The sequence below is a fragment of the Humulus lupulus genome, chromosome 5 (genome assembly GCF_963169125.1).
Source record: "Humulus lupulus chromosome 5, drHumLupu1.1, whole genome shotgun sequence".
NCBI lineage: Eukaryota > Viridiplantae > Streptophyta > Magnoliopsida > Rosales > Cannabaceae > Humulus > Humulus lupulus.
Window position 1 is genome coordinate 64,543,784 of NC_084797.1, and position 72,089 is coordinate 64,615,872.

The 72,089-nt window shown below is 36.9% G+C and overlaps 1 protein-coding gene across 1 annotated transcript; it reads right to left on the minus strand.

Moving 5' to 3' along the window:
- Positions 1 to 8,764: 8,764 nt before the first annotated feature.
- Positions 8,765 to 14,304, minus strand: LOC133777406 (protein NUCLEAR FUSION DEFECTIVE 4-like). The gene is made up of 3 exons (XM_062216974.1): positions 13,763 to 14,304; positions 9,484 to 10,418; positions 8,765 to 9,365 (listed from the first exon to the last, which is right to left on the minus strand). Exons 1-3 carry the CDS (start codon positions 14,255 to 14,257, stop codon positions 8,897 to 8,899), a joined length of 1,899 nt encoding a protein of 632 aa, XP_062072958.1. The 5' UTR covers positions 14,258 to 14,304; the 3' UTR covers positions 8,765 to 8,896.
- Between the last annotated feature and the right edge of the window lie 57,785 nt (positions 14,305 to 72,089).

Genomic DNA, 72,089 nt, shown 5'->3' on the forward strand with positions numbered 1-72,089 from the left:
ACATTTTACAAATGTCATCAACGCTATTAGAAAACGTGGCAAGTGCTATAGTATTAACTTATATAACAAGTAAATAATGTTGTAAAATTGCTCACATTACGTTTAACAAATATCATTAAAAGCATTAAAGATAGCAATTAAAAACGCTGTCGTAAATAAGCATTCCCGGTCTTCACAAAAGTAGTTATGACAAGCACAAGATGTAATGAAATCTTACTAATAATATTTATAAAATGCTATGGTACATGTATCTATAATAGGGCTCCATCACATAGCATTAGATTTAAAGTTGTGTATTTTAATTGATAACGTTTTAGAAATGCTATTGAAAGGCATTTTTCTTGTAGTGTAATCACATTCCTGAAAATCTAAGAGAAATACATCAAATTCACATAAAAACTTAAGGAAAACATACCAAATTAAAGTAAAAGAGTTAAGAATAAGTGCATAACATACACACTCATCACATGCTTCTAAAGTGTTACTTGAGCTTGAGCCTTCACATTCTGTCATTCGAGCCTCTGAAATTATTCTCCCATTGTCACCTTTTTTTGTTACATTTGGTTCTGGATTCTTTGAATGTTTGAAGGGCAACTCCCCTCAAACTCAGTCCTTTCCACATCTGAATCTTTGTCTCCTCCATCACAAACATATTCACCCTTCACTTTGTTTAAGTGTGGAAAGTTAGTCTCATCAAATACCACATCCCAACTTATTATTACTTTAAAATGATTGTCTTCAAGAGAACACAACCTATATCCCTTAGTATCTTCAGGATATCCAAAGAACAAACATTTTATTGATCTAGGCTTTAATTTATCAGTATATTTATGTGCATAAGTAAAACAATCGAAGGCTCTAAAATATGACAAACTTGGTTTCTTGTTAGTCCATAATGCTTCACAAGTTTTCAAATTGATTTTTCTATTAGGACTTCTATTTACTAAATAGCATGCAGTGTTAAGAGCTTCTCCTCAAATCTTTTTGACAAACCAGCACCTAACAATAAACATCTAACTTTGTTTTGAAGAGTCTTATTCATTCTTTCTGCTATTCAGTTTTGTTGAAGGGTATAAGTTACTATTCTATGCCTTTCTATACCTGTTTTTTTGCATAAATTAAACTCAGCATTTACAAATTCTAAGCCATTATATGTTCTTAGTGTTTTGACTCTTAAACCAAATTGATTTCAACTAATGCTTTCCATTTCAACTAAATCTAATTTTTCTTTCAGTAAATATACCCACACCTTTCGGCTATAGTCATCTACCACACAAAGAAAATACTTTTTACCTTCATGTGTTGATACACGGCTATCTTCTCAGAGATTAGCATGAACATAGCCTATAATTTGCTTTGCTCTATGCTTGCTGAGCTTGAATTTCAATCGATGTTGTTTCCCTCTAATACTAGTTTCACAAAACTTCAGACTTCCTGGTCTGTTGTTGTCTGAAGCCTTTGTTTGTACAATTCTTGCAAGCCTTGCTCATTGATACGGCCCGTTCTAACATGCCATAACTTAGTGGCTTCATCAATATGCTTTGCAAAGACTGCCTCTTCTTGCAAAATTGTGATACCTGTCAATAAACACAAACCATGCATTTTAATAGCCTTCATAATCACAAGAGACCCTTTACATACCTTGAGAGTTCCATGGCTTGACTTGTATTCAAGTCCCTCATCATCAAAGGTTCCAAGCCATATCAAATTTCTTCTTAAATCTTGGACATGTCGAACATTTTCTAGAATTCTTACAGCTCCATCAAAATGTTTTAAAGACATTGTGCCAGTTCTTTCTATAGAACATGTTCTCATTAAAACTTTGCCTTTGCAAGTCTTGTCCTCAAGAAACCATTCGTTATTCAGATACATATGGTATGTGGAACTCAAATCCAATATCCATTCATTTAAATTTCCTTCTGTTGAAATTGCAAATAATTCTCCATCTAAGTCGTCACTTGCTTAAGCTACAATTGTTGATTCTTGACTTGATTCATCCTTCATTTCTTCTTGAGTTCCCAATAGAATCTCTTCACATGATCGTTCTTGTCACAATGAAAACATTTCCTTAGTTCATGTCCTCTTGGTTTTGATTGAGCAGGAGATTTCCACGTTGACTTGTTGTGATCCTTTGGTCTATTGCAATCTCTTCCCCTGTGATCTTTCTTAAATGTCTTCCTCTTGTAAGAAAACTTCTTATTTCTACTTCTCTTTCTCTATTTGCAATCTGAACTCATAGGCTTTGATAGGTCCAAGTACATCATCCAATGAGATTGAATTCATGCCATATTTCATTGCAGAGTTGACTTATCTATATGCTTCGAGTAAAGCCTGCAACAAAATGATAGCTTGTGTTAGCTCAGTAAATTGATAAGTATTGTTCGAGTCAATACAAAACTCCCAGCAAAAAGCTAAAAACAATCCATATGCCTCTGATTTTCCAATACAACAGTAGATATACTCAGAAAATAAAATGAAAATGGCAAATAACAGCTTAGTTCCCTTCCCAATCATTCTGTTAAGCCGATTCCCCTCAGCTCCTCTCCAGCCTAACGAATTCTTGGAGCCAGCGAGGTCTCACGCGCTTCCTTGTCCCACGCGTAACCACTTCTTTTCCATGGTCGTTTGGCACCAAGTCGGCTTCGTCTCTGCCTTCAGGGACTCCCTTGGTCTGTTCGTGTATCTCCTTAGCCGATGCTTCATTCAGCCAGTCCCCCACTCTATTATGGACTTGTGTTGGGTCAATAGCTATTGGGCCTGGGCTATCATTTCCCTCTCCTTCGAAAACGACCTTGTCCTCAAGGTCGGTGAGATTATACAGCTGACAGAAGTCGCGAAAGTTCTCCCAAGTGGCATCCTCTGGAGCGCTCAAGGACCATTGAACCAGCACCTGTGGTGTACGTTCATTGCCAAACAGTCGCGTAGCCAAAATGGCCTGAGGGATCATCAATGGTTTGTTATTGATGTTGAGTTCCGGGAGGGAATAAGACGTAGGCGGAGATGCTCCATAAAATGGTTTGAGCTGAGAGACATGGAAAGTGGGATGTATTCGACTTCCACTGGGTAAAGCAAGGGTGTAAGCTACCGGACCTACTCTAGCAATGATAGGAAAAGGCCCAAAATACCTTCTGCAAAGCTTGGCATTAAGTCTTTTTGCCACAGTGGATTGTCTGTATGGTTGCAACTTTACTAAGACCAAGTCACCAATACTAAAAGTAATGTCTCTCCTGCGTTTGTTAGCCTGTTGCTTCATCCTGTTTTGCGCTTGTAAAAGGTTCTGTTTGAGCTGCTGTAAGATGACATCCCGAGCTACTAAATCTTCATCAACCGCCTGAATAGTTGTGTTGCCCCTAGTGTACGCTGGAATAGTAGGCGGAGGTCGGCCATATACTGCCTGAAATGGTGTCATACCGATCGCAGAATGATGGCTGGTATTGTAATGATATTCTGCCCAACAAAGGAATGTACTCCATTTACGGGGATTGTCAGCGGAAAAAGCTCTCAAATACTGTTCTAAATACCGATTGGTGACTTCCGTTTGACCATCCGTTTGAGGGTGGTAAGAAGAACTCATCCGCAATGTGGTGCCCATGAACTCAAATAATTTGCGCCAAAAAGCACTAGTGAATATGGGATCCCTGTCGGAGATAATTGATCTCGGTAACCCATGTAAACGAATGACCATGTGTGAGAACAACTCAGCAACTTTTGTGGCAGAATAGTGCGATGGCAGCGCGCCAAAGTGAGCATACTTCGTAAAGCGATCAACTACCACCAAAATATTAGTCACCCCACCCGAATTGGGCAACCCAACTATGAAATCCATGGCTAAATCCTCCCAAACGCGCTCCGGAATCTGTAATGGCTGAAGCAACCCGTGAGGAGGAGTTGGCGAATACTTCACAGTTTGAAAAATTACACAAGACTGCACAAACTTTCGAACTTCCGCTTTCATGTGGTGCCAGAAAAAATTAGCGCTCAATCGCAAGAATGTCCGCTCAGGTCCCGCGTGACCAGCCACTGGTGTCATGTGAAACTCCTGTAAAAGCCGTTGCTTCAAATTTGAATGAGCGCTGATATACAATTTCTGTTTGAAGTATAACAGCCCATCCTGAACAAAATAGTCTTCTGCATTCAATTCTCCCTGCTGTAACTGAGTATGAAGTTGCCTTAAGTCAGGACAAGTGACATTTTCAGCCCGCAATTCCTCCAAAAAATCGAAACAGACAGCTGTAAAGGCAGCCAGGCGCACCGAAGTGGTGTTGTCATGTTGGCGAGATAAGGCGTCAGCAGCTGAGTTCTCCCTTCCCGCTTTATATTCGATGGAAAACTGGAAGCCAATTAGTTTTCGTAAAAACTGCTGCTGTTCTGGGGTTTGAAGAACTTGAGAGAGTAGTTCCTTAAGGCTTTTATGGTCTGTACGGATGATAAAGTGGCGACCCAGTAAATATTGACGCCATTTTGTTACAGCCTCCACTATAGCCCGCATTTCCCGAAAATAAGCGGATGTTCCGGAAAATTTAGGCCCCAATTTCTTGCTGAAAAACGCAATGGGATGACCATTCTGCATGAGGACTGCTCCAATACCAGTGTTGGACGCATCAGTTTCAAGAATAAATGTCTGAGAGAAATCGGGCAAAGCTAGAACTGGTGTGTCTGTCATCGCCTCTTTAAGGTGCTGAAAAGCTGCTTCGGCCTTTGTGTTCCACTGAAATTTATCTTTTTTCAACAGATCAGTAAGAGGGGCAGCTATGGATGCATATTGAGCAACAAATCGACGGTAATAACCTGTTAAACCCAGAAAACCCCTTAGTTGTTTGATTGTTTCAGGTTTAGGCCAGTCAAGCATGGCCGATATCTTGGCTGGGTCGGCTTGGACCCCTTGAGCTGATACCAAATGGCCTAAATAATCGATTGTAGACTGAAAAAATTTGCATTTCGAGGCTTTGGCATAAAATCTGTGTTGGCGGAGTAGCTGCAAAACAACTCGTAGGTGCTGTCCATGGTCCTCTAAAGATTTGCTATACACCAAAATGTCATCAAAAAAGACAATTACACAATGTCGAAGAAGAGGCTTGAATACCTGGTTCATAGTAGCTTGGAAAGTCGAGGGTGCGTTCGTTAGCCCAAATGGCATCACCGTGAACTCGTAGTGGCCTTCATGCGTTCTAAACGCTGTTTTGTGGATATCTTGTGGTGCCATACGAATCTGATGGTACCCAGCTCTAAGATCCAGTTTAGAGAACACTTGTGCCCCGCCCAATTCATCCAACAACTCATCGATGGTGGGTATGGGAAAATGATCTTTAATTGTAATGTTATTCAACGCTCGAAAGTCTACACAAAATCTCCAAGAGCCGTCCTTCTTCTTGACTAGTAATACTGGTGACGAGTAAGGGCTTGTACTTGGCTGAATAAATCCATAGCTCAACATTTCACGCACTAGCTTCTCAATGACATCTTTTTGAAAGTATGGGTAACGGTACGGGCGGACTTTTACTGGTTGTGACCCTGAGTTCAAACAAATACGATGGTCGGTACCACGGTGAGGAGGTAATTGTCGCGGCTCCGTGAATACATCCGCGAACGAAGTGAGAACCCCCTGGGCTATACTCGGCAAATTAGCCTCAATGTCAGACATCTCTACTGCAATGTTCTCCACCGAAGATGGGTCGGCTGCCAACATAAACATTTCCCTAATGTCGCCTTCCCTAACCATTGAGCGAAGCTGAGAAAAAGAGAGTTGATGTGATGCGGTACCCGAAGACCCTGCCAGTTTCACTACTGCTCCTTGCCACTGAAACTCCATTGTCAATGCTCTATGGTCGTGAATACAAGGCCCTAAGGTCTGAAGCCATTGCATTCCTAAAACCACATCTAAACCCCAAATAGGTAGTATGTACAAATCAACCTGAAAAATATGGCCCTGTAAAATTAATTCCACCCCTTTGCAAATCTGAGAACACCATAATGAATTCCCATTACCCATGTACACTTTAAACCTCTTTGTCTCTTCACAGTTCAGACCCAAACGAGCAGCTAAGGCTTCCTGTATGAAATTATTATTACTTCCTGTATCAATCAATACCTCCAATGGTTCTTTACCGTGGTAAGCTGTAATCCGAAAAATCCGCGGGTTAGTGGCGTTGGAAAGAGAATTCAGACTAACTTCTTCAGCGAGGCCCTCCTCGTTGTCTGTCAAAACGTCACCCCCTATGGCTGTCTCTTCCTCCTCCTCTTCGTCCCCATGAGCACACAAAATGAGTACCCTGTTCTTAAATTTGTGACCCATACTGTATTTCTCATCACAGGTAAAACATAAGCCCTTTTCTCTCTTTTCTTTCAATTCTGCGGGTGACAGCCTTTTAACTGGTAAAGAAGGTGAGCTGGGTGATGGAGCCTTGGAATACGATGGCATGGTTGCATTGGAAGTTACTGAAATAGGTCCCGAGCCTTTTGGAGGTACTGGCGAGGATGGATTCATGAACCTCGGGGACCATGATGAACGACCACTATCACCCTTTGCACGACCCACTAGATCCTCATTGCGGTCTTCAAACAGCTGAGCTTTGGCCATCGCATCTGCCAAGTCCACGGGTTTGGCCAAGAGTAACTCCCTTCGTATTTCGTTCTTCAATCCCCACACAAAAAAATTCAGAAAATACTTGTCCGACACCCCTGAAATTTGAGTCATTAGCGTTTCAAATTCATTCCGAAATGTTGCTACACTGCCTGTCTGAACTAACTTCGCGATTCTACCCAATGGATCATCGTAAATTGATACTCCGAAGCGCAACCGTAATGCTCGAAGAAAGGATTCCCAATCCGGAAACCCACCGCCCTTCTCCATCCACTGAAACCAAGTCGAAGAGACCCCTTCCAAGTGAAATGGTACCATGGCTAATCTGAGTTCTGGCAGCACACCATGCAGATCAAAGAACTTAGTGATTTTGTAGATCCAATCCTCTACGTTTGAGCCATCAAAACGCTGGACCTTCACTCGAAGAACCTTGAGGAGCGAATTGACATCCCGAGAGTCCACGGGAGCTGGCGGCTTTGTCCCCGACGGAGAACCCAACCCACTGCTTGCCGTTCCATTGCCTCCATGTTGTTTGGACGAAGGAGATTGCAATTGGTCGACCCTCTCATCCAAACGAGCCACCTGTTCATCCAATCGTGCCGTAAATCTGGCAAATTGTTCGGCAGAATGTTTCTGGAAATTTGCTTCCAGAGCTTGAATCATGGCTGCAAGTTCCTCGTTCTTCATTCTGAAAATGAAGAGTCAATGAAAGCACCAATGTTAGCTCAGTAAATTGATAAGTATTGTTCGAGTCAATACAAAACTCCCAGCAAAAAGCTAAAAACAATCCATATGCCTCTGATTTTCCAATACAACAGTAGATATACTCAGAAAATAAAATGAAAATGGCAAATAACAGCTTAGTTCCCTTCCCAATCATTCTGTTAAGCCGATTCCCCTCAGCTCCTCTCCAGCCTAACGAATTCTTGGAGCCAGCGAGGTCTCACGCGCTTCCTTGTCCCACGCGTAACCACTTCTTTTCCATGGTCGTTTGGCACCAAGTCGGCTTCGTCTCTGCCTTCAGGGACTCCCTTGGTCTGTTCGTGTATCTCCTTAGCCGATGCTTCATTCAGCCAGTCCCCCACTCTATTATGGACTTGTGTTGGGTCAATAGCTATTGGGCCTGGGCTATCAGCTTGTGACTCTTCATCAATTTTAAAATCAATAATAGATAAACCAAAAATTATTTGATTAAATGTATTAATATTAGCATCTAGATAAAGGGAAAAAGACATCCTGAATCCATATAAACGTTCCAAAAAATTTATTTTGTGACACACCAAAGATGTCACATACAATTGCTCCAACTTCTCCCAAACTCTTGCAATTCTTCAACTTCATCATCGTTGTTCTTATATTTTTCCTTCAATTTCTTTTAATCACCAACATCCTGGGAAACTTTCTAATGAACTAACAACCCCTTCAACTTTTCTCTCCGTAAACTAAAATCACCAGTGCCATCAAACTTTTCTAGTTCAACCTTTGTTGTGCCCATGAGTTCTTGATTGAGTCTTGGTATGATTTTCTTTAAGGATCAGAACTTGGCTCTAATTTGTTAATATTGATTCAACACCAAGACCCGAAATACAGCAGAAAACATTAAAACTCAAACTTAGTATGGAACTTAATTCAAACAATTAGTAATCAAATAAATTTAAATGCAAATAAGGAAAGAACAAACCAAGATTATCTTGGTTCAATAATAATTTGTTGCCTACATCCAACAGAGCTAGTCTACTATAGAAAATCATATTACACATCTTTGTACAGAGGTATCACTCATCTCACCTCGAGCAACTAGTTCTCTTGTGCACACACTATAGCCAAAGCTTCTTTTACACCATACACTTCAACTCGCTCACAATACCCCCAAGAACTCTAACACACTCTAGTGCTACAACTCTCTTAGTTACAAAAACCTCTCACAATACAAAGATCTCTTAAAATTATATAAAATGAAAAACTGGGTTAAATGAATAACGAAGAGGCGGAGCTATATATAGCCCTCTGAGAAACTTGAGTCGGTTAAAAAGAATGATAAGCTGGCTTTAGAATGGGAAAATTTTGACACTAGAACTCCCCTCATGTATTGCGATTAATGTAGACTGCAAGTCTAAAAAAATATGAAAAAACAAAAGCTTTCTCACTTTTCTTTCACAGCAAAATATGAGGTACAACCGTACAAATAGAAAATGGATGGAGCTTGAATTAAAAAAATTAGAAATTATGTACAAGTTAATGATTCGTACTAATAATGGATCAAGCTAATTGGATAATGATTTAATCCACGACCCAAATTGGCTCAATGGGAAGCAACTAGTACAATTGCGTGGTACGTTTATGCTCAAAATTGTCATAGGCGTGTTTGGTTCTTAAGAATAACATCACGCTAGAAGTTAGCCCCAAAATCGATATGCATCCCCACCAAATGAAAGTCAAGAAATAACAGTGTCTCCCCATGCACACTATCGAGTCAGTCACTACGTCTCGTAGACCAGAGCTCGCATTGGCATCATAAACCGTTGCAGCAAGAAGACCATACACTAGTGAACCAATTGGGATATTCGTGATGAGAATGTTGTGGTTGACACTTACACTGTTTGGCCCAAACAGCTCCGACGTTATGGAAACAGCTGCAGCAAATATGAATCCTGAACTTAACCCGACCAGCGCAGTGCCTGTGTGCAACGCCACCACACTTCCGGACATCGCGAGTAAGAAGAAGGCAACTGGGGTTGGCAGAAGTGCAATGGTCAGCCATCCTGTTCTTGCGAAATAGAATTTCCTGCACGAGTCAAAGTTTTGTATAATGTATTCGTAAATAGACTTGTGTACATAATAACAGCAACGCAATTTGTTCTAGAAAATTATGTTGGAGAAAGATGCACATTATGAGCGCTTACCCGCGAATGTAATCTGGTACAGCCGAAAGCAGCCGCCCAAAGAAGGAAAAAGATGAGTAAAGCGTCACAAGTGTCGTGGTGTTCGAACTCTGTCCGAGCGATTGCGCAATCTGTCCTAAGTTGTTGCTGAAAACAAGGCCAATTGTACCCCCACAAAAGTATGCAACATAATATAACCAAAAGTCAATCCTGTGAACAAGTACTTTAGCCGAGTGCTCTTGACCAAGCATTGCCAACTGATCTTTCCCCATCATTGTCTCACAGCACCCTCCGCTTTGTCCGCCACAACTTTTACTCCTCACTAATCCATTGTCACTACATAACAATGGATCAAGTAATCCATTTTCATGGTTACTAGCCTCACGAATTAGGAGCTCCTTATGAAGCTCGAGATCATCAGCGTCAACAAGAATGAAGCCAGAGCCATCGAGACGGAAGCTCGAATGGATTGTCTGTTTAAACCAATCTCGAGCGTAGGCAACACCAGGGATACAAAGAGGGAAGATGAGGAGGACAATGGCACCGCCGAAGAGGAGACGAGCAGTGGCAACATCATGAGTGGTTGTTGAACCAAAGAGGAGGAGGTAAACGCCAGTTAGAACAGCTATGACATTCAAAATGAGAAAAATGAGCGAGTCGCGGCGGACTGCTTCAGGTGGAAGAGGGTCTAGAGAGGGTTGGCGGACAATTGGGATGAGAGCAGCCACAGAGGTGATGAGAGGGATGACAGCATTGAGAATTAGGTACAAAGGACTTGAAGAGGGGTTGATGGCTTTGGCAGCAAGAGTGTATAAGGCTGCACTCACGCCGTTGAAGCTTACGGTAAGTGATATTGCAAGAGGTTGGTTTGATGGGAAATTCCTAATGCATAGAACGAAGCACACTGTGTTGAACCAGCATATGCTACAACCGGCCATCAGACAAAGAAGGAACACCTGAAAAATGTTGTAAAACACTGCTCAACGTTAATCAATCTACTTTAGAAATTTTCATAGATAAAAATAATAATGTAAATAATTTACACTACTATACAGAATAATAACATAAATGTGAAAATATTAAATTGATATTGTGCTGTGGTACATTGAAATTTGTCCATTGTTCGATATATCAGAGAGAGTTCTCATCTAAGTTTTCCGTATATGACTATTATGTTTGTGTGTGTGTATCAATACACCATACTTTAATTTTATGTATGTATATTCGCCTGGACATATTTCTATAAAATACTGGAACAATAAATTAAGTCAGTTTATTGTTTCCCTAGGGGATAGAACTGAAAAAAATCACATTTTGTTAAACAAGATATATTATAACAACAGCTAACTGTCTAGTTAACTATATATTGATTTAAATAGAATTTAACGATTAAATTTTGACTCAAAGATTTGAAGAACTATAAGTTCAAGTAATAGAATTCACCGCTTCATAAAAACAGAAAAAAAAAATAGAATTCATTGTAGATCCAATGTGAAATATATAATTTAATAATTTCACTTCTAAATCAGCAAATTATAATTATTTGGCCCGATTATTATTGATGACATGATAGTTGCTACTTTCATTTGAAAAATTTGATGACAGACAGGAGCGGGGCCTACTACTTTAGTGGTTAGTTTAGTTGTTTCTCATTGAAAGAGGAAGTTGCGGTCACAAGAACTCGACTACTCTTAGCTCTTTTATTGGCGAATTTCTATTATTTGTTTTCGAATCCAAGTACCATGCTCAAAAGGACTACCAACCTTCCTCGCTAGAAAAAGAAACAAAATACGGGCAAGAATAAAAACAATTATAGAAGAAGTAACACGAGATGGAAACTAAGATTGAACAAATTAAGAAACAGACAAAAGCAATGAAGTTACCAAGAAAACATATACTGTGGTACGTGAGAGAGGCACGTGGTTGCTGGGAAATTTCTTCTACCCAACTTCATTTCACGTGCAAACATCGCCCTTTATGCCACAACTTAAATGCATATTGTACTTGCAAATTTATATTATTTTATTTATTTATTCTAATACTTACTTAGAACGTTTAACAATAATAATGCATGAGAATTAAAGTACACACCTTTGTAAATCACAATATAATCTCCATAAATTAATATTTTATTAAATTATATTTTTGTCAAGTCGCGACCTTAATAATTTGGAGACGTTTTACTGTACCACTTTAAAAGTGGTTTTTTTTTTAATTACACTATTTACATGGTAATATATTTCAATAATACCCAGTATCAAACTAGTTTCATTTTCTTGCGAATATTAATGTAAAACGTCAGACTCTATGTTCTACGATTTATTTTAGGTGGGTTAGATGAGAATACTTCATTATCATTATACGACTGTGTCAAACAATTCATTTATTAGTAGTTTTATCAATTATATTATTTATATTTTTCCCACAATAACATATTAACAGCCAGCCACCATTCGTCGCAGAACTAAATGTTAATCGACCAAGATAGATCCAACAAGCTAAAACGGTACCGGAACTTGATAACAACTTCTATATCGCAAGTAGTATATTAAAATTTAATAAAAAAAGTTAAATCATTCAAAAACACACATCATATATATTTATTTATATACTATTTAACCAGACAAATAAAATAAATACAAAATATACTAGACCTGTTAGCTATTACAATACTATGTGATATTGAAGTGAGGAAAAGAAGTTGTGGTACAATAAATACATGTCTAAATAAATATACATACATTCTCTATTGCTTTGCATGAATAAGAGTATTAACCTTTAATCCTCAAAAATGTCAAAATACTTAATTTCTTAATAAAAAAAATAGTATTCAGTTAACTTTAGTATAATATATTCTATTTTTAAATGACTTAAATTCCTTGAATTATAATACAAAATATGAAAAGGATGGCACCCATTTATTTTTTCTCCCTCGCCTATATTTTACTTTTATATAAACCATTTATAAATCTATAAATATATTTCACATGCCTTCAAAAAAAATTATTCAAAAAAGAAAATCAAAGTATTTTTTTTATCACTTGTCAGCCAGAGACTGATTTTAAGAATAAAATTAAGCACAAAATAATAATATTTGTATTGATTTATAAAAATTATTCGTACGAAAAAATAAGATAGCAAATAGGAAGTCATTTGGTTGGATTAAAATAGGCAATTATAAACTTTTCTAATTATATAGACATTAAATTGCTGAAAGTTAATTATATTATCAAATTACTTTAGGAAAAAAAAAAGGTATAATTGTGGGTCATTTTCGCTGAAAAGAGATAGATGTATATAAACTGGGGCTAATGGAGTGGACGGAAATGAAGACAGTAACATTGGGCCCGACCCAAAAGCTTTGGGGAGTCGTGTTTTCACGAAGGCCCTAGAAATGGTCCGTGTAAATTTTGGCCGACGTGTGTGGTTAGCAAAACTTTGAGAGTTAGTTGGTTAGATAAGAATTTTTCAATTTTAGAAGTAATTGAATTACCTCTTTACCCTTAACAACATATTTATATATATATATGTATATATAAAAGTGGTATTACTTTTTTTCTGATCCTATGAACATTTTTTTTAGACACTTCTCAGATCTTACTTATTTTCTAAAATTTCCAAATAAACAGTAACTTGGACGCCTAACTTATTTTTAAGTAATACCGATAGTTAAGAAGCTTCTTATATTTATATATCTTTACCCAAATTTTGCTTTAAAACATATTTTGTTTTTGTAGGGTTTAATTTAAACTTAAATGAAGAAGCTTTCGTTTTCGATTAGATTATTTATATTTATATAAACGTTCAGTGTATTACATTTTTAAGAGAAAATATAGAAACTTTTTTAACTACTAAATTCATATAAAACATCAGCGGTCACCTCTTGTTACCAAACATTCGTCTGACGTCATGATTTAGATGCCAATACAAAAATGAATAAAGAAAAAAAGGAAAGAAAGACCAGCAAAAAGAAGTAAATCGGCCGATATTTTTTTCAAATTAAAAAAAAAAAAAAATCAATGCCACTGCCACTGCCACTAGCACAAAAATGGAGAACAATAATAAACAATTTACATTTTAAATGATCACCTCCAACTAGAGCAACACTAAAATCCCAAATTTCAAAGTTAGTAATAGGACTAAATTTCATATAAATATAAAATTGAGGAATTTCATCTGTTATTTTTTTAAAAAAGTAAAGAACACGAGTTCATCACCAAATATTATATAGAATATAACTTAGTGAACACTAAATAAAAAGTAAAAACATAAAAAGAGGAGACCAGTAAGAATATCATACCAGGAAATAAGGCAGGGTTATGAGTTGTCTAATGACAAGCCACTGAAGTCCATAGCCAATGAAACCCATAAAAGCAGATATAAAGAGAACAACAGACAAGGGCAGATACATCAAGGCCAACCCAGACGACCACCCAAATACCTTCCCCATATCCGAAGCCACGGCCAGATAATTCAGCTGCACCTGAGAAATCCCCAAAACCGATTTCAGCACCGAAGAGTAGGCCGAGAAATCGAAGTTGGTTCCCGTGAACGCCTGAATCCATATTGTCGCCACTAGAATCATCCATTTTCGAGACTGCCCGGCCATAGTGATGGTTATTATGCCTTTTCGATACAATCCCCCACCACGGCAGTCGTCTTCGATTGCGTCCGTACGGAAAAAAGGTAATGAAGAATATGCCGATGAAGGTGGTGGTAGCGGCGCCGCCGCGGCTTGATTTTTGGTATTGTTTGTTGGTTTGCGTTTTTCGACGGAGTCTCTACGGGGCTTCATTTATAAGACGCTCGGAGAGTCACGATAGGTCCCATGCTCAACAATGACAACTGACATTAACATTTACTTGGCATTTAGTGTCGCTTTCTATGATTTTTTCTTTTTCTTTTTATTGTCCACTAATATTTTTTGTTTTGCTTTATTTTATTTACCAAATTGAATTTGTCGTTAAAATCCCATGAATGAAAGAGGGTGCATGAAGGTTCACGTGGCAGCATGTGGTAGGCAGAGGATTCAAACGACACCTGGCAGAGGCAGGCAACGTAATAATATTTAAGTATGAATTGCAATTTTTAATTTACGAAGAAAACAAAAAGTTAAATACATGGTTACAACACACCTTCTTTTCCTTTCAATTTTATATATATATATATATATATATTTGTTGGCACTTAGATCAGTCATAATTAATTTTTTATAATGTTTAGAAGAATAGTAAAAATAATCAATATGACAGCTAAATTTGAGTTATTTTTGATATTTTTTTACCGTAATGAGTTATTTTTGAGTTATAATGTATTACAATTAGTCATTGAGTTAAAATTATTTTATTATTATTATTTCTTTTAATTTCTATATTAATTATATTATATATTTTTTTTATTTTTTTCTAATTCTAATTTTAGTATTTTTAATATATAAAAAAATTAATATTTAAATAATGCAGATAAAATATAGAGAATAAATAGAAAACGACGGATGATGTAATGTACATATTTGATGTGAAATAAAAAAAAAAAGTAAGGTTTTAGTGGTATACTTAAGTAAATAGATTAGATCATCTATTGGAAGTGCTCTTAGTCATTTGTTGGGGAAAAAAACCTTAGTTCACAATCATAAATCACAACTAGTTTGTTGATAAAATTCAACTAATCATCCATAAGAAGAAAATAAAAGTTAGAAAAAACTTAAAAGTTTACAATAAAAACTTCAATTTATTGATATTGTTGTGGTTAATATAATTGAGCCCCACAAAAGACATTGGTAATACTCAATGTTGAGATTATGTTCCTCCATTCTTTATCTTTTGGAGTTTTATCATATTAATGCTAAAAATGGGTTGAACTAATGGAATGGGATGCCGGAACTACATATTATTACAGGCAGAAGCATCTAGCATATACATGATTAACAATAACAAAAATTAATTATAATGAAATTTATATATTTATATAAAGGGAAAATTCAGAAAGATGATGTGTGATTCTATCAAAATCTTCCACATGAATCTTCTGTGATTGTTAACTTGAAATCACTGGATTGCTGATGATCACTGTTGGTTTACACATTCTATTGGCTTAACTAGTGACATAAATGCGTTCTTCCATGGAATGAGTAGAAAAAACATAAGGAGTGTACCTACAAAAGACACTTTGATGCTTGAGTCAGCACAATGTTCATTCTCTCCGTCCTCAATCCTCACAAACTTTAATTGAATTAAAGCCCGATGATCCCAAATGTGGTCCCTCCATTATCTATTTATAGAAAAATAATAAAGAGCAAGGTTTAGCACACTTATCCTAATTGGTCCACGTGTCCAACTCTATTTACCATTCATTCTTCCTTTTCTTCTTTGACTCCAAGAGTTCAAACATTCAGTTAAATGCTCTGCCATTTACTCTCAGAGCTCTTCTGTTCATTTAATTAACTGAGCTTAATGCTCGTCTAATTACTTAATTGGCTGAGCTGCATGCTCATCACATTATTCTATCAGCTAAGCCCAGCGCTCATTTATCCAATCAATTGAGCGCAGAGTTCATCTATCTACTCAATCAATTGAGTGTGGGGCTCATAAAAAATTCAATCAACTGAGCGCGGGGCTCCTCAACAATTCAATCGACTGAGTGCGAGGCCCATCAACAATTTAATCAACTGAGCACGGAGCTCATCTAAGTATTCAATCAATTGTGTGCAGAGCTCATCTAACCATTCAATCAATTTAGTGCAGAACTCATCTAACTATTCAATCAATTGAGCGCATAGCTCATCTAACTATTCAATCAATTGAGCGTAGAGATCACCTAACTATTTAATCAATTGAGCGCAGAGCTCACCTAACTATTCAATCAATTGAGTGTGGGGCTCATCAACAACTATTTTTATTCTTGATTACAGAATTATGTCATCATGTCAACTATGGAAAAATTTCTCCCATACAATTTCCCATTGCCTTTTTCCATTTGAGACACTCGATAATGGATGAAGGAAATTTTAAATCCTAACTGTTGTTTTTCTCTTCTGCACTTAATCCTTTATTTGCACGTGTGCGCAAACTTCCTGCCAGCATTTATTATCAGTCTCATCTTTCAAATCCCAAGTCAATCATGCGGGAAAAGTTTCTCTCTCTTATAAATGCCACGTCTATTTACATTCTTGCTTTCTTCTTCAATTTTCTATTTTTCCCCCGAATTTTCATTCTTTGATTATCACTTGGTTTCCTCTCCTTTTATATCCTCTGGATTCGACTTGACATTTTATGATTCCATCTTTAATCTGTTCCAAATCTTCTTTCCCTCATAGCAATCGTTCAAGAATGGCTTCGAAACGTTCTAGCAAGTCTTCGACTAACGCTTCATCTTTGTCTCCGCCCATTAATCCTGCCAAAATCCCTAAGACTCTCGCAGAGAAATATGATGAGGCATGCTCCGATTTTCAACACAAACGCACCACTCCTCCCACCATCACAATCCGCCGTCTCACTAAGGAAGAAATCAAGAAATGGCATTTTGAGGGTATTTGTGCCCCAGACCAAATCATCATGGGTTCCAAGCATTTGGAATTGATTCAGCTTCCGCTTCCCCATTCTAATTCACTTGTTGGCGATTACAAACATCCACTTGATGCAACTTGTACCGAATGTTACTCAATCAGTGTGCGATGCTGCTATGATCGACCCCATTTACAAAACATCTATTAATGTTTAGGATGTTTTTTATCGCTTCTCACACACTGTTCACTCTTGAAGTCTGGATGGTCGTTCGTACAACACTTATTACCTTACTCCGAGGAGGAAACGTTTAATGTTCAAAGATCGTGTACCATCCAACAAGGAATGGGATGAACTTCCTTTCGTGGTCAGCGGAGAATGATATCTTCCTTACGTGCTTAAGGATATCTTTAGTCTATCCTGGGTTTTCCAATCAGGTTCGTTCTTGTTCTCATCTCTTATTTCCTTTTATTTGTATTTCTTCTACGATCTTCTATTGTCAATTTTCTTTGATTCTCAACTTGTTATTATCTTTTTTAGAAATTCAACAGCCTTCCAATGTCACATAGTCTGAGCAGCATGAGTCCCAACTCCGTTTCTCAAAATTATTCATGAGCACAAAGACGACCCTACTCCGTTCGAGCGTTTGTGCAAGAATCCTCTAAAGGGTTTGATGTTTAGGGTTAGCTTCCCACACAGTATTGACCGCCAAGCTACTTTCCTTCTTGTTGACCATGACAAACAGTTAGAACAACAGTACTTCAAAAAGTATAAGGCGTGTGTATAGTCCTACGTTGACTACCCCAATTCCATTCACAATGCTTCATTTCCTCTAGATCAACTTTCTACACTGCAGCACTTAATCTCAACTGATTATGCGCAGACTGTCGGTGCTCAAGAGGCGAGCTCTGGCTCTGAAGGTGATCTTGTGCATGTGCACTCCCATTCTTTCTCTCATTCATTAAATGACCATTCTGATCCTTCGTCGACTGTCGACCCACTCACTACCTCGGTAATCACTTCCACTAGTACTGATCTTCTCTCGCAGTCGTATCAAGCATTGCTACTCATCTTGACATAGTAGAATTCACGATTTCCCCACCTCAAAACACTCGACGTTTTAAGAGTAAAACTCTTACGAACAAGGGTAAAAGTGTTAAGGATTCTAGTTCCAAGTCAAGAAAAAAAAATGACCTTCCTTATCATCTGTGTCCACTGTGTTGTCTGAGTTCCCTCCAGCCTCCAAGTGTGTCAGACTTCCTTCCATCTCTGAAGGCAAATATGGAATGTCCCCTTCAGCTTCCTCCACCGGTTCCTTACCTCATAGTCTATGCAGCTCCTCTCCTTCCTCTAAGCTTCCTCCTCTGGAAGCTCTCCTCCTCCACTCCGACCATTTACTGGGTCAAGTTATCTTCATCCATTTTCCTCAAATATCGCTCATGCCTCTTTACCAGAGCCGAGCTGCATTCCTCCATCAGATTATATCATAGTTTCTACTACCATTGCCCCACTTCTAAGTTTTGTTTCGACTGAAGTCGATCCCTCAAGTGTCGTGTCATCTGTTCTGCCACCCAGTGGTGTTCGCACTCTAGATATTTCTACCACTATTAATGCTCCCATTATCACCCCACTATATCGGTTTCCACAGAAGGTTCCACCCCACTGAGTGCTCTCAAGCAGTACTTGGGCTATGTTCTTCTCAATACTCCAAATTTTCCTATGCATACCATAAGTGACAGTCCCGGAGTTTTGAATGTAGAGGATTTTCAATACTTGCAACTTTCGCAAGAATTCCGTAATCTTTATGGTTCCTCTAATGTTAACACGACTGTTTGTGAGCCATTGCTTCCTCTGGTGTCTTGTCCCTTCTGAGAGGGCCCCTTATCTCGAGGAGGGGAGACCTCGAGGTCAATGACCTCATCGGTAACCATTGACAGCGGAGGAGTGGACAATGGAGCAGCTTCTGGAGCTATAGGTGCCACCGGGGCTAGAGGCGCTACCTCTAGGGCCAGAGGCATAGTTGCCGGGGGCCAAGGCACCGTGGCTGATGCCTTCGGAGTGTCTATTTGAGAAGGCCCTGTCACCCACTTGCGATTCTGCCTGACCAAGATGGATAGGCCCATGCTTTCTGCACAAAGAAACATATAGGGTTAGTCTTTGGAGGGAAAAGAAAGGAAAGAATTTGTAAAGACAAATAGCATGCATGCAAGACATAAAAGAAGTCTCCTCAGGAGCCCCACCACAATAAGGCTTCTCCGGGTGAAGAACAAAATGGGCAAACTCACGAATGAGTCGGCACATCTCCTGCGTCGCATTGGTGTCGTATTGACAAAACCATATCGCGTGCATAGAAGTCACCTCGTTCAGAGGCACGAACCCTTGAGGGTGTTTCTGTTAGGTTCATTTTAGGTTTGTTTTAGAGATTGTTTTATGTTATGTTTTTAGTTATTTAGGATTGTTTAGTGCAGATTTATGCTTGTTTTCTTCTTGTTTCAGGTTTTAATGGTCAAGTACATAATATGGAGTGAAATGAGAAGAAACATGTTAAATATAATAAATAAGATGGATTTCCTGTTGATTGTGGAGTTTCAAGACATTATGTGTGGAAAATACTACATTGAAGATGCTCAACACACGTCGTTTATGCTCTATAATGCAAGTCTGAGACTTCAAGCCGCATTTTGACCATGATTTATTCACTTTCTAGAAACACTTCTAGAAATAGCAGTTTTATATCTTTCTCTTAGCTTTCCAAAGCTTTTTTAATCATTCAATGCAAAGTTATATCAAAGGAGTTATGATCAAAATATGATGAGTTGACGCTGCAGGCTGTTCGAAACGAGTTTTCGTTCTATTATGGAAGTAGCGCTCCAGCGCTATCAAGAACTGAAAGGCAGTGCCCCAGCGCTACATGGAAGGCACTACAACACTAGTGAACAAAACTTTAGGCGTTTTGGCTCTGACTTTAGCGCTACAGCGCTGTATATAAGTTTTTCAGATTTTAAACCACTTTTTGAAGGGCAAAATGGTCTATTCACTTGGGGATATTGGAGGGCTATTTAAGAACATTTTTCTGCGATTTTGATAGGAGTCTCAGTTTTTAAAAACCCTAGATTAGAAGAGGTTGCTGTAATTAGTTTTCTGTTTTCATCTTAATTCTTTAGGTTTATTTTATGAACAATTATTTGCAGTTTATTTCCATCATGTTATTTATGAACTAATTTCTTTTATCTAGGAATTAATATAGTCACTGGGATTTCTATTTAATTTTATTATGATTTTCTATTGATACTTCTTTTCTATTCTAATCTATATGATGTGTGTTTAATGCTAGTAAATACTTGATCACTATTTACTTGATTTAATGGTTTTGATTCAAAATTCGAAAGATGAGAATTGAATATGCTATCATTGTATAGACATAGGTTGCATATTGGACGAAAGTACCTGTATGACTTGTGTAGTAATTAGGTTTCCATGTTTAATGCCTTCTATATGTTCAAGTTTATCACAGAAATGTAGAAAACCTGCATATAGATTGAGATCTTATATCTTGAAAAAGAATAGGAATCGATTATATTAACCTACTATTAGAATAGAAAGAAGAGATTTATAATTGATTATTAAAATTAATAGAATGAATAGTTGATGAAATTAATTCCTAGGCTTTTTATTATTGATTTTTAATTAGTTGATTCATTGTTTTGTTTCCAATTCTTTAATTTTTGTTCATAGTTTATAGTATTCCTTTTACTTTTAATTATTCAATTAAATTTTAATTTACCAAATAGAATTTGAAAATCAATTAGTGGTATTTGGAAATCAGTCCTCGTGGGATCAACACTCTATTTATCATATATTACTTGATTCGACCACGTATACTTGCGTGAATAGATTTTCACGATCAAGTTTTTCGCACCGTTGTCGGGGACTTATATTCCAATATCACAGTTATTGTTATTTGTTCTAATTTGGTTATTTTATTTTATTTCTGTTAACATTTATTTGGATCAATGTTCTATTGTGTTTCAGGACTTGTTGGTATATGTGAAGCAATAGACACAAGGAGATTATACCAATCAATCTGGAAATTGAAAGAACGTGTAGACAGAACAGGAAAACAAAGAGGAGATTGGAGTTTACCATGGCTGACAATTTGGGAAATGGTGCTAATAATGGTCAAGGGGCTGCAGAGGTTCAAAGGGAGCAAGGACCAAGAACTTTGAGAGATTATGTACTTCCTACTGTTACAGGAGTGCATTCATGCATTAGACCTCCAACCATTGCAGCAAACAATTTTGAGATTAAGCCAGCCACCCTTCAAATGGTTCAAACAACTGTCCAGTTTGGAGGAATACCAACGGAGGACCCCAATTTACACATAGCTAATTTTTTGGAGTTATGTGCTACGTTCAAGAAGAATGGGGTGAGTGATGATGCTATAAGATTGAGGCTATTCCCATTTTCACCGAGGGATAGAGCGAAGAGTTGGCTGATATCCTTACAGGTGAATTCTATCACTACATGGGTGGAGTTAGCTCAGAAGTTCCTTACCAAGTTCTTTCCTCCAGCAAAGGCTGCCAAGTTAAGGGGAGAGATTAATAACTTTTTTCAGATGGAAGGAGAGTCATTGTGTAACGACCCGAATTTGCTAATCAGGCTTAGGGCCTTGATTAGTGTGCCTGGAGAGCAATAAGTGGTTTAGATATGCTTATATGTGAATCTATGTGTATATATGATTATGATGCATGTTAATTGAGTTAAATGTGATAAATAAAATAGAACTGTACAGAAACTGAGGGGAACCGACTCATATCTTCCTTGAGCTGAGAAATAGCTTTTGTTTCTCTCTTTCACTCTCTCTAAGGCTAAACTTGAAGAAACTTAAAGGAATTGCTTGGGAAATTGAAGGGGTTCAGTTGGGAAACTCTAGGGGCTTGAAGCTTTGGGATTGAGGATCATAATTTTGGGATTAAGCTCAGCAAGGTAAGCTTTAAACACTAAGGTTTAGTCTTTAATTTTCTGCTGGTTTAGAGGTTTGCATGTAGTTAAGCTTGCTTGATCTTTGGGTGTTTTAGCTAAGTTTTGGAGCATGCTTTGATGAGGTTTTGATGTTGTTTTTGTGCTGGAGTAATTGTGTTGAATATCTAGGAATCTTAGTTTGGTTTTGGTGGTAATTGGCTTGAAGAAGGGATGAAAAGTTGATGGAAATTCTGGGTTTGCTGTTAGTGTCGCGGCCCTAGGAGGGGTGTGCCGCAGCCCGCATGCGCGCACAGCCGTGGGAGGCTGAAGGAATTCGGGCGCGCCGCGACCCATGTGTTGGTCAGTGGAGAGCTAGCCTCTGTTTTGAGGCTAGTCGCGGCTCTAGGGGAAGGAGCCGCGACCCTTAGTGTCAGTGAGGAATTTAATGATATTTTTTACTTGGGAACTTTAAGGGGAAGGCTCGGGATGGAATTTATCACTCGGAGTGATAGAAATCAAGATCCCGGAGGTCAGGGTTACGGTTCGAGGTTATTTGTTGGGTTGGGATTTGATGGTCGGATATTATTGTGTGTTGTGACTAGGGTTTCGGCAAGGCTCACGTTAGCGGACTGTGCTCGGGGCATCGGTGCTCAGGAAGCTCGGAACTCAGGTAAGAAAACCCCTGTTTCCATAGAGCTTATGTGCAGGGCTGAGCCCAATATATTGAATGGAAACGACATGCAGGGCCGAGCCCTATATACTAGAGTTGTAGAGCATGGCTCTTTATTTGTTTATGCTTGAATTCTGTGCTTGTTTCTATACTGTGTTGATATTATATGTGTGATCGGCAAGAGCCGGGAACGGTGTAGACCGGGAACGGCGTGGGGCCGGGAACGGCATCAGGCACGTTGAGTACAAGGCCGAGAACGGTAAAGGGCCGGGAGCAGCATTGAGCACGAGGGGTGCGAGTTGCCAGGGCGAGTCCCTAAAAGGATACCTGGGATATCCTCACGGTGTGGTCCGCATACCTAGGGCTTGGTAAACGCCTAGGCGACAAAGTCGTATGTGTTTAGCCACTGGTGGCCTGTTTATATGTTCGACTTGTATTTCGCATATGTTATCTGTTTTGGGTTTTCTTGCTGGGCTTCGGCTCACAGATGCTCTGTGGTGCAGGTAAGGGTAAAGAGAAGATCAACCAACCATGAGCACAGCTGGCGTGAGGCGGCGTGTACATGTCCGGCCAGCCTGGCTGTCACAGCTAGGGGATTTTGGGAGATGTTTGTAAAGGAACCTAGGTTTTGTCGTCTAGTCGACTCTGATCAGTTTTGTGTTGTAAATATTTTCTAAACTTTGTTTTGGGATCCCAAGTGTAAACTTTTATGATTAGCAATGAAATCTACTTTCTCTAATGTTTTCTTTTTAACTATGGCTTAGTTACACGTTTTTGATTTAAAACCTCGATTAGCGAGTTGAGGCACGATTTTAAACACACCTAGTAACGACTCTAAGGGGGTAGGGCGTTACAACTTGGTATCAGAGCGAGCCAAGGTTATTGGTTCTGGAGATTGACCGAACATGTACACACGCAATCAGTGACAGGCTTAACTCAGGGTTGGTTGGTAAGATTGGTTGGTATGCTTGAATACGTGTTTAAATGCCCTGTATGCCTGTATGTTTTGTATAGATCATGATGAATTAGTTAACATATGCATGATGTTAGGGCATGGCCCGTTGTGTGTTATATGCTATATGAGCTGCTTTGTGTGGATTACTGATGTGCCTGGGAGGTGGTTTTGTATGTTGTTGTCTTGCCTAATGAGCGGCGTCGATGGTTGCAGGCATATTTATTGAGATGCCTCGTCAATCAGCTAGACTCCGAGGCAGTAGGGCCGAGGATGACAACCAGGGTCAGGACCCTCCGCCTACCCCACAGAATTGGCAACAGATTATGGCCGAAATGGAGGCCAGACTGCAGAGAACAGAGGAAGAGCTGCGACAGATGAGGCAGCAGGCCCCGTCTCAGGTTACTGGGCTGCCAATGTAGCAGGCTGCAGTGCCAGTGCCTGTTCAGTCTACTGTGGAGAATAGGTTGGAACCATTGTATGAAAGGTTCAGGAAGCAGCAACCTCCTACTTTTGAGGGTGGTTCGGACCCATTGCTGGCAGAGCAGTGGATGAACTTGATCTCTGTGGTTTTGGATTTTATGAGGGTTGAAGGACATGACAGGGTTGACTGTGCAAGCTATATGCTCAGGGCTGATGCTCGCATCTGGTGGGATGTGGTGAGCCAGCGGAGGGATGTTGCGGTTATGACATGGGAGGAGTTTAAAAGTGTTTTTAATGAGAAATATTACAGTGTGGTAGTGCGAGCTGCGAAGGTTGATGAGTTTGTCAACCTAACTCAGAATCGATTGACAGTAACAGAGTATGCAATCAAGTTTTATAGATTGGCGAAGTTTGCGCTAGATTTAGTGCCGACAGACGCGGCTAGGAGGGATAGGTTTGTGCGGGGGTTGAACGTTATGATTGCCCGCGATGTGAACATTACCTTGGATCCAGCGACTACCACTTATGGCCAAGCGGTGGATAAGGCCCTTACTGTTGAGAGGGCTGAGGATCAAATATGGAGGGATAGCGCTGTTAGGCGCGATGCCAGGAGGACAGTGCCTCCTTTTGTTGGGACCAGTCGGGGCAGTGGCCCCAGTGAGCAGAAAAGGAGAGTTCCAGATTCATTTACTTCTCCTGGTTCTGATAGGAGAGTGCGGGGTGCTACCACCGGCCGTCAGGGTGGCAGTGATAGTTGGAGGAGTTTTCCTATGTGTCCACGGTGCAGGCGTCGACACCAGGGTGAGTGCAGGATCAGGGCCTGCTTTGTTTGTGGAAGTGCCAGTCATTTGAAGAGGGATTGCCCTCAAGTAAAGAAGGAGGAGCAGAAGCAGAGTGATAGTCTAGCTCCTGCCAGGGTGTTCACTTTGACACAGACTGAGGCGGAGGCTAGCCCCTCAGTGGTGACAGGTTAGATCTCTAGTGATGGTTCTTTGTATTCTGCATTGTTTGATTCTGGGGCTACCCATTCGTTTGTATCTGCTAGGGTGATAGATCAGCTTTGTAGACCTAGTGGTGTGTATGCTAGAGGATTCCAGACTTTGTTGCCAACAGGGGAGTTGGTAGTCTCTAGGAAGTGGATTAGGGCATTACCTGTGGAGGTAGATGGTAGGGAATTGTTTGTTGATTTGATTGAGTTGGAGATGGATGATTTTGACATAATCTTGGGAATGGATTGGCTATCCAAGTATGGGGCAACGATAGACTGCAGGCGCAGGATGGTGACTTTTGAACCGGAAGGGGAGGTACCCTTTGTGTTTGTGGGGACAGTTAGTGGACCGCGTGTACCAATGATTTCAGCCTTGAGGGCTAGGGACCTGATGCAGGAAGGTTGCATAGGATTCCTGGTGAGCCTTGTGGATACTTCTAGGGTGGTGCCGATTGGACCGGGTGAGACAAGGGTGGTGTGTGAGTTTCCGGAGTTATTTCCAGCGGATTTGCCAGGGTTGCCGCCTCAGAGGGAGATTGACTTTGTTATAGAATTGATACCAGGAGCGGAGCCAGTATCCAGGACACCTTATAGAATGGCTCCAGCGGAGTTAAAGGAGTTAAAGATTCAGCTACAGGAGTTACTTGATTTGGGGTTCATTAGACCGAGTTTCTCGCCGTGGGGTGCTCCAGTGTTGTTCGTTAAGAAGAAGGATGGGTCCCTCAAGATGTGTATTGATTACAGAGAACTGAATAAGTTAACCATCAAGAATAAGTATCCATTGCCTAGGATCGACGATTTGTTTGATCAGCTACAGGGTAGAACAGTGTTCTCCAAGATAGATCTCCGATCAGGTTATCATCAGCTAAGGATTAAAGAGGAGGACATACCAAAGACTGCTTTCCGAACGAGGTATGGACACTATGAATTCCTGGTTATGTCCTTTGGATTAACCAATGCCCCAGTAGCTTTTATGGATATGATGAATAGGGTTTTCAAGGACTATCTGGACAAGTTTGTGATTGTGTTCATCGACGATATCTTGGTGTACTCTCAGACAGAGATGGAACACGAGCAACATTTGCGATTGGTACTACAATGGTTGAGGGAACATAAGTTGTACGCTAAGTTCAGCAAGTGTGAGTTTTGGTTGCCACAAGTTACATTTCTGGGCCATATCGTTAGCAAGGAGGGGATTCTGGTTGACCCAAGCAAGATTGAGGCAGTCAGAGATTGGCCTAGACCGAGTAATGTTCCTGAGGTGAGAAGCTTTCTGGATTTGGCAGGGTACTATCGACAATTTTTTGAGGGGTTCTCCAGAATAGCTACGCCATTGACAGAGTTGACAAAGAAGAAGACCAGGTATGTTTGGACGGACAGATGTGAGAACAGTTTTAAGGAACTTAAGCGGCGATTGATTATTGCGCCAGTACTTAGCTTGCCGACAGAGAATGAAAAGTTTGTGGTTTATTGTGATGCATCTAGGCAGGGTTTGGGGTGTGTGTTGATGCAGGCTGGCAAGGTGATAGCCTATGCATCAAGGCAATTAAAGGAGTATGAGCAGAGGTATCCTACACATGATCTGGAGTTAGCATCAGTGGTGTTTGCACTTAAGATTTGGAGGCACTATCTTTATGGTGAGAAGTGTGAGATTTACACTGACCATAAGAGCCTAAAGTATTTCTTTACCCAGAAGGACTTGAATATGCGCCAGAGGCGGTGGCTGGAGTTGGTTAAGGATTATGACTGTGATATCCTTTATCATCCTGGGAAGGCTAATGTTGCGGCAGATGCATTGAGTCGGAGAGGCCCAGGACAGTTTTTTAGCTCGAGGCAGATATCCGGTAAGTTAGCTGAGGAGATGACCAGAGCGGGTATAGAGTTGGTGGTTGGTCAGTTAGCCAACATCACTCTTCAGTCTACACTCCTTGAGAGAATCAAGGAAGCGCAGGAGAAGGATTCTCTGTTGCGTGGTCATAGAGAGAGTGCTTTAGTCGAAGCGACAAAGGACTTCTCCATTTCAGAGACGGGATTACTGAAGTATAAGGGTCGGATCTGTGTTCCGATGGATTCTGATCTCCGGCGAGAGATCTTGGATGAATCGCATACCACTCCCTATTCTTTACACCCGGGTACAACGAAGATGTACCAGGACTTGAAAGTTTTATATTGGTGGTCAGGTATGAAAAGGGATGTGGTAGATTATGTGGCTAAGTGTTTAACTTGTCAGCAGGTCAAGGCTGAGCACCAGAGGCCAGCGGGATTGTTGCAGCCTTTGGGGATCCCAGAGTGGTAGTGGGAAGATATTACTATGGATTTTGTGGTTGGTTTACCGAGAACTGTGGGACAGCATGACTCTGTGTGGGTGATTGTGGATAGGTATACTAAATCCGCCCACTTCTTGCCTGTTAGGACAACTTATACTGTGGAGCAGTACGCTGAGTTGTATGTAAAGGAAGTTGTTCGACTTCATGGGGCTCCAAGGTCAATAGTATCGGACAGAGACCCCACCTTCACTTCCAAGTTCTGGGAGAGTTTGCAGAAGGCCATGGGCACGCGATTACGGTTTAGTACCGCTTATCATCCTCAGACGGATGGGCAGTCTGAGAGGACGATCCAGATATTGGAGGATCTGTTGCGGGCCTGTGTGCTTGACTTTGGGGGATCGTGGAGTAGGCATCTTCCCTTAATCGAATTCTCGTACAACAATAGTTATCAAGCGACTATTGGTGTGGCTCCGTACGAGATGCTTTATGGAAGAAAGTGTCGATCACCTATTCATTGGGATGAGACAGGTGAGAGAAAGTATTTGGGTCCAGAGATGGTTCAAAGGACCAATGAGGCAGTTGAGAAGATTAGAGCACGTATGCTCGCCTCCCAGAGTCGACAAAAAAGTTATTCAGACCTGAGACGCAGGAGCGTGGAGTTTCAGGTGGGTGATCATGTGTTCCTTAGGGTTTCACCCATGAGGGGTGTGAAACGATTTGGTGTTCGGGGTAAGTTGAGCCCCAAGTTTATTGGCCCCTTCGAGATACTGGAACGAGTTGGTGAGGTAGCTTACAGATTAGCGATGCCTCCAGCTTTATCGGGGGTTCATGATGTATTTCACATATCTATGCTCCGGAAGTATATGTCAGATTCAACACATGTTTTAAGTTTTGAGAATTTGGAGCTTGATCAGGATTTATACTACGAAGAGAAGCCGGTTCAGATTCTTGACCGAAAAGATAAGGTCTTGAGGAACAAGACCATCGCCTTAGTGAAAGTGCTGTGGAGGAACAGCAAAGTTGAGGAGGCGACATGGGAACTTGAGTCAGAGAAGAGGGAACGGTACCCCGAATTGTTCAGGTAATTTCGAGGACGAAATTTCTGTAAGGAGGGGATAGTTGTAACGACCCGAATTTGCTAATCAGGCTTAGGGCCTTGATTAGTGTGTCTGGAGGGCAATAAGTGGTTTAGATATGCTTATATGTGAATCTATGTGTATATATGATTATGATGCATGTTAATTGAGTTAAATGTGATAAATAAAATTGAACTGTACAGAAACTGAGGGGAACCGACTCATATCTTCCTTGAGCTGAGAAATAGCTTTTGTTTCTCTCTTTCACTCTCTCTAAGGCAAAACTTGAAGAAACTTAAAGGAATTGCTTGGGAAATTGAAGGGGTTTAGTTGGGAAACTCTAGGGGCTTGAAGCTTTGGGATTGAGGATCATAATTCTGGGATTAAGCTCAGCAAGGTAAGCTTTAAACACTAAGGTTTAGTCTTTAATTTTCTGCTGGTTTAGAGGTTTGCATGTAGTTAAGCTTGCTTGATCTTTGGATGTTTTAGCTAAGTTTTGGAGCATGCTTTGATGAGGTTTTGATGTTGTTTTTGTGCTGGAGTAATTGTGTTGAATATCTAGGAATCTTAGTTTGGTTTTGGTGGTAATTGGCTTGAAGAAGGGATGAAAAGTTGATGGAAATTTTGGGTTTGCTGTTAGTGCCGCGGCCCTAGGAGGGGTGTGCCGCGGCCCGCATGCACGCACAGCCGTGGGAGGCTGAAGGAACGACCCGAATTTGCTAATCAGGCTTAGGGCCTTGATTAGTGTGCCTGGAGGGCAATAAGTGGTTTAGATATGCTTATATGTGAATCTATGTGTATATATGATTATGATGCATGTTAATTGAGTTAAATGTGATAAATAAAATAGAACTGTACAGAAACTGAGGGGAACCGACTCATATCTTCCTTGAGCTGAGAAATAGCTTTTGTTTCTCTCTTTCACTCTCTCTAAGGCAAAACTTGAAGAAACTTAAAGGAATTGCTTGGGAAATTGAAGGGGTTCAGTTGGGAAACTCTAGGGGCTTGAAGCTTTGGGATTGAGGATCATAATTCTGGGATTAAGCTCAGCAAGGTAAGCTTTAAACACTAAGGTTTAGTCTTTAATTTTCTGCTGGTTTAGAGGTTTGCATGTAGTTAAGCTTGCTTGATCTTTGGGTGTTTTAGCTAAGTTTTGGAGCATGCTTTGATGAGGTTTTGATGTTGTTTTTGTGCTGGAGTAATTGTGTTGAATATCTAGGAGTCTTAGTTTGGTTTTGGTGGTAATTGGCTTGAAGAAGGGATGAAAAGTTGATGGAAATTTTGGGTTTGCTGTTAGTGCCGCGGCCCTAGGAGGGGTGTGCCGCGGCCCGCATGCGCGCACAGCCGTGGGAGGCTGAAGGAACGACCCGAATTTGCTAATCTGGCTTAGGGCCTTGATTAGTGTGCCTGGAGGGCAATAAGTGGTTTAGATATGCTTATATATGAATCTATGTGTATATATGATTATGATGCATGTTAATTGAGTTAAATGTGATAAATAAAATTGAACTGTACAGAAACTGAGGGGAACCGACTCATATCTTCCTTGAGCTGAGAAATAGCTTTTGTTTCTCTCTTTCACTCTCTCTAAGGCAAAACTTGAAGAAACTTAAAGGAATTGCTTGGGAAATTGAAGGGGTTCAGTTGGGAAACTCTAGGGGCTTGAAGCTTTGGGATTGAGGATCATAATTCTGGGATTAAGCTCAGCAAGGTAAGCTTTAAACACTAAGGTTTAGTCTTTAATTTTCTGCTGGTTTAGAGGTTTGCATGTAGTTAAGCTTGCTTGATCTTTGGGTGTTTTAGCTAAGTTTTGGAGCATGCTTTGATGAGGTTTTGATGTTGTTTTTGTGCTGGAGTAATTGTGTTGAATATCTAGGAATCTTAGTTTGGTTTTGGTGGTAATTGGCTTGAAGAAGGGATGAAAAGTTGATGGAAATTTTGGGTTTGCTGTTAGTGCCGCGGCCCTAGGAGGGGTGTGCCGCGGCCCGCATGCGCGCACAGCCGTGGGAGGCTGAAGGAACGACCCGAATTTGCTAATCAGGCTTAGGGCCTTGATTAGTGTGCCTGGAGGGCAATAAGTGGTTTAGATATGCTTATATGTGAATCTATGTGTATATATGATTATGATGCATGTTAATTGAGTTAAATGTGATAAATAAAATAGAACTGTACAGAAACTGAGGGGAACCGACTCATATCTTCCTTGAGCTGAGAAATAGCTTTTGTTTCTCTCTTTCACTCTCTCTAAGGCAAAACTTGAAGAAACTTAAAGGAATTGCTTGGGAAATTGAAGGGGTTCAGTTGGGAAACTCTAGGGGCTTGAAGCTTTGGGATTGAGGATCATAATTCTGGGATTAAGCTCAGCAAGGTAAGCTTTAAACACTAAGGTTTAGTCTTTAATTTTCTGCTGGTTTAGAGGTTTGCATGTAGTTAAGCTTGCTTGATCTTTGGGTGTTTTAGCTAAGTTTTGGAGCATGCTTTGATGAGGTTTTGATGTTGTTTTTGTGCTAGAGTAATTGTGTTGAATATCTAGGAATCTTAGTTTGGTTTTGGTGGTAATTGGCTTGAAGAAGGGATGAAAAGTTGATGGAAATTTTGGGTTTGCTGTTAGTGCCGCGGCCCTAGGAGGGGTGTGTCGCGGCCTGCATGCGCGCACAGCCGTGGGAGGCTGAAGGAACGACCCAAATTTGCTAATCTGGCTTAGGGCCTTGATTAGTGTGCCTGGAGGGCAATAAGTGGTTTAGATATGCTTATATGTGAATCTATGTGTATATATGATTATGATGCATGTTAATTGAGTTAAATGTGATAAATAAAATTGAACTGTACAGAAACTGAGGGGAACCGACTCATATCTTCCTTGAGCTGAGAAATAGCTTTTGTTTCTCTCTTTCACTCTCTCTAAGGCTAAACTTGAAGAAACTTAAAGGAATTGCTTGGAAAATTGAAGGGGTTCAGTTGGGAAACTCTAGGGGCTTGAAGCTTTGGGATTGAGGATCATAATTTTGGGATTAAGCTCAGCAAGGTAAGCTTTAAACACTAAGGTTTAGTCTTTAATTTTCTGCTGGTTTAGAGGTTTGCATGTAGTTAAGCTTGCTTGATCTTTGGGTGTTTTAGCTAAGTTTTGGAGCATGCTTTGATGAGGTTTTGATGTTGTTTTTGTGCTGGAGTAATTGTGTTGAATATCTAGGAATCTTAGTTTGGTTTTGGTGGTAATTGGCTTGAAGAAGGGATGAAAAGTTGATGGAAATTCTGGGTTTGCTGTTAGTGTCGCGGCCCTAGGAGGGGTGTGCCGCAGCCCGCATGCGCGCACAGCCGTGGGAGGCTGAAGGAATTCGGGCGCGCCGCGACCCATGTGTTGGTCAGTGGAGAGCTAGCCTCTGTTTTGAGGCTAGTCGCGGCTCTAGGGGAAGGAGCCGCGACCCTTAGTGTCAGTGAGGAATTTAATGATATTTTTTACTTGGGAACTTTAAGGGGAAGGCTTGGGATGGAATTTATCACTCGGAGTGATAGAAATCAAGATCCCGGAGGTCAGGGTTACGGTTCGAGGTTATTTGTTGGGTTGGGATTTGATGGTCGGATATTATTGTGTGTTGTGACTAGGGTTTCGGCAAGGCTCACGTTAGCGGACTGTGCTCGGGGCATCGGTGCTCAGGAAGCTCGGAACTCAGGTAAGAAAACCCCTGTTTCCATAGAGCTTATGTGCAAGGCTGAGCCCAATATATTGAATGGAAACGACATGCAGGGCCGAGCCCTATATACTAGAGTTGTAGAGCATGGCTCTTTATTTGTTTATGCTTGAATTCTGTGCTTGTTTCTATACTGTGTTGATATTATATGTGTGATCGGCAAGAGCCGGGAACGGTGTAGACCGGGAACGGCGTGGGGCCGGGAACGGCATCAGGCACGTTGAGTACAAGGCCGAGAACGGTAAAGGGCCGGGAGCAGCATTGAGCACGAGGGGTGCGAGTTGCCAGGGCGAGTCCCTAAAAGGATACCTGGGATATCCTCACGGTGTGGTCCGCATACCTAGGGCTTGGTAAACGCCTTGGCGACAAAGTCGTATGTGTTTAGCCACTGGTGGCCTGTTTATATGTTCGACTTGTATTTCGCATATGTTATCTGTTTTGGGTTTTCTTGCTGGGCTTCGGCTCACAGATGCTCTGTGGTGCAGGTAAGGGTAAAGAGAAGATCAACCAACCATGAGCACAGCTGGCGTGAGGCGGCGTGTACATGTCCGGCCAGCCTGGCTGTCACAGCTAGGGGATTTTGGGAGATGTTTGTAAAGGAACCTAGGTTTTGTCGTCTAGTCGACTCTGATCAGTTTTGTGTTGTAAATATTTTCTAAACTTTGTTTTGGGATCCCAAGTGTAAACTTTTATGATTAGCAATGAAATCTACTTTCTCTAATGTTTTCTTTTTAACTATGGCTTAGTTACACGTTTTTGATTTAAAACCTCGATTAGCGAGTTGAGGCACGATTTTAAACACACCTAGTAACGGCTCTAAGGGGGTAGGGCGTTACACATTGTATGATTCTTGAGAGCGCTTTAAGGAGTTGTTAAGGAAGTGTCCACACCATGGAATAGAAAAGTGGATGTTGGTGCATAATTTTTACAATGGGTTGAATGGAACAACTAGGACAATTATAGATGCTGCTGCAGGAGGTGCCTTATGAGCAAGAGTGCTAATGAGGCGTATGAGCTATTAGAGGAGGTGGCAATGAATAATTACCAATGGCCAACTGAAAGGGGACAACCAAAGAAGGTGGCTGGAATGATGGAATTGGATACCATATCAATGCTTACAGCTCAAGTAGCAGCCTTGAAAAAACAACTACAAAAGACTACAATCCCATCTCAAGCTATGCAAGTTCAAAACTTATGTGAATTGTGTGGAACAATCCATTTACCCAACCAATGCCCTGTTCTTGATATGAATAACATGCCTATGGAAGAAGTACAAGCTATAGGGAATTACCTAAGATAACCCAATAATCCAAATTCCATGACCTACACCCCAGCTTGGAAGAATCATCCTAATTTTTCCTGGTCTAATAATCAAAATACTTTACAACCTTATCCTCCACCTCAGCCACAATATCAACCTGCCCAAAATAGACCACCATATCCACAACAACATTCACAACAATACCCTCCACCTGGATATTATCAACCACAAAATAGACCACAACAAATGTCAATGAAACCAGCTGAACCTCAACCTGATGTACTTAACCAATTAATGAATGAAACCAGGACGTCCATAAGGAGTTTGGAGACTCAGATAGGGCAATTGGCTACTTTAATGTCTAATAGAGCTCAAGGAAATTTTCCTAGAACTACAGAAGTTAATCCTAAAGAGCAGTGTAATGCAATATCCTTGCGGAGTGGGACTAAGTATGATGGGCCTACAGTAAAAAACAAGGGCAAGAAGATAGAGGATCGATATGTCACTAGTCCAATACAAGAAAAGGTTACTACATATTTTCTAAAGAAAGAGAATTTTAATGAAGAAAAGGTTACTGAAGACCTTAGGAAGGAAGGGGAGGTGCCACCTGTAAGTATTGAGCACCATGTTAGAATTCCATATCCACAAAGGCTTCGCAAGCGTAATTTGGATAAGTAGTTTGCAAAGTTTTTAGAGGTGTTCAAGAAGCTACATATTAATATACCGTTCACAGAAGCATTAGAGAAGATGCCCAGCTATGTGAAGTTCATGAATGAAATTTTGTCAAAGAAAAAGAAGCTAGAGGATTATGAGACAGTTGCATTAACTAAAGAGTGATACTACAGAAGAAACTACCTCCAAAGCTTAAATATCCTGGTAGTTTCAATATCCCATGTTCTATAGGGAGTTTAGTAGAAACAAAGACATTATGTGATTTAGGGGCTAGTGTGAATTTGATGCCTCTATCAATCTTTCAAAAGCTAAATTTGAGAGAAGCTCGGCCAACTATAGTGTCTTTGCAGATGGCAGATAGGACAGTTAATCATCCTCATAGAGTTATTGAGGATGTATTGGTAAAAGTGGGTAAATTCATTTTTCCTGCGGACTTTATTATTTTAGATATGGAGGAAGATGAAAATATTCCAATAATACTTGGAAGGCCATTCTTAGCGACTGGTAGGGCGTTAATTGATGTACAAAAATGTGAATTAAAGTTGCGAGTGCAAAAAGAGGAAGTTATATTTAAAGTTTTTGCAGCAATAGAAATTTCAACGTGTTGTAGAGTTGAAGTGGTGAACCAAGGAGAGAACAAGTTGGAAGGCTCTAAGACAAGCTCCATAGCGAAAACCAGAATGAGGAAGGGGCGAAACCAATTAAAAAAGTACTTTAGTGAAAGAATTCGAATGTTATATGAGCGGGGGAAAGTACCGCCAATTTCTAATCACAAGAAGCAAGGGCCAACTCATGCTACTGTGGCTCTAAAGGATGAGCGGGGTGGTCTTGACCCGACTTGAAGTTTAATGAAGGAAGTGAGCGTCCAGCTGGAGACGTTAAATAAAGCGCTTTTGGGAGGCAACCCAAAGTTATTTTTAATTCAAGTTTTTTATTAGTTTGTAATTTTTATTTTCTTTTAAACTCTTTTTAATTTTTGTTCTTAGGCTCAGATTTTATTTTCAATAATTTTTAGTTTAGTTTGTAATTTTTGAATCGTGAAATACATGAAAAATAAGAAGAAAAAAAATCTTTATTTTGAGCTGCAATGCTTGGGACAAACTGAACTTTCCAATCACTGCCTTCGTCACCTCCATTTTGATGATGTTTAGCTGGACCGTTGGTAAGTTTTCTCTCCTTTTCTTTTTATGTCACATTGGGGACAATGCGTCAATCAAGTTTGGGGGAGGAGACTTGATATTTTGTGTGTTTGTGTCATGTTGTTAGTTTGTGTTATCCCCAAAAATTGGAGATCGATGATGTGGCAATAAAAATGACAAGTGGCAAGGAATGATGGGGTGATCTGGCTTAGCAGTAGCCCAATACATCAGTGAAGAGTTTGGACTGCTTGAGAGATGTCATGACCAAGCCAAGTGCACCCGAGGAGAGTACTTGGGCTAGGGTGTGCCTGGTCGAACTTTGGTCCGAGGAGCACTCCAAGGAGGTGCGGTCGGACCTTGATCCGAGGAGAGCCCAAGGTGGAGTGGTCGGACCTCGGTCCGAGGAGAGCCCAAGGGTGGTGGTCGAATCTTGGTCCGAGGAGAGCCCAATGGTGTGGTGGTCGAATCTTGGTCCGAGGAGAGCCCAATGGTGTGGTCAGATCTTGGTCCGAGGAGAGGAGAGTGCCATGTTAGAGGAGAGACATGGCATGCTAGAGGAGAGTGCCATGTTAGAGGAGAGACATGGCATGCTAGAGGAGAGTGCCATGTTAGAAGAGAGGAGTGCATGTCCTACCACCATGCACATGTCCGACCAGCAAGTGCATGCCCTACCAGCAAGTGTATGTCCTACCAGCACTTGCATATGTCCAGCATGCATGTGTCCGACCAGGACTTGCATGAGTAGTCAGTAGGAGATATGGGTCGACCAGATAGAGGAGGACTAAGTCAAGATTCCCAAAAACGGCTTCAACAAGAACCGGTCTTGGCACACGCGGGAATCTCTCATTCTTCCCACAAATTGGGGGTTTTGTTACATTTTGAATGTTTTTTGTAATTTAAATGTAATAAATATAATAAAATATCCCGATTCTAGGGGATATCAGATGTATGATCCTAAGCCTATAAATATATGGCTTATGGGATTAGAAAGGGGTCTTCTCCTTCTTTTGGGACTTTTGGGAAATTTTGGGTTTGAGTTTTCTAGAGAGAGAAAGTGCTTGTATCTAGAAAAATTCTTGTATTCTTGTAATCTGTACTGAAGAAACTCAGTTGGCTCAGTTCATCTGATCTTAAGTACAGATCTATAAATCACAACTCTAAGTGGATTAGGCTATTACCAACATATTGGGGCTAAACCACTATAAAAATTGCTGTGTTATTTACTTTCTGTTCAAAAATCATCTGTGTCGTTTTATTTCTCTTGAAGGTTTGTCGTTTTTGACGTTCTCACGTCGTTGACCAAAAACGCGGTCAACAGTTTGTGTTTGTTGTTGTTTAAGTTTTATCTTAGTTAAATGTTGTGTTGTGTTTGTGTGAATCAAGTTGTCAATGCTAGCCTATGATATGTAAGAAAATATTGTGCAAATTTTTGAAATTTTGATCAATTGAATTCGTGTGCTTGGTTAGACTGCATTGGTAGTTTTTTGTCGATCCATAATTTTTTTTTTAATGTTTAGCCATGATTGAAAAATTCTTTGCAATTTGAATTTGAATGTATGCATTGGTAAAAAATTGGCTTGTGGTTTGATGAATGAATGAATCTAGAACTTGCTTGTTTATCATTTGAGACGAAATCCTAGGTGAAATATGCTTAGGAAAGTGATTTAGGCAATTTTTCGGAATGTTTGAGCCTTTCAAGCCAACCCAAAAGTAATTTTCCATTGTTACCTTTGTTGAGCATAAAATTATCCCCTTTGTTGTTTGACACCAATTGTGAGCCAAATAGATATTTTGTTAGTTTTCATTCCTTTACCAAATTACTATGAGCATATGGATAAATATTGGAGAATGAATTGTAATGGGATGTGATTAGTTTTTGTAATTTGGTGTATTGTAATTAAGAGTAACAATATTGAGAATTGAAAAAAAAAAAAAAGCAAACTAATAGAAGTTTGAAAATCCAAGCTACACTCTTGTTATGCTTTCACAAAAACAAGTTTGGGGGAGTTGAGTTTGAAAAAAAAAACATCAAGAAATAAGTGTTTCTCAACCTTTACTTGGGTTCATATGGGGTTTTGTTTGGGTGAATTGTTGGTTTGTAAGTTCATATGCTTATGGTAATTTGGAGCCTAAATGACATATATCTACCCATTGCCTAAGCCTATTGTTATGAGTCTAAAGTCCTAGTGATTCTTGAGCATATTTTGTCTACATTAGTGGAGAGTGGTGAACAATACAGGAATATGGATCAATGGTTTGATGGATTGATGGTGAGTTTTTGGCATGCATACATAGATTTAATTGTTGAGTAATTTTTGTGGTTATGGTTGAATAGGCATTTTTGGATTGAATCAGGTTGCCGATGTGGTTTAACTAAAATTCTGGATTGTTTCTACAAATCGGGATTTTGGACTTTTGTGTGAGATTTTCTTAAATTGAGGCTAATTCAGTGTTGTTGAATTGATTCATAAGTTTGTGTCGTCTGTGTTTGAGTTTTGTGAGTTTAGAGTGAGTCTTTACTCGAGGGCGAGTAAAAGTTAAGTTTGGGGGAATTTGTTAGGTTCATTTTAGGTTTGTTTTAGATATTGTTTTATGTTATGTTTTTAGTTATTTAGGATTGTTTAGCGCAGATTTTGTTTTCTTCTTATTTCAGGTTTTAATGGCCAAGTACATAATATGGAGTGAAATGAGAAGAAACATTTTAAATATGATAAACAAGATGGATTTCGTGTTGATTGTGGAGTTTCAAGACATTATGTGTGGAAAATACTACATTGAAGATGCTCAACTCACGCCGTTTATGCTCTATAATGCAAATCTGACACTTCAAATCGCATTTTTACCAGGATTTATTCACTTTCTGGAAACACTTCTAGAAATATAGATTGTAGATCTTTCTCTTAGCTTTCCATAGCTTTTTGAATCATTCAATTCTGAGTTATATCGAAGGAGTTATGATCCAAATACGATGAGTTAACGCTACAGGCTGTTCGAAACGAGTTTCCGTTCTATTATGGAAGTAGCGCCCCAGCACTATCAAGAACTGAAAGGCAGCGCCCCAGCGCTACATGGAGGGCGCTACAGCACTAGCGAACAAAATTTTAGGTGTTTTGGCTCTGACTTTAGCGCTACAGCGCTGTATATAAGTTTTTCAGATTTTAAACCACTTTTTGAAGGGCAAAATGGTCTATTCACTTGGGAATATTGGAGGGCTATTTAAGAACATTTTTCTGCGATTTTGAGAGGAGTCTCAGTTTTTAAAAACCCTAGATTAGAAGAGGCTGCTGTAATTAGTTTTCTGTTTTCATCTTAATTCTTTAGGTTGATTTTACGAACAATTATTTGCAGTTTATTTCCATCATGTTATTTATGAACTAATTTCTTTTATCTAGGAATTAATATAGTCACTGGGATTTCTATTTGATTTTATTATGATTTTCTATTGATACTTCTTTTCTATTCTAATCTATATGATGTTTGTTTAATGCTAGTAAATACTTGATCACTATTTACTTGATTTAATGGCTTTGATTCAAAATTTGAAAGATGAGAATTGAATATGCTATCATTGTATAGACATAGGTTGCATATTGGACGAAAGTACCTATATGACTTGTGTAGTAATTAGGTTTCCATGTTTAATGCCTTCTATATGTTCAAGTTTATCACAGAAATGTAGAAAACCTGCATATAGATTGAGATCTTATATCTTGAAAAAGAATAGGAATCGATTATATTAACCTGCTATTAGAATAGAAAGAAAAGATTTAGAATTGATTATTAAAATTAATAGAATGAACAGTTGATGGAATTAATTCCTAGGCTTTTTATTATTGATTTTTAATTAGTTGATTCATTGTTTTGTTTCCAGTTCTTTATTTTTTGTTCATAGTTTATAGTATTCCTTTTACTTTGAAGTATTCAATTAAATTTTAATTCACCAAATAGAATTTGAAAATCAATTAGTGGTATTTGGAAATCAGTCCTCATGGGATCGACACTTTATTTATCATATATTACTTTATTCGACCACGTATACTTGCGTGTATAGATTTTCACGATCAATTTCCTCCTCTTTGGATGGCGGAGAAAAACGTCGATAAGGTCTTGATAGTCTTGGTACTCCTCATCTACTCCTCATCAGTCCAAGGACGCTTCGAGATTTGCCCACACTTGAGGAGTGATGGTGAGAATAAGGATTGGTCGGGACTAGTTCCCTCCCCTACATGATGGGCGTAGGAAAGGACTATTGGGGATTTACCTTGAGGCATAGAGGATGATTTGATCCCAGCCTCGAGCTCCTTGTCCTCTCTCATCTTCGTGGTGACTTGGATCACAAGTATGTTCTTTGTGAGCTCCTTGTGAAGACGTTGTTTGTACTCGTATTGAGCCCTCGCCACAATATACTCCGTCTGGATCCTCGCCTCATAAAGTGACTTCTTCGAGTCACGAAAGCTGGTGAGGACCACAGGGCTTATCCTTTGCCCCTCTCGAAGTAGGCCATACTGCCGAAGATGGGCCTCGGTGACGAGGAAGCTGAGATTCATCTCTTCGTCGAGGAGGGCATTCATTTTCTTGAACCTTGCTTATTCTTGATAAAAGAGAATTGTTATTTCTATTTCTTATGTAGTTACACAATCATACAATTTGTGCACACATGAAACTTACATATAATGTATTTATAATGTTTAACGTTATTTAATATGAATATATGTTTATATAAGTTAGACTAAGTAATAAAAAAATAACATATTTTCTTTTTAAATATAAATGATAATTTTTTTAATAAAAATTAAGATTATGTATTATATATTATTATTATAATAATGATATATTTTATAATATTTGAATTTATCTTAATATAATTATTAAATATCTAGTTTTGTATTAGCTATCATTATAATACTGATATTTTATAATATTTGAATTTATATTTATATAATTACTAAATTTTATTCTACCAAAATTTTATAAAAATTATGATTATATATTATTATTATTATAGTTTATAACATTTTAATTTATATTAATTTAATTATTAAATATCTAGTCTTGTAATATAAATTATTATAATAATGATATTTTATAACATTTAAATTTATATTAATATAATCATTAGATACCTAGTTTTGTATTAAATATTATTATAATAATAATATTGTATAATATTTGAATGTATATTAATATAATTAATAAATATTTATTTTTAATTAATTTTAAAAGTATATTTTATTAAATATTTAAAATATTTTCATTGAAGTTAAAAAAAGAATGGTTAAAACCAAGTAAATCAATTAAATTCACACTTTATATATATAATAATATAAAGAAATATTCATAACAATAAATTTTTATACATTTATTTAATTTAAATAGAACTCAATTCTAAAAGTAAAAGTAATATTTGTGTATTAATAATGATGACAATATTTTGCATTAATCGATAAAGTTCTTTTACTAAAAATTTTTATCAAATATAATATTAAATTATTTTCTAGACTAAAAGTTGACGTTGAGATCGATTTGCGTTGGTTTTATTTATCATTGTAAAATTTAATCTTCATTTATATTATAAAAATAGGCATTCTTGTTATTTTTTAAGCTAGATTCTCATCATTTCTAGCAATTTTTAGCAAGCGATATGTATCCTATTTTATAATAGTTTGATTAGAGCATAATAAGAAACAAATATAATGAATTATTGAAAATATATATTAAAATAACATAATATCATAAATTTGGTGGTAAATAGATATAAAAACAATAAACAAAAATAAACATCGGATGCAATCCTTGTACAAAATTAAATATAAGATGAACTAGTATAACACGACACACGACACATTGTATTTAAAAATTCCAGAAAGATTTAGTAGAGACTACGAACACTAGCCGTAAAACAAGTAGGTATAAGAATACCGTCACAAATTTAAATGCATGAACACTAACTGTCAATATGTTACATGATCATGTCATGGTAATAAATGATAATCTTAATTGTTTGGCCAGGATGAATAATGGGATGTTATGGTCTCTTGACTCCCTTCTCAATTCTAAGCAAGCCTATCAATTTTCTTTTTCTTTATCAATTTTCTTTTTCGGCTATCATGGTCTCTTACACAAACACAATCATCATAGGCTTAGGTCATTAACATAACAAGCATTCAGTCCAAAATTAAATTAAATTAAAATAATAATAATAATAATAATAATAATTATTGTTTATACTTTTTTGGACCCTGTGTTTTGTCACATTCTTGTTTAGATCATGTATTTTGACAAATTACTTTTTGAACCTTATGTTTGGTAAAATGGTTAAAATAGAACCATAAACTCAATTTTGATAAAGAAAAAATTGAATATAACAACACAGTTTTTAAGCAGAATAATTTTATTTTTGTTCTGAATTGTTAGTCTGGTAAATTATTTGTGATTTTAGTAAAAAATCATTGACCAAAATCGGGTTTAGGGTTATATTTTAACCATTTTACAAAACATAAGGTCCAAAAAAATAATTTATCAAAACACAAGGTCTAAACAGGTAATGGGACAAAACATATGGTCCAAAAATATATAAATCCTAATAATAATAATAAAAAAGAAAAGTTGATACTCTTTTGCTTCTGTTTTCTTGATGCGCGATATATATTCATTCTGCTTATTTTCATAGCTAGTCAAGTTTAATTTTCTCTATTTTCTTTATTATTAAGTGTATACTAAAAAAAAGCAGTAGAACATTTTTTTTTGTCTTTCTAATTATGTGCAAGTTAAAATGGAAATGAGTGTTAAATATTCCAATTGAAAGGTAAACTGTTTTAGTGCAAATTTATTTGATTTCTAAATTAGTCTACATACATTTTTGTAAGGGTGCACACAAGTCAAGTTTTCGGATTTCGGGTGTATCGGGTTCAGGTTTTACAAGTTTCGGGTGGAGGAAAGTGGTACCGAATCCGGTCCGAAATTTTTGAGTTTTGGAATGATTTCGGGTTTGGGGTTTGATCGGGTTTCAGGTGGGATTGATAAAAAAAATGGGCTTTGAGCCAAAAAATGGGCCTTAGTAAAAAAATTTCAAAAATACAATTTTTTGACACTATTTTAATTTTTTTTTTACTTTTCACATATATTTTTTAAAACTTTGTTATTAGTTTGGTAATGTTGATTTTTTACAAATTGGGCATTAGTAACTTTTTTTTTTAAAAAAAACATTAATTTTTTCGAAAATGAATATATATTTTTTTAATTATGTTCGAATTCGGACCGGATTTCACCTGAATTCGACGAGTTTTGCAAAAATATCAGGGTTTCGGGTTGCGGGTCGGACTGTTTTGAGAGTTTTTCGGGTCAAATATTCACCCCAACATTTTTGTGAAGGTTTGTTTGTTAGAAGCACTAAGTGTGCTGATTATATATAAACAAAAATATATAAGTTTTTCTCTTCTTCAATATGATGAGTAAGAGAATAATGAGATTTCAGGTGGAAGAAATTTGCAAAAGAAAGAAAAAACATAAAAAACAAATACGTATATATATTTATAGTTATATAATAGTGGAATGTGATTTTAAGCTTTTTTTTTTTTTTAAATAAGTACCACATACAATAGGTAAAATATATGATCATTTTAAAGAGTAGTAATATGTTTGCAATTAAAATAATAGATATTTACGTTGGTAAATTATTATTATCTTTCTACTTTTTTTTCTCATTCAACAGTCTATTGATGTTGTTGTCCGTGTTTTCACCGAGTGACACGTAGCACACTTGAAGAGGAATTAAGATTCCACGTCGACTGATTAAGTCTCCCAGAGGCTATTCTGAGCTCAACGGGAGGAAAGTCCTGTGGATCGACCGCCCGATTTTACTACAACTACCGCTTAGTGGTAGTCACATTTTGGGCGTTAAACACATGCCTTAAAGGTTGGTCGGTTAAGACGTGAATAGAATGGGAATGGAAGTATGACCCTGAGCTTCCTTGAAGCCAAAATGAGACAGAACGCAAGCTTTTCCATCAATGGATGTTGTGATTCAGCTCTGAGAAGTCTCATACTTACATAATATACAGGTTTCTATGCCCGATTCTCTTCTCGAACTAACACAGCACTAAGTGCATTTTCTGTCACGACCAGATATAGGAACATACATTCTCTGGACGTCAGTTTTGATAGTATGAGGGGGGGGGGGGGGGGGGGGTTCAGCTAGATGCGTTTTCAGGTCGCAAAATGCATGTTCACATTTTTTTGGTCCATCCAAACTTCTTGTTTCCTCTGAGCAAGTTGTAAAATGGTAGACACTTGTCAATGGATTTTGAAACGAAGCGGTTTAAGGCCGCCACCTTTCCAGTTAGCCTTTGTACTTCCTTACGCGACCTAGGCGAAGGTATCTCTAACAACGTCCTGATTTTTTATGGATTCGATTCTATCCCCCTTGTGTTGACTATAAAACCCAGAAACTTTCCCGACGCAACTCCGAAAGTGCACTTATGGGTATTCAACTTCATGTTGTATTTTCTCAATACGTCAAAACATTCTTCATGGTTGGATACATGGTTACTGGCAGTCTTTGATTTAACTAGCATATCGTAAACATACACCTCCATGTTTCTCTCGATCTGGTTACTGAACATTTTGTTGACTAACCGTTGGTATGTAGCACCGACATTTTTCAGCCCGAATACATAACTTTGTAGCAATATACGTTATGCTCAGTCATGAAGCTGGTATGCTCTTGGTCTGCAGGGTTCATCGCAATTTGGTTATATCCAGAATATGCGTCCATGAAAGACATGAGCTCGTGATCGGTTGTGGCATCTACCAACTATCAATTCTTGGTAGTGGGAAACAGTCCTTAGGATAAGCCTTGTTGAGATCGGAGAAATCAATACAAGTTCTCCACTTCCCATTTGGCTTCAGGACCAGCATGGGATTTGCAACCCAGATCTGGTATTTTGCTTCCCTGATAAATCCGCATTTAAGTATGCAAGTTACTTCTTCTTCTTATGATTCAGATCGTACTGTCCCCAAAAGCCTTCGTTTTTGGGACTTTGCAGACACATTCTTGTACAAGTTAAAATTATACATTATTACACTCGGACTGATTCCCACCATATCCTCATGCAACTAGGCGAAGACATCCAGGTTCTTCCTCAAGAATTCAACCAACTCCTTCTTCCTTTCGGCTTCAAGATTTTTTCCAATTTTGACAACTCTTGAAGGTGCTTCTGGGTCGATATTTATTTCCTCGAGCTCTTCTATTGATTTGAGCTCAGATCTATTTTCACCTACTCCCAGATCAATGTCATCCCGTTGGACGACCTCATCATCCCCTCTCAAGGTTCTTTCGTCCCACGGGAATCTTCCATTACCCAGGACTCCTCACCTCCTTTGACTATGACCATCGACTGCTGCCTGGGTTGTGATTTTCCTTTCATAGCAATGTTGTAGCATTCTCTAGCAGCGAGCTGGTCTCCTCTTACTGTGCATATCTCCGAGGTTGAGGGGAACTTCATTGCCATGTGTCGGATCGAGGTGACGGCCTCAAAAGCCATCGGTGCAGGTCGTCCCAAAGTCACGTTATACGCAACCACGTTCATTGTTTACCAGTATTCTTCGCACCCTTCGATTGACGAGCTGCACAGTTACCACCAGCGGGTTATTATGCAGGAAATGAATGTGGCTAGCGTCCTCTTCCATGAAAATGATTGGTTGTTTTTCCAACCGATGTTGTTTTGATAACTGCGGTTCCGGGACAAATTCCATATTGTTATGGGTTTTTAGCTCATTTATATACCTCTTTTGGGCCCTGCTACTCGTGTCAGCCAAATGAGGTCCTCCACCAATAATAGTTATATCTCCTCCTACTATTGGGGGAATGTCCACTCGGTGCTGATCTATCTGAGCTCCAGGCTGTTCTATCGGGGCTTCTAGAGCTGGATGAGTATTCTACCCGGTAGGTTGATTGGGAACAACCTGATTTTGGGCGTATTGGGCTAATGGTCCAGCCCAAATGAGAGTCTCAATCTCATCTTTCAGCTATCGGCAATCATCGGTGTTATCACCGATGTCATTGTGGAATTGACAAAACTTTGAGGGGTGTCTCTTCGCCCTCTGATGCCTTAAAGGTTCTGGCTTCTTCCACGGGAGGTGATTAGAATTTTCCAGGAAGATATTTTCCCGAGTGTCTGTTAGGTCGGTGTAGGTGGCATAAACGAGCTTGAATTTCTCCACAAACTTGTTTTTCTTCGTGTCGTTTTGGTCGCCCTCACCATTCCCCTTCCTCTTATTATTTCCCACTTGGTTATTCTAGGTAACAGGTTGAGCCATAGCAGCAACAGTTGCCACCGCTCCAGCAGATTGGATAGGGGCCTGAATGGTTCCTGCAACAACAAATCACAGCTCTTCTAGGTTTATCCACTCCTGAGCTCGGGCTAAGAACTCATCTACACTTTTAACTCCTTTTCGTTGGAGTTCTTTCCATAGGTCGCCTCCCACCAGGATTCCTGTCCTCATCGCCATGAGCTTTGAGCTATCATCAGCATCACTAGCTCGTGCTGCAAGATTGGCGAATCTGCTCATATATGCTTTCAGAGATTCACGAGGTTGTTATTTTACATTGGCCAATGAATCGGCCTCTACACGAGCTGCCTGTGATGCCTAGAATGCTCTCTTAAACTTGGAAGACAACTTCTTCCACGAGCTTATCGAATGTTTCTTGTACTTTTTAAACCACTTTCTTGCAGGTCCAACCAGAGCCGCGGGGAACATGATACATCTTAGATCGAACCCAACATTGTGGGCCATCATCATTGTGTTGAACATCCCGAGGTGGTCGGATGGATCTATGTTTCCATCAAATGTCGGCATGTTCGGTAGCCTAAATCCAATAGGATACGTAGCTGCTGCAATGTTTGGAGCGAAAGGTTCGAGCTCCTTACCAGAGTCACAATCATCAATCCCCTTTCCAGATTAGAGCATCTTCATCTGCTCCTCCATCAAGGCCAGTCGCTCAAAGGTTAGGTCCTTGGTCTCTAGGTTAGCTTGGGGATGTTCAACAACTCCCATCCTATTGTATGCATTTGATGGGTTGTTGTCCCTCCAATCCTGAGCATGGTTTTGGTGGGACATTCCCCTTACCGTGTACAATAGAAGGACCTCCCTTGTGTTAAGTATAGCTCATATCTTAAGTAGCGAGTTCAAATGATCACGTAGGTCGGGTTGTGGATCGTACCGAGTACTTTGCGCTGAGCTCAGGTGATTTCTTAGGTCACTCTTAGATTTGCCTCCACGCTGGCTCCCCGTCCAGTAACTTCCATTTGCAAAACATACAGCCCGCGACTAAGATCGAGGACATGGATTCTCAGCACGTCCTTATGGGGCGTAAGTATCTATTTGTTATATTATTTTATAGTATAATGTAATATTATATTATTTTATAATATAATGTTTTAGATTAAATAAATGTGACATGGAGTGTCACATATTGTAACATATAATAGAGAGTTACATTATTTGGATATATGTGAAATATCCAAACATGTAACATATTTGGTGTTACAAATTCATCACAAATTTGTAACTCCTAAATATCACCCATTATTGTGTAGATTTGTTGTTACACAATATTGAGATGAATTTCTTAAAGCCATATGAGAAATGGCTGATAGAGATGTGATTTTAACTCTCATATTGTGTATGGAAGTTACAAAATCAAGTGGGAATAAATTGGAACGTTTTGGAAAAAACTTAAAAAATTGGTTGCTGAAACTGACCAAGGGCCGCGGCGCTAGTGGCTGACAGATTCATACTAAGTCGGTTTTTATCCAATTTTGAACGTTTCCAACAGCCAAGTAACTCCCAAATCTCTATTTTAATTCCATAAAACACCCAATTTATCATTGGTAACAGCCATGGGGGTTGGTGGAATTTGAAATTCAAAGGTTGTCTCTAAACTCTATAAATAGGAGCCTAATGCTCACTTGTAAGACACACCATTTCTATCCACTAAAGCACTTGGCTAGAAACACCTTGAGGCTTGATAATTCCATAAAGCATTTCCAAAATCTGAGAGAGATCCCTTAGTGCTTGAGTTAGGGGGAAATAAGCTTTTGGACAAAGGTTTTAAACCTTGTTCAAGTTGGTGATCCCCAATCCTCTTCACTTAGGTTGTGTAAGTGAGAGTTTGTTTGTGGTTTATGTTCTTCCTTTTATTCTATTGTTCTTCTTCTTCTTCTCTTGTTTTATTTACTTGTATATTTTGTTTAAGAGTTGTAATCTCTTCATTTGGTCCAAACACTTTATTTTATTTGTAACTTTTGTTTTGAGTTGTATTTTACTATTCTCTTCTTCATCATCATCTTCTTCATTTCCTTTGTTTTATTTGTATTTTCAGTTATAGAGTTGTAACACTTTATTTAATCAATCTTGTCCATTGTAATATTTTTCTTAGAGTTGTAACATTATCTTACCATTTCCATTGAGGCAATATTATTTTTCCTAACACTATTGACAGGGGAGGATTTCTCCTACTATTTCCATGAGCTGGAGCATCTCGTTGTGGGCGTGGTGGTGTAGGATGTCTAATCGGTAACAACAGATGTCTTATCGGTGAGGCTATCCTCGTTCCATCAGGAAGAACCAAACTTTCCTTCGTTGGCTCTACCCCAATGTCATGAGTTCTCTGTGTTTGGGGTTTTGTTCGCTGCACAGGTGGATTTGCTAGGGTGTTTTGTCTCCGTGAACATGTCTCAGCTGGCCCTGACGGGTTGCTGTGAGCATTCCTGGGAATCTGCAGAAGACATGGAGCAGGGGGTTGCAGTTCTGCTGATGATGATTCCTGTGGTGACCAGTGGGCTGAGAACTTCGATGGTTTTGCTCTAAAGGTATCGAGCTTAGAGTGGCGGTCCTAACAGAACGACTAGGTTTGGACCAGTTATTCCCATAGGACTTATGAGGCCCATTTTGCCTCTTTCCAACATTAACGTCAGTTGCAAGAGGGGGTAAGCGAGCCATAACCTCCTCGATTTGTCTGTTTTCCCTTGCGAGATGGCTCCTTAATGGGGCATTCTCCATCTCGATAGCAGTCAAATATCCTGGATTAGGATTTGTAGGAGTGATGCTGAACTCCCAGCGTCGTCCTGGCCCACCGATTGCTTCCCTGGACGTTGTTGAACATTTGGGCCTCTTTCAGTAGGAACAGCGGTATGATGGGCTTCCTGCCCACCAGGCTGCTCCATTTCATTGTCATGCATCAATCGAGTGAGCACCATGATGAATGTCGAATGAAATTTGTAAAGCACTAATTTCCTTTCAACAAAAGCGCCAAACAGTTGACACGGTTTTTCGCCAACAGTAGATTCAGAAATCTAATAAGGATATTAATGCTTATCTATACACCATAAAGAGATAATAAGAACCCTTTCGTACACACACAAATTTTACGTAGTTCAGTGGTTAAAATACACCTAGTCCACGAGACAGTATTATTAATTTTCTCTCACAATTTCTGAAGAGTTTCAGTATACAAAAAGGCAGTCCCCTTCCTTGTCCATTATCCCTGATATTTATAGGAGAATTTCCTGGACAGGTTCGGGTAACTATGTGAATAAATATGATATACATTTAATACAGATTATTCTCATTTACATTGGGATATGATTTGATAATAGAATAGAATATACTCTTACTATCTCTAATAATAAATGAAAGATATGCAATACAGCCTGAACATTAGTGAGTGTATAAGGAGCCTTTGAGTCTCTTGGGATCCTCCAATATGCGTTCTGGACAGGTTTCCTCGAGCTGAATATCTCATCTGAGCTAGTGATCAAAGATTATCTGAACCTTAGCTCATATTAAGCTTAGAGCGCCCAAAGGTGGACCTGGCCATTATAGATCACGAACTGGATTGTTATCCTAAAAGGTGGTATGATAATAACCTGTATGTTGTGTTGTTAGGTCCCAAATTGAGCTGCTCACATCATCATTAACCAGTTGTTCTACTTGGCTGCTTTTTCACGTACTCGTCTGCTAGCTGTATCCAAGCTGAGTGACTAGACTCGTGCTAATTTTTAGAGTACAAAACAAAGTAGCCCCTGCCTCGATGTGATACCTCGATCGTGCACTGTAAACACCTCTGGGCACATTTGCCTTCCATTCGGGGGTTGGCTTGAAAAGTGTAATCCCAGGGACGCCATACTTCTTGGGATATTTGGCCACCATCCTGCTCGATATAACGCTAGGAGGGGAAACGTACCATGGTATATCCTTTTTTGTGACCTCTTTTACAAGGGCGCGGGAAAGAAGAATCTCAGGAGGCTGCTCGGTTATTGCAGGTCGGTTAGTAGTGGAAGGACCCTCAGCATTGGCCACATGCTGGCCAACGTGAGGATCGAGGATCATTTTCCTCCTCTAAGCAATGTGTTTCACTTGTTCCATTGGTGGGTTTGAAATGAGATGGATGGTCAATGGTGTTGGCTGTGTTGTATTTGGTGGAATGGGTAAAGTAGGCGGATCAGAGTCTTCGAACAACATGTTTAGAAGCTCTTCGTCTATTGACCTCTCACCTCCCCATGGATCGTGGATGAATATCTGAGAAGAATGAGGGGAAGTGAGAATCTACAACCAATACAGAAAGAAAAAAAAAAGAAAGGATAACGCTGCTCGTGGATAAAAATTAAGCTTTTATTCGACCAACAACATCCTGGTAAAAAAACAAAAACCTTGCGATCAAGTTGAAAAAACAGATCAAAAAGTGACACTGAAATTTTTTTTTTTAGAAAAAATTTTCAACTTCAAAACTAGGCGGGAAAAACTCAGTTTTTCTAATATACCAAAATTGAAATTTCACTTCGATTTTGGACCCAAAATTGGTGCTCATAAATTGAAATAACTCTCCTAAACATTGTTATATCCAATAAAATTACCTAAAATACCTATTTTAGCATATTATTCCTATGTATTTTTTTCCTAAATCCAATCGTATTCAAGAACTCGCCAAGAACATCGAAAAATAGTTACAAACATAGAAGAATCGCAGCTAAAATGCAGGTAAATTGCTACAAAATCCAAAGGGTTTGTTCGAAAACTTTCTTGAAGTGAAGATTGTTGAAGAAATCGCATGAAGATTACTTGAAATTGCTTCAAATGCTTCAGATTGCACTGATAATCTCTTGAAGGTTTTTGTGAGAGTTTTGAGAGTTCTTGAAGAGAGAGAAAGTTTGAGTAAAAATGGAAAGGAGTGAAGAGACTTATAATTATACTGATCGGGGTATTACTGACGAGTCATGATGAAAATAGGGTATTGATGTATGGGAAACTACAATAACCACCAAATTATTCCTAGGAAATCGAAAAGGTCATAACTACTTACCTTTATGTGAAAGTAAGTACAGTCGATGTGACGAGTCAGCAGGTTGCTGGTCGAGTAAGTTTATTAAATGCTATTCGCATTAAAATAAACTTGGGGGGGGGGGGGGGCAAATGTTTCCCTAAATATTTGCATGATGATGTGGCATGCTAAAGAGGCACGTGAATAGGATGTGACTCATTATTAATGAAGGACTGGTCAACCTACGATCAGAGTATCAAAAGTAACTAAGTTGCTTGATTGACGCAAGGAATATGCTGAGTAGCAGGAAAAGAAGATGGACAGAAACATGTGACCAAAGTTGTTCGTTTGATCGAGACAAACGCTCCAATACGGTTATAAGTTAGATATTTCAAGGATATTTGCTAATTTAAATGTAAACGGTATTATTTAAATTATTATGCTTGTAACACAAGTTAAGAACAACCCATGGCCCATATGTACATCCACGAGCCTATAAATAGGACTCATAGGATTTATTTTAAAAATACGCAATAATTTGTATTCAGAGGGAAACAACGATTTTATAAACAGTATTTGTATCTGTCTTCAAGACTTGTGAAATATGGTGAACCCTTGTTCGCTGATCACAGGTTTTGGAGTTCTTCTACATTAATAAAAACACTAAGTGGACGTATGTTATTACCAATCTCTGGGGCCAAACTACTATAAAATCCTGGTGTCATTTACATTCTTGAATTCAGTTCTCTTATTTATATTGTTTTTCGTGACTCCGTGTCGTTAAACAAATTCAGGGTCAACAATTAAAAACCCTAGAAAAGATGTTTAGTTCATAATCATACTAGCAACATCTATGAAATTAATAATATGTGTATAAAGAAAGAGTAGAAGAAAGAAAAAACTCTAAAGAGAACCAATTTAGTTTTTCACAATGCCTCTAGAAGTTTCTCTTAATTTAAGACTCTAAAAAAACTCCCCTAAAACACATTAAATAATGTTCTTTGCGTTCAAATCACGAAATACCAAAATTGCTCTTCTGAAACCAACCTAAAATTACTTTTTTGAGCTTTTAGCGTCGTCGCGCCCAAGCCATAGCTACCATTAAGTCCTAGATAAAAAAAATGTATATTTTTTCACATTACCTAGATGCATTGAGGCATTATCAAAATCCATCAAAAACTAACATCGAGGCTTCATCGAAAACTACTATCAAATTTTTTTAGACAAATGTAGCACAAACCTAGATTTGAAAAAAAAAAAGCACAAAAAATATCCCAAAACTGATTAAAATGTATAAATATATGCTTTAAATTTACATCCATGACTACATAAAGTCACGAGATACTTATTCCTTGGATTTCTATTCCAAAATGGGTAAAATTTGGTATTTTCGTAGGTTTATATTATATTTGGCAGTGAAGAAAAATGAGAGGAAATAAAATTTAGAAAAGATAAGTGCATAGAAAGCAAAATGTGAAGTTATTTGGTAAAAAAGGAAGATGAAAAAAAAGGATAAATGGAGAGAAAAATATAAGCGAGTTCTGCTAAAAAATTTATCTCCTAAAATTGAGAGAAAAGTGAATGAATTTTTATTTTTGTTTTTGTAAAAATAATAATATAAAAATTTACTAAAATAACCCATATTTAAAATAAACAATAAAAATTAATAAAATAGTAAAATTTTAAATATATAAGTTTCTTTCATTTTATTTTTCTAACTCATCTATCTAACAATTTAAAATGAAAAATACTTTTCCTTCATTAAAATGCTAAAATGACGGTGACGGATTTGGTTAAAGAAATTCTGAGAAGAAATATAGGGATTAGAATTATGAATGGAGCAATTTAGTCAAAATATATTTTTAAGCATATTTTTCAACTAGGAACATTAAATATAAATCCAAACGTGTAACCAAACAATTATTTAAAACATAAATGAATAATAGGCAGAGGAGATCAAATCGGCGGCTTTCTATGTGTTGTTAATTTATAAAAAGGGTTTAGAAAATTTATTGACCTCTAACTTTTTTTTTTCAAGCTAATTAAAATTGTCAAATCATATAAATATTACAGGTAAAATAATTAACTAATGGAAGGATGAATTCATCTTAAGTAGTTAAAAGACTAACTTATTGTTGATTGAGGGCGGCTTCCTCAGTCCAAGCTAATATTGGTGTCATACTCATACAACTAATAATACCATCTAAATAATAATAATAATAAGCATTTTTGTCTCCTGAACTTATAACATTATCAGATCATGTCCTTTAAAATATGTACAATATATTAAAACTCCCTCTAATATATATCATTTTAAGAAACTTAGTCATTCTGATATGTTTCGTTCCATTTTGTCATTTAAACGCTGATGTGACATTGTTAATTATGATAAATTAATATTTTTACCCCCAAACTTTCACTATTACCAAATCATGCCTATTTTTATTAAAAAATTAATTAAAATTTTTAAAAATATCTACTTTATGTATTAATTATTTAAAAATTAATTCAAACCTAATAATTTTAAAAAAAATATTAACAAAATAAAATTAAAACAGTAACACTAGAAAGAAAAACGTTAAATGTTTGAAAAAAACTTAGTATTAGTTTGAATTTATAATAATTTAATTTATAAAAAATCCAAAATTAAATGAAGCTAAAGCCTAAATACCAAACTAAATATATATTCTTTGTAAAAAATAACTAAATATATATTCAAATTTAAATCACATTATACATATCTTCTTTCTTTTAAAAAATAAAATAAAATAAAAGAAAAGAAAAATTATAAGAAAATGAAACGATTGGAGTCGTGTAACTCAAAATTCAACATGAAGGAGTTATTTCTTTTTAATTTATAACAAAAATAAATAGGTTTCTAATACGTGTTTATTGAATTAATTATGATTTTATTTATATTTAATTTGTTTATTTAATTCATATTTGATTTTTTAATATCTAGATTGAATTTTAATTTGATATTTATTTTATTTCATTCCTATTTGTTAGATATTTGTTTTTTTTTTAAATATTGAGTGAATTTTAAAGATTTTATTAGAGTTTAAATGACTTTTATTTAATTTTTTAAGATTTTTAATTAATATTTGAATTATTTTTTTATAAGAATTAATAAAAAAAATAGATTTTTTGAATTTTAAATTATTTTTTTTAATAAAAGGGGCACAATTTTGTAGTAATCGAAATTCAGGGACAAAAATTGTAATTTTATACACACGGGATTGACATAGCAATGCTACATCAAAGTTTAAACAGAAAAATAGAACATAAGCTAATAAAATGATTATGTTTTTATGTAAATTGAAAAGTTCAGAAAGAATTTTTAACATGCTTATATTTTAGGGGACACGATCTGTTAGTGTCATGGTGTCATGAGTTTGGGAGACAAAAAAATGCTAATTACTCTAATAAAAATACTCGAATTTTGAATAACAATATTTTATTTCGAGATATTTACTTTTAAAAATAATAGAAAAACCGCATTGGACTGTAGTAGTGTGACATATTGACATACGTATAATAAAACTCTCAACACCCCATTGTCGTGTATGCATAAATTTTTTATTTTGAAATGGGCCGTCTATACATAAACTAGTAATATAATTATGCCAATTATATCCCCATAGATAAGATATTACCGTGTGTGTATACATATATATATATATATAAATTTAGGGGAATTCTTTTAGAGGGCTTCACTTTAAGCCCTATCAGTAGGGCTCTCAGTGTTAACAACTCGTGAATAATTTTTGGCGTGATTTTTTTTATGACCGTGTATATTGTAGCTATTTAGAGCATCCTGCAAATTTTCAGAAAAATCCGAATAGTTTACAGTACCGAAAACTAGGTTCAAACATGTTGCACGCGTGACTAATTTTTTTTATGCGCGTGGAAAACAACATATTTGAACCTAGTTTTCGGTACTGTAAATTATTCAGAATTTTCTGAAAATTTGCATGATGCTCTAAATAGCTACAATATACACGGCCATAAAAAAAATCACGCTGAAAACTGTTCACGGGTCGAGAAACACTGAGAGCCCCACCGGTAGGGCTTAAAATGAACCCCTATAGAAGAATTGTCCTATATATTTATATGTATTGTCTAAATTAAAAGTGTCATTTTAGATTCCAGTAACTCAATAGACAGATATATATATACTAGATACAAACAATGTGAAATATGCACGTTTGCTTAGTTTTATTTATAGAATTTATTAATTATTTTATTAAATTTATATTAATGTCATATAAATTTTGAAATAAATATCTTATTTTAATTAAATAATTTATTTATTTTTGTTTAAATTTATGTTTGTTCTAGTTTTTGAATTTGAGAGTGACAACAAGAGAATATATATTATATATTTAATGTAATATTATATATTATACATGAATTTTAAATTTAAGTTTATTGCTAGTTTTTTTAAAAAAATAATTTTTTTGCTAATTCACAATAGATTATATTATATGTTTAATACGATATTATTCTAATAAGTGAGTTTAAGTTTAATTAAATTTTATTTAAGTTATAAAACATATGATTTTATTATTTTTAAATAATTATCATTGTAAAATATCTCAAATATATTATATTTTAATTTATTTAATTAGTTATTATTTTAAAATAATTATCATTATAAAATATCTTATTTTAATTTGTTAATTATTTATTATTTTTAAGTAATTATCATTGTAAAATATCTCAAAAATATCTTATTTTAATTTTTCAATTATTTATTTTATTTAAGTTGAGTTTAAGTGTTTACAAAGTACCGTTAAATATAATAATATTCTGTTAAATATAAGAATATTCCGTTAAAGTTAACACTAAAAAAATAAAAAACCGTTAAAACCAATAATTTTCTTTATCTACACACTTATTATATAGAAGAGATATGAGTGCATTTTTAATGGTTACTACCCATATAAATTTACTTTAATATTAACCATTGGATTTTAAGATCAATTGTACATATTACTTGTGAAAATTGTATATTTATTATGAAAATATAATATTGTAAACTTTTCATTTTTCAAATGCATGTCAATTTATAAATATAACTAGCGTTTCACATTGGTTGGAAATAATATTAATTATGGCAAAAAAAATAATTAAATTCAAAATTAATGTAAAAAAATATATTTAACTATTGGTGACTTTCTATACCAAGTCATTATGTTGTCATATCATTCAAATTGTTAGTAGCCATCTATGCATAGTCACCATTTAAAAATCTTCAATATATATTTATATATGCACGTTTAGTTGCCACATTAGAAGCCACCAATAAGCAGCGATAGCACATGAACCAAAAGATTTTGTATAGACCAACGAAAGGTTTTGAAAGTCTTAATTCAATGGGCTTATCGAGTTAACCTTGGCTGCATCAATGAATATAATATAAACCCCACAAGAATAACGATGTCTTTTTTTTTTTTATGTATTATTAGGATATGCATTATTATTATGGCCGTGGCTTTTACAAGAAAATGACCCTTATAAATCTCATTCGTCCACACATAGTTTATTGGTTTCATATTAATTTTCGTATTTTTGTAATTTTTGTTAGAGAATATATTTATAATCGATCAAAATATAGAAATACAAAATATAACTAAGAATATAATAAACAAGGTAATTAATAAAAGTAAGGTTACAGTTCTATTGCTCAAAATACAAGTACATAAAAATATGTAGAAGATGAAGATTATAAACTCAAAACAATAATAATACAAGTAAATAAGAATAAGAAGAACAAAAGAATGAACACAAACTCTCACACAACCAAATTGTAGAGTAGTGAGGATCACCAATTTGAACAAAGTTACAACTTTTGTTCAAAAGTTTATTTCTCCTTATTTCAAGCGCTAAGGGAACTCTCATAAATAGAAATAACTCTATGGAATAATAAAGCATTTTGGTGTATTTCTAGCAAAGTGCTCTTGTAGATAGAAATAGTGTGTCTTACAAGTGAGCATTAAACTCTTATTTATAGAGTTCGAGATACCTTTGAATTTCAAATTCCACCAACCTCATTACTGTTACCAATGTTTATGGAATTCAAATGGAGATTTGAGAGTTACTTGGGCTGTTAGAACCGTTCAAATTGGAAAAATCTGAAGAAAAAAAAAGTGACAGTCAGCACCCCTGGTCGCGGTCAGGAGTATCTGCAACGCCTTACTACCTTAGAGCCGTTACTAAGTGAGTTTTAAGACGAAACAGTGTGCAATGAACTCGCTAACCGAGGTTTTGAAACAAAAGTGTGACTAATTAAAAGTTAAGGCTGTAATCTTAGAAAAACGTGTTGTCTCAATAAAACTTCTAGTATTAAACATTTGGGATCCCAAAATAAGGTTCGAAAACTATTTACTTCTTAAAATAAGTTTACAATTGATCAGTTATAAAAATCATAGATTATTACAGCCATTTTCAAATAAACCCCCAACCAAAGCAGTCGGGCAGGCCAAACATGTACGCGTCGCTTCACGCTCTCCGTACTCATGGTTGGTTGACTCAGTCATTGCCCTTACCTGCAACACAGAGCACCCGTGAGCCAAAGCCCAGCAAGAAAACTCAAGCAGAACATAACATATGCAATTTATACAGTTTATCATATCAGATAATCCACAGATAAACAAGTCAACCATTAGACTAAGCAAACACGGCCATGCCGCCCTAGTAGCCTTACCGAAGCCTGGGGTCTCGGTCCTCACCGTAAGGATACCACATGTATCCACCGGGCCCTGCCCTGACTATAAGCATCCCATGTGCTAAGTGTTACTTCCGGCTCCGCTGCCGTACCCGGCCTATGCCGCACTCGGCCCTTGCCGTTCATTTCATTATAATCATATATACAGTACATTCGAAATAATCATTCACACACATCATGGTTCATTTAAGGTTAAACATTTGCACATAATACAATCTGGGGCCATGCCCTAAAATCACACAGTGGGGCCATGCCCTAATCTCGGGTGTTACGGTTTTCTTACTTTTCAATTCACTGGTTTTCGATGCCACGTAGCCGCAAGCACGGTCCTCTACCCCGAGCCTCTCCAAAGTCCTAATCACAACACAAATATAATATTCTTTGTCATTAACCAATCCAAGACTACCTTCCCGGAACCTAACCCACACTCTCGGAACCCCCAAAACCTTAAAACAACACTCCGGAGACATCCCCCGAACCCCCCGGAGCAAAGGCCTAAAATTGCAAAAAATGATATCCTGAAATTGGCCTTGTGCCGCGGCACCCAGCAAGTCAGGGGCTCCACGCCGCGGCACGCAAAAACTGTGCCGCGACACGCCTTCGCAGGCCTAGAATTCTGGGTTTTCCTTCGCGTTTTCACCGAGTTAAAACCTTCCCAAATCATACCAAACCAATACCCAAACCCCAAAATCAATTTAAGACTTTAAATGGACCATCTAACAACCCATAAACACTAGATTCAAGCTCAAAACACAATCACACTCACAAATCCACCCAATTGATTTCAACTTCAACAACTTAAACCCATAGGCCAAAAACACAAACCCAAGCTTGAAAAACCTAAACTATACCTCAAAAATCTTAAACCACAACAGATAAAACTCTTAAAATTGTCTAGGATCCTTACCTTTAAGTGGAGAATCCACCCTTTGCTTCCTTGAATCCATCTCCAAGTCTCCAAAATCAGCTCCTTCCCCTCTTCTTCTTCTTCTTCTTCTAGCTTTTCTTTCTCTTTATTTTTAACAAAACCAAACAATGACTAAGCCCCAAACCGTGTACCCCATATAACCCAGCTGCCATATATCAAATTCCCAGCCAAATGACCATTTACCCCTCCTTGCCTATCCTTTCCCAACTAAACCTCAAGGGCACTTAAGTCCTTTTACTTCTATTTCATTTCTACCATTTTCTATCTAGAACTTGTTACTCTCAGCAGTAACTAATGGTTACCCAGGTTACTCAATCACCAATAACCATTACCCGCTAAATCTCAATCTTAACCATAAAATTCCCAAAGTACCCCTAGGCTCCTCCTGAGCCGGGTATAGAAATCCCGTTGTGACTCTTAAGTTAACTAGCTCTCTAGGACCGTCTCGGCACGTACATCACAATAATAACACCACACTCACGTGGTACAATTCACAGAATACAATTATCACATATATGCCCTCAGCGGGCTAAAATTACCAATTTACCTCTCTCATGCAAACGGGGTCCACATGCATAATTATTTCACCTAACATGCATACTAACCACGTAGTCATGCATCTCAATGTTCAATTAGTCATATAACATGCTTTAAATCATAACCATGCATTAAACTCATAAAATCACACATAAATTCCATTATGCCCTCCAGGCACACTAATCAAGGCCCTTAAGCCTTATTAGCGATTTTGGGTCGTTACAGTATCAGTGGCTGCAGCCACTGGCCTCTGTCCCTCAGGCTGCAGCCAGTGATAATAAGTGGCCGCGGCCATAGTGCAAATTTCAGCCTTCAAAATAACGTCACAATCTCTTCCTATATGAGTTTGTAACCTCCATACACCTAATGAGAGTTAAAAATATGTCTCCAACAACCATATTTCATTATGGTTTTGTGAAATTCAAGCTCAAATGTTTAACATGCAATCTACATATTATTGAGTAATATTTGGGAGATACAAATTTGTAATTCCAAAATATGACACATTTGGGCACACACATGTGTCCAATTTTGTGACTCGTTACAAAGTGTGACAAATCACATTTTGTCACATTATTTAATATAACATTATATTATTTAAAATAATATAACACTTTTCTCCCATAAAAAATATTTAAAAATATTTGGAACTAGAACCCACACTTGTCCATGTTAGTAAAACTTATACAAGATCTTTATTTATTTTCATGTAGATCTAATATTAAACAAATTAATATGAGATAACCTAGAACATGTTTCTAAAATTGAATTCAAAGAGAAACAAATATAAGAATACTTAGAGTATACGCAGCGGAATTAAAGAGTCATTCCTTCAGGTTCTCTAACTCTTGAATCCTTTCTGTCGCAGAGTATTATCAAGAAATTGAACCGACATTCTATTTTCTTCATAGTTTTCTAATGTATCCTTAGAACCACCTAGACTAGAGTGAGCAATTGTCAACACATGAGATAGATATAGAGAGAAGAAGAGAAAATAACAAAGAGTCTTAGAAAATGACTTGTGTTTAGAGAGAATCTAAAACTATCAGAAAACCAGTGATTAAACTTATCTGTCGTCTCAGAAATCTGAACTGATGACTTATCTCTAAGTACTCATTTTATAGACTCAATTAGGTCATTTAATTTAATTAAAAAATTAATAAAATAATAACCATTTTAAAGCCATAGGTCGAAATTATCATGGACTTTAGGCCCCTGAAATTTCCTATTTGATTGTAAGCCCATTGGACTTAAAATCAAGGCCTGTATTATTTTCTATTGATTTAATTAATTAAATAATTATTTAAATCCTTTATCAAATTAATTATTTATAATTTGAACCTTGATTTAATCTTATTTGTTAATTTAGATACCAATTTATCTTAATTAATAAATCTGCCATAATTTCCCTTTTCTTCTAAAAAATACATAACTCTGTGAAACTATCCAAAATTGACCTGGTCAACTTTGATAATTATAATTGATAATTAAATCAATTAATTGAGACTATTTAGATGATTTTATCCAAGGTACAATGGGGACCATGGGCCTATGAAATAAAGCTCCAATAAGTTATCATAAATTTAACAAATAAATTTACTAACTTATTAATTCCTCGTGACTCCACTATAGACTCGGAATTGCACTCTTGAATTCATAGAACGCTCTATAACAAATATAGATACGCTATTAATTATCCATCGTTACAACCATAATTGTCACTCAATCCTCTATAAATGGTCTACAATGAGATGAGACTAAAATACTGTTTTAACCCTCATTGTATTTTATCTTTAGAACACTTAGTTCCTTGTAAATGATATTCCAGTAAACTAATTTAATTACTGAAATGAGATCTCTATCATTTAACACCTTCAACCAAACTAAAAGGAAACTATTGTTTCACTTCTTCATCAGAAGCTATAGATGTTCATATCTATGATTAACACTTCCACTCAACTATACTACTGAGTTCCCAAGATGTAAGTATGGGCTAGTCCGTATGGTAAGCTGGTAACGAATAAGTCAAAGAACTCAAATAATACAATCAGTTAGAATACTAACCACTCAGAATTGAGATTGAATTGACATATGGTCAACTATATGATATGACTAGAATAGATAATAACGGTATGTTTACTTATTTTATCAACTGTCAATTTTGGTCCTGTCCGATGTAACAAATTCATCCGATCTTATCTACTTTGCTAATGTTCTGGAAAGAACATAACACTATGATGTGTAAGTAGATCATATCGTAGATTGGCAAGTTAGTGTAAATCCTGTGCACTGACTAATCTTAGGGCTAACTTATTTTGAACATATAATCATATTTATATTCCACTGTGATTACGTCAGTATAAATAAGATTAGCTATATGCTCGGGATTTAATAGAAGTTTATATTAAAAAAATAATCATGAAAATAAAACATGTGAGCAAAATGATTGACCAAGTCAAAAAATAATTTATATTATTTTATTGATAATAAAATGATATTACAAAGAAATTAAATTTAAATTAGGGCATAAAAATCCAATAGTCCACTCCCCCTTACTACATAAGCCTGCCTCAAATAAATAGCCGATTATTAACTTAAGTTAATTATCATGATTATTAACATCATGTTTATAAGTTTTATTATTTTAAAAATATATATCATTTTGATCTCTTATATTATTGTTAAAACCAAGGGTATCATTTAGTTTCAAAATTCTAATGATAGCATTCTATTTTATAAAACATATCAAAATTAATTCAACATCTGATTTATTTTTATTTTTAATAAAACCTTCTTACCATATTATTTTATTAAAATTAATATCATTATAATTTTGTTTTTGAAATTAAAAGTGAAATAATAATAAAAAAATTATTTAAAAGTGCAATATGATTTTATTTTATTTTTTAAAAAAAGCTTAAAAATTAACTAATGTTTTTTTAATTATAGGATAAAAATGTTTTATTGAAAAATATTTGACCAAATCAAGTAGAGAGTTATTTTAAGATATTTTGCGAATTATAAAATCATGATCACTAGAATTAAATAATAAAAAAAGAGAGTTGAATTTGATATTTAGCTTAAATACAAAGAACGTAATGATATATATTTTTTTCTTTTAAAAATGATGGTAAACTTATTATAAAAATTTAAGAAGGCCAAATTGCGTACATTTCTCCTAGTATATAAGACATGTCTGAGAGCTAAAATAATTTGAGAGAAGCTCTATGTGCCGGTGGAATATGCGGGCGATACCGCATTTTGTTTTGCATGCACACGTAGATGTGCGGCAGATTGATTTTGCAGCAGCAAAATCAGCAAATTAAAACTAATTAATTAAGTGAAAATCTGTCAAATTTTCAAACATGGAAGGCTAATTCCAGGTGCTAACTATAACCTGACAACATATCGCGGCCTTATCATGGTACTATGATCATTATTTTGCCTTTCTGGTTTAAAATATAATGCTTAACATATGACGATGGTTTGTCATTGCTAGCTTAGATATGCCAATTAGGATCTTGTTATAATTTGATGAGGACAAAAATGAACATAACAATTTGTGTTACATTATTTTATAATATAACGTAAGATAATATTATTTTATAATATAATGTTTTAGATTAAATAAATGTGACAAAGAGTATCACATATTGTAACATATAATAGAGAGTTATAATATTTAGATATATGTGAATATCAAAATATGTAACATATTTGGTGTTACAAATTCAGTCACAAATTTGTAACTTCCAAATATTGTCTATTATTGTGTAGATTTGTTGTTACAAAATATTGAGATGAATTTCTTAAAGTCATGTGTGAAATGAGTGTTAGAGATATGATTTTAACCCCAATAATGTGTTTTGGGGTTACAAAATCAATTAAGAGTGTATTAGAACCGTTTGAAAAAACAACACATTTTTGTGTGTTGAAATTGGTCAGTAGCTGCGGCCACAAGATGTTGGTGGCCGCGGCCTGGGGAACAGAGACCAGTGGTTGCGGCCACTGATGCTCTTGGTCGCGGCCACAGGTGCTTGACTGACTAATTTTTTTTTCTTCAGTTTTTTCCAACCTTTTTGAACGACTCCAAAAACCCAAATAACTCTCAAATCTCATTTTTAATTCCATAAACATCCAAATTAATTATTGGTAACAGCCATGGAGGTTGGTGGAATTTGAAATTCAAAGTGTCTCTCTAAACTCTATAAATAGGAGCCTATTGCTCACTTGTAAGACACAACTTTTCTATTAATTAGAGCACTTGGCTAGAAAATACCTAGATGCTTGATTATTCCAGAAAACATTTTCAAAATCTGTGAGAGATCCCATAGTGCTTGAGTTAGGGGGAAATAAGCTTTTGGAAAAAAGTTTGAAACCTTTTTCAAGTTGGTGATCCCCAACACTCTTCACTTTGGTTGTGTGAGTGAGAGTTTCTTGGTTTTTGTTTTTGTTCTTACTTTTTCTTCTATTGCTTTTCTTCTCAGCATTCTTGTTCTATTTACTTGTATTTTTGTTTAGAGTTGTAATCCTTTTATTTCTTTTGTTTCAAACACTTTTACTTTATTTGTATCATTTTTCTTAGAGTTGTATTTCTTCATTCTCTTATTCTAATTCTTCTATTGTTTATTTGTATTTTCAGTCATAGAGTTGTAACACTATTTAATCAATAATTATTTATTTGTAATATTTTGTCTAGAGTTGTAATTTTCTTACCAATCTCCATTAATTCAACATACATTTTCCTAACATTCAAAAGCTTAACCCTTTGTTTGTTTCAATGGAAGGTGAGACTATCAATATCATGAATCAAGACCTAGTGAGATTGGATAGGTTTGATGGGTCCAATTTCACTAGATGGCAAGATAATGTGAGATTTCTCTTGACCACTCTCAAGATTGCCTACATCATAGAGTTCACTCTAAAACCTCTCCCAACAGCATCCGACAAGGATACTCCCGAGGAGGTGGAGAAAATAAGGAAGAGGGAGGAGGACAATATCCTTTGTAGGGGTCATATCCTCAACGCCCTTTTCGATAAGCTCTATGACCTCTACACTGAGACCAAATCGGCAAAGGAAATATGGGATACACTTGAGACAAAATTCAAGGCGGAAGAGGAAGGTACCAAAAAGTTTTTGATATTTCAATATTTTGATTTCAAGTTTATTGGTGATAAACATATTCTTCCTCAAATACATGAATTGCAAATAATTGTTAACACATTGAAAGTTTTGAAGATTGAGCTTCCCGAGGCCTTTCAAGTTGGTGCTATAGTGGCTAAATTACCACCAACTTGGAAGAGTTATAGGAAAAGAATCATTCATAAAAATGAGGATTATTCTTTGGAGGAAATCCAAAAGCATATTCGAATCGAGGAGGAATCGATATGTAGAGATAAACTTGTGAATGGGTCTAATGGAGAGACTTCCAAAGCAAATGCGGTGTCATAACCAAAACATCCCAAACACAAAGGGAAAGGCAAGAAGGGTAACGAGACATCCTTGGGTCCAAGAATCAACCCAAACAAGTTTAAGGGCGAGAAAGATCCTTGCTTTGTATGTGGGAAAAATGGTCACTATGATAGAGAGTGTAGGCATAGAAAAGACCAACAAAGACCTAAGGTAAACGCAACTCAAGAGGATAATATAGCTGCTACCCTTAGTGAGGTGAATATGGTCCAAGGCAAGGTGAAAGGGTGGTGGTATGATACATGTGCCACCGTCCATGTCACCTATGACAAATCAATGTTCAAGACCTTTGAAGAGTCAAAGGGAATCATGAGATTCAAATGGGCAATGAGGGAAAATCCAAGGTACTTGGCAAATGTACCATTGAAGTCTTTTTCACATATGGCAAGAAAGTAACATTAATGAATGTACTTTATGTTCCCGAAATGAGTAGAAACTTGGTAAGTGGTGATTTGCTTGGCAAGCCCGGCATTAAAGCCGTTTTTTAGTCTGGTAAACTTATTCTTACCCAATCCAATGTATTTTTTTTTGGAAAATGGTACTCTTGTGAGGGTATGGTTTAGTTGTGCACCAATGATGTAACTTTCAATGATCGATAAAAATGCTAATTCCGCCTATATAGTTGAGTATGATTCTTTATTTTTGTGGCATCTTAGACTATCTCATATAGGTTTTTCAACCATGAAAAGAGTAGTAAAATATGGTATGATTGCATGCAATATTAAAACTATGGTAAATGTGAAACATGTGTTAAGGAAAAAAGATTAAGAAACTATTTCCTAGTGTAGAAAGATCACCTAATTTACTAGATTTAATCCATAGTTATCGTTGTGAATTAAATGGTGTTTTGACTAGAGGTGGTAAAAGATATTTTCTTACTTTTATAGATGATTTTAGTAGATATACCTATGTGTTTCTTCTAAAGCATAAATATGAAACTTTTGATGCTTTTAAAGTATATAAATTAGAAGTTGAAAATCAACTTAATAAAAAGATTAATGTGCTAAGAAGTGATAGAGGAAGATAGTACTTCTCTAATGAATTCAATACATTTTGTGAAAAAAATGGTATAATTCATGAGTGCTCCACACATTATACACCACAACACAATGGTGTTTCCGAAAGGAAAAATATGACTTATCAAGAGATGATAAATTCTATGTTGGTGTTTTCTAAGTTGAACTTCAACTTATGGGGTGAAGCGTTGTTAACTGCTTGTCACATTCTTAATCAAATACCGATGAAGAAAAATGAGATATCTTCATATGAGTTATGGAAAGGAAGAAAACCCAACATAGGATACTTCAAAGTGTGGGGGTGTCTTGCATATTGCAAGAAAAACGAACCTAATAGAAAAAGTTAGGTTCAATAGCCATAAAGTGTGCTTTTGTTGGTTATGCTAACAATAGTAAAGCTTATAGGCTATTAGACTTAGAGTCTAATATTGTGATTGAATTTAGAGAAGTTGAATTTTTTGAGAACATGTTATGTGACAACAATTCTCAAGCTTCAACATCTTTAAAGGAGAATTTGTTATATGAGAACAATTCTCAAGCTTCTACATCAAAAAATGATTCTCAAGAGGAGAATTCTCAAAGGAATGTAAAGCAACCCTTTGAACTTAAAAGAAGTCAAAGGCTTAGAAAGGAGAAAAGTCTAGTAGTAAATGAAATAGATTCTCAACGAATTTCTTTCTACATGATAGAATGAAATAGAGAGGAAGTCATTAGGAAAATTCCTATGGTACTTCTCGTTGAGGATGATCCTAAGACTTATAGAGAAGCTATGCAATCAAGAGATAGTGCATTTTGGAAAGAAGCCATCAACGATGAGATGTATTCCATTCTTTCCAACAACACTTGGGAATTGGTAGACCTCCCACCGAGGTCTAAACCAATTGGGTGTAAGTGTGTATTTAGGGGAAAATACCACACTGACGGCACTATCCAAACCCTTAAAGCTAGATTAGTAGCTAAAATGTTTAGGAAAAAAGAGGGTATCAAGTATTTCGGTACATATGCGCCTGTTGCAAGAACGACTTCTATAAGAATTTTGTTCGCTTTGGCTTCTATATACAATTTGTATGTTCATCAAATGGATGTCAAAACAGCATTCCTTAATGGTGACCTCAATGAAGAGGTCTATATGGAACAACCCGAAGGGTTTGTCCTACCAAAATATGAACATAAAGTATGTAGGCTTGTAAAATCCTTATATGGATTGAAACAAGCTCCTAAGCAATGACATGAGAAATTCGATCAAGCCATCATGTCTAATGGGTTTAGGCATAACAATGGAGACAAGTGTTTGTTTTCCAAAACCTGTAAGGCATATGTGATCATTGTTTGCTTATATGTAGATGACATGCTTATTCTAAGTGATAACAAGAAAGGGGTAGAAGAAACGAAGAGGTTTCTATCATCAACCTTCAAGATGAAAGATCTTGGAGAAATTGACACCATACTTGGTATCAAGGTGAAGAAACATAGTGGGGGTTTTGCGTTAGGGCAAGCCCACTATGTTGAGAAAGTATTGAACAAATTTAACCATCTCAAGGTTAAAGATACCAATACTCCATTCGATCATAGTGCAAAACTAGAGAAGAATGAAGGAAGAGCAGTGGATCAATTGGAGTATGCTAGTGCTATAGGGAGTCTTATGTATGCTGCCCAATGTACTAGACTTAATATAGCATTTGCGGTAAGTAAACTTAGTAGGTTTACAAGTAATCCAAGTGTGGATCACTGGAAGGCTATTGGAAGAGTCCTAGGTTATCTCAAGAAAACCAAAGGACTAAGCCTTCACTACTCCAAATTTCTTTCAATCTTTGAAGGATATACATCATCTTGAGGGATGGGACTTAAACTCCCTAAAGAGATTGACGATTGATGGTAACCTATCTTAACACTAGTTATTTAACTAGTATTAGGTTCAATAGGTAACAACAAGTCAGTCAAGTGAATATTAGTTGTACTCAAAACAAGTCCCATCTGCGATATAGAGTACTTGTGAGTTACCAAGTTGAGGGTTAAAACTGAGAGGTTTTTAATAGAATTCAGTCTTGTGAAGACAAGTATTTTTGGTAACAAAATACTGTGAGAGTTTTACCTATATGGACCTAGGGGTGGTGCCGCCTCTCATGAGAATTGGGAGTATTCTCAAGAACGTCCATGAATGGAAAGTGCACATGGTCATTAACGGTGTAAAGCGAGGCATAGATGTCTCAAGTGAACATGGAAAATGTGTGTGTGTTATCATGGAAAGTTGGTTCAATGCCTAGTGCAACCAAATTTTCAACAAATTTTGTGATAATTACAATATAGTAAAGTTCAAGTTGAAAAATACTTTATTTTATGCACCAATGCAATGACTCCTATAAAACAGAGTTCTTATTTAATCAAGTGGGGGATATGTTATATTTTAAAATATAATGATTGATTAAATAAGTGTCACAATAAATAACTATTTAATCTAGTTGAGGAATGTTATATTATTTTATAATATAATGTAAGATTATATCATTTTATAATATAATGTTTTAGATTAAATAAATGTGACAAAGAGCGTCACATATTGTAACATATAATAGATAGTTACAATATTTAGTATTAGAGAATATATTTTTATACTCAATGGAAATATGGAAAAACCAACATGCAACTCTATGCAAAAAATACAATAGACAAGGTAATTGATTAAATAAATATTACAACTCAATTGCTCAAATTACAAGTAACTAGAAAGATGTAGAAGAAGAAGATTACAGACTCAAAACAATAATAATACAAGTAAATAAGATCAACAAGATCAAAAGAATGAAAATAAAACCAATAAAAAGGGACAGACTCTCACACAACCAAAGTGTAGAGTAGTGGGGATCACCAACTTGAACAAGGTTCAAAACCTTTGTCCAAAAGCTTATTTCCCCCTATTCTCTAAGCACTAAGGGATCTCTCAAGGAAATAGCTCTATGGAATTACCAAGCCTCTATGGTGTATTTTCCAGCCAAGTGCTTTGTGGATGGAAAATGGTGTGTCTTACAAGTGAGCATTAGGCTCCTATTTATAGAGTTTGAGACACCCATTTGAATTTCAAATTTCACCAACCCCCATGGCTGTTACCAATGTTTAATTGGATGTTTATGGAATTAAAATGGAGATTTTGGGGTTATTTGGGATGTTAGAACTCTTCAATTTGGAAAAAACTGAAAAACCATATAGGATGTCAGCCTTACTGGCCGCGGCCAGAACTTTTCAGTGGCCACGGCCACTGGCTTCTGTCCCCCAGATTTTCAGCACAAAAAAGTCATTTTTCCAAAACGTCCCAAATCCTTTCTCACATGATTTTGTAACCTCCAAACATCTATTGGGAGTTAAAAACATGTCTCCAACTGCCATATTTCATCATGGCTTTGTGAAATCCAATCTCAAATGTGTAACATATAATATACACATTATTGGGTAATATTTGGGAGTTACAAATTTGTAACTGATTTTGTAACTCCAAAATATGTCACATTTGGGCACACACATGTGTCTAATTTTGTGACTCTCAATAATATGTTACAAGGTGTGACAAATCACATTTGTGTGACAAAATATATTATATGAAATAATATAACATTTAGATATATGTGAATATCCAAATATGTAACATATTTGGTGTTACAAATTCAGTCACAAATTTGTAACTTCCAAATATTGCCCATTATTGTGTAGATTTGTTGTTACACAATATTGAGATGAATTTCTTAAAGCCATATGTGAAATTGCTGTTAGAGATATGATTTTAACCCTAATAATGTGTTTTGGGGGTTACAAAATCAATTGAGAGTGTATTGAAATCGTCTGGAAAAACATCACATTTTTGTGTGTTGAAATTGGTCAGTGACCGCGGCTACAAGATGTTGGTGGTTGTGGCCTGGGGAACAGAGACCAGTGGCTGCAACCACTGATGCTCCTGGGCGCGGCCACAGGTGCTTGACTGACCAAATTTTTTATTTTTTTTTCAGTTTTTCCCAACCTTTTTGAATGGCTCCAAAAAGCCAAATAACTCCCAAATGTCATTTTTAATTCCATAAACATCCAATTAATCATTGGTAACAACCATGGGGGTTGGTGGAATTTGAAATTCGAAGGGTGTCTCTAAACTCTATAAATAAGAGCCTATTGCTCACTTGTAAGACACAACTTTTCTATCCATTAGAGCACTTGGCTAGAAAACACATAGAGGCTTGATTATTACAGAAAACATTTACAAAATCTGTGAAAGATCCCTTAGTTCTTGAGTTAGGGAGAAATAAGCTTTTGGACAAATGTTTCAAACCTTGTTCAAGTTGGTGATCCCCAACACTCTTCACTTTGGTTGTGTGAGTGAGAGTTTCTTTGTTTTTAATTTTGTTCTTGTTCTTGTTCTTACTTTGTCTTCTATTGCATTTCTTCTCATTATTCTTGTTCTATTTACTTGTATTTTTGTTTAGAGTTGTAATCCTTTTATTTCTTTTATTTCAAACACTTTTACTTTATTTGTATCCTTTTGCTTAGAGTTGTATTTCTCCATTCTCTTATTCTAATTCTTTTATTGTTTATTTGTATTTTCAGTCATAGAGTTGTAACACTATTTAATCAATAATTATTTATTTGTAATATTTTTTCTAGAGTTGTAATTTTCTTACCAATTTCCATTGATTCAACATACATTTTCCTAACAATTTGAAGTGAACTAAACAATTTAAGAAGTGATCATCTTGCTACCAGACGTAAAAGTTGCACTACTAGCGGGCCCAATATGTGCCAGCCAGATAGGTCACATGCATGGAGGCACCATGTCAAAAGCCAATGCATTGCGGCCTGGGTCCTTACATCGTGGATGTCATGTCAACTTGCCAATGAGCAACAAGCGACAAGCAACAATCACTCACATAAGGCTACGAGATTCTCAAATCAAGGGTCAAGTTAAGAATGGTCATTTAATCCAATTCCATTTTTTTACACTAAAGCAATCTAATCTAATTAAAAGTTACATGTTCGAAATCATCATGCAATCCATTCTAATCCAATTAATAATTGAATTAGTTCGGTTGTTTTAATCAGTTTTAAATTTTTAATAACTTGATTTTTAAAAGCAAAGAGAATACTTTAAAAATAAAAACATACAAAATCATAAAAGAAACTAAACATCACCATTCAATAGTATTACACCAAGACATCAACATCACAATTTAATATAACAACACTAAAATAGAAAGTTTGAAATAAGAGCACTAAAGTCGCTATCACAACCATTAAAACCAAAATTTTATGTCTCAAAACAACAATGATAAGCTTAGGTGAGAAGGAGAATCATGAAATTGAGAGGGAAAAAGATGTGAGTTTTTATTTGAGAAATGGAGGCGACACTTGGAATCTTAGATCATCATGTTTCGATCTAAGAGACTAAAATGAAATGAAATGAGTCTCTTTAGATTTCTCATTTTTACTATGATGGCGCATGGTTTAGGATAAACTTAGGTGACAAACAATGAAAATGTACTAAGTTAATTATATTTTATATAATATATAAATATAGGTTTGATTAATTCATTTGGAGGTTGAATTTTGATAGTCCCATTTGCCAACCGAACTAATTCAAATATCATCCAACTTTTTCAACCCAATCCAATTTTAGTTCAAACAATGAACCGTTGGGTTATTTATAGCAGTACCGTGGGGGCTTTGTAGCCGCTAGAGTAATAAAGTGCCAACTTTGCAATGATTTAAATTATTTTTTTAAAAAAGGTCGGATAATTTTGAAGGTTGTCTATGTTCACATGCTTTGGGTAAACAATGTCCTTTCCTTTGTTAATTCTATGCTAATTGTCATTGTTTACTGAGTTTTTCGGAAACTATAAATATGTTATGAAATAAGAGCTGGAAAGAAAGGATTAGAGATGAACAATCACAGTTTTTACGTGGGGGGGGGCGTTAATGAGCCTTAGTCTACAAGTTACTAGTATTAGGCTTTAGAGAGTTTTGACAATGAAGTTTTTCTACAAGTTCAGCAGAGTTTTTGCTTACAACAGAAATTCTGGATCCCTCCTACAGTGCGCAACTGATCCTATTTATAGGCAGTTAAGTAGCTTGGGCTAGACTAATCCGGGCACAATAAGGATGTAATTAGAATTTGCTCGCTAGTGGAGCCATAATACAAAGAATTTAACATAATTAGATGTTTTTAATCTGGGCCCATTGGGCCGGCTTACGCATGGCCAAGCCTTACAACTGCCCATTGTACGTTAGCATGGAATAGTCCATGTGGGCTAATAAGGGGATCCTGGGGATAGGATCTGTCAGATTAGTGGCAGTACTGTTTCCTAGGAACAGTGTATGTTCCGTGCGTACCCTCTTCTGCAGGTTAGTTGAGGAGACCAACTGCCGGATTTCATGGGGACAGGTCAACATCAGAGAAAACTAGGATTGCCCTATCTGGATGTCTGTTCCGGGTTTGTTTACTAATGTCCCGATTCATTTACCAGAGTCCTGGTTCGTTTGCTAGGACCCGGTTTCATTTGCCAAGGTGGACATTGTGATGGTGGAGATCTCCCTTGGATTCTTGATAATGTCCGTCTCTAGTGAGCAGTTAGTCTGCCACCTTAATTAGCATCTTGGAGGACGTAGGTTGGTTATGGCCAGGAAGATGAGTCGGGCTTGCATCTCAGTCCCGATTCCTTCATTATGCTCGCGCCCATTGAATGTTGTTGGGCTCAATAGTGTTTGGGCTATCAGGGTTTCCTCCTTCCCCATTCATTGGGCTCAGGATGGGCCCGAACCTCTTAAGAGGGCCCACAGACCCATTAGGTCATGTCACGTGTCATGGGTGGAAAACAGGGATAACATTTACCCCCAAGTCTTCATCCGTGTTCGCATGTTGGAGTTTCGCATGTTGGAGACTTGCTTTCCTCTCTTAGATTAATCACAAATATCCCGATTTGTTTACTTGGATCTTGGTTTGTTTACCAAGAGTTGGGTTCATTTACTTGGGGGCCATTTGGGCGATCCCTGTCC

Coding starts and splice junctions, on each gene's coding strand:
- LOC133777406 (XM_062216974.1), bottom strand. CDS start 14,257: ATGAAGCCCCGTAGAGACTCCGTCGAAAAACGCAAACCAACAAACAAT. Junction 10,419..13,762: donor TAACCCTGCCTTATTTCCTG/GTATGATATTCT, acceptor AACATTTTTCAG/GTGTTCCTTCTTTGTCTGAT. Junction 9,366..9,483: donor GTACCAGATTACATTCGCGG/GTAAGCGCTCAT, acceptor TGACTCGTGCAG/GAAATTCTATTTCGCAAGAA.